The sequence below is a fragment of the Rhinopithecus roxellana genome, chromosome 1 (assembly GCF_007565055.1).
Source record: "Rhinopithecus roxellana isolate Shanxi Qingling chromosome 1, ASM756505v1, whole genome shotgun sequence".
Taxonomy (NCBI): Eukaryota; Metazoa; Chordata; class Mammalia; order Primates; family Cercopithecidae; genus Rhinopithecus; species Rhinopithecus roxellana.
The window spans coordinates 62,940,192-63,012,280 of NC_044549.1; the positions used below are offsets into that span (position 1 = coordinate 62,940,192).

Genomic DNA, 72,089 nt, shown 5'->3' on the forward strand with positions numbered 1-72,089 from the left:
GTAGTTGTTCTCTCTCATATGTCTTCAAGTTTTCCTTGTAACTGTGTCACCAGCATCAGAACACAAGTGTAGCATCAATATCTTCATCTTTAAAATAAACTTCCTTGACCCTCTCCACCCTTTCCAGTGATCACCCCATCTCACTGATCGCTTCTAAGAGATCAGAGCTCTTGTAAGCCATCATCTACATCTACCTTCTCCCCTTTTCTCCTCCCATTTCTCTCCAGAAAGGCTTTGTTGCCTCCACCCACCAAAACTGCTCTTAACAAGGGGCAGTGATTGTCATACGGCTAAATCCAGTATCAGTACTCAGTTCTCACCTTATTCAAGCTATCAGCAGCTCTCATCCCAGTAGACTGCTCACCTTATTAAATTTATAGACTACTTTTTAGGGCAGTTTTAGCCTTGCAGTAAATCGAGTGGAAAGCAATGCAGAAAACTCCTTGCTATACAGCCCTTATCCTCCCCCAATATGCACAGCTTCCCCCACGACCAACATCACACACCAGAGCAGGACATTGACTACAGCCAATGAAACTATATTGGCACATGATTATCCCTCAAAGTCTATAGTTCACATTAGGCTTCATTTTTGTTGCTGTGTATTTTATGGGTTTGGACATCTGTGTAATGACAGCTGTCTACCATGGTAGTCTCATACACATTCACTCCTGCTTGAAACACTTTCTTCACATGGCCTCTGGAGTACATGTTGGTGTTTCTCTCTCTCTCTCTCTCTCTCTCTCTCAACTACCTCCCTGGCCACTCCTCCTCAGGTTCCTTTATGGGACCCCCTTTGGCCTCCTGACTGCGGTGCCAGTCCTCATACATTTCATTTTTATCCTCACTCATGTTCTTGGAGATAGATGACCTCATTGCTTTAAATCCCAACTATATTCTGATAATCTCCAAATTTCTATTTCTAACCCTGGCCTTTCTTCTAAACTCTAAACTTAGATATCCAAGTGGAGATGTTGTGTCATTATTTAGAGCTTGGTATATAATAGGCATTTCAGAATTAACATGTACAAAAATGAGCAACCGATTCTATCACCACTCCAGCTTGTTCCTCTTAAAATCTTTCCCCTTTAAGCAAATGTCACCTCCATTCTGTCAAGCATTGTGAAGGGTTTGAGATTTTTACCTTACTTGCAAACTAACTAGTTAGCCTCCCACAGTTTCATAGATGCTAGTAAAACACAAAATTCCTGGGCCAGAGACAAAGGACCTTATTATTCACAGACACAGTGGTTTCCAGGGCTTCATCCTTTTATTATACCAAATCCCCAGTTCCCATAGGGTAATGGGAAGGAGGCCAAGTGTCACCTGCAGATTCAGTGGGTAGCATTACAGGACAGGGGCCCTGCTTAGAGAACCCAAATATTTTCTGATTTGTAGTCAGCAAGACTGTCCTTTAATTTGAGGGTGTCTCTGTCCATCTTCTGCTGCTGTAACAGAATGCCATAGACTGGGTAATTTATAAAAAACAGAAGTTTTGGATGCTGGGAAGTCCAAGAGCACGGCACCAGCATCTGGTGAGGGTCATTCCAGGTGGAAGCACAGAAGCTGGAGGCAGGCAGATGAGACAGACAGAGACAATCTGGCCAAACTCATCCTTTTTATCAGGAACCCACTCCTGTGATAACCAACACGCTCCCACAGTATCAGCTTTAGTCAATTCATGAACAAGCTGTCCTCGTGACCTAATTACCTCTTAAAGTCTCCACTTCCCAATACTGTTACATTGGGGATGAAGTCTCAACACATAAAATGTTGGGGACACATTCAAACCATAGCAGAGAGAGACATTCTTTATCTTCCAAAGCTGTTCCCTATACAAACATCATTTAAAAGATTGTCTGAAACTAAGGCCTTCCGTGCTTCTGCTCACCAGATGTGTGGAAACATGAGAGTCCCTGGAGAATTGTCTCCTAACATATTCAGTCTTCCCATTACCTGGGCCAAAACCTCCCAATTCAATCTTGGCTGCTTTCTGCTTCCCACCCCAGCAACACATTCTGCTGTCTCCTCACCACCATCCGTTCTACTCTACTTCATGCCTCCATCAGCTTTCTCCTGGATGATTGGTCAATGGCAATGATTACTGCTTCTCTCTCACAACCCTTCAGTCTTCCCTCAATACAGCCATCAGAGCAATCCTCTTACACTCCAAGTCCAAGCCTGTCCCTCCTCTGCTCAATACCTCTGGTGGCTGCCGTCTCACTGAGAATAAAGCCAAAGTCCTTCCCTTCCAGGCTTATGACCACACTTCCCCAGCCATCTTACTCTCTGCTCTCATTTTCCTTCCATTCCTCCTCACTCACTCCTCACTCACTTCCAACTGCAGACCCATACTTTTTTAAAAAATTATTTATTTTGAGACAGGGTCTGGCTCTGTCACCCAGACTGTAGTGCAGTGACAAGATCTTGGCTCACTGCAACCTCCACCTCCTGGGCTCAAGCGAGGTCCCACCAGTCTCCTTGCTGTTCCTAAAGCTCATTCTCAGCCCATGGCGCTTTTCATTTACTACTCCCTCTCCCTGTAACAGCCTCCTCCCAAGCATCTGCCTGGCTCAGTCCCTCAACTCTGTCAGAGTCATTGCTCAAATGTCACCTGATTGGAGGAGCCTCTGGATTTGGTTTGGGTTCTGCCAAAAGCAGACCTACAGACAAGGGCCTGGGTCCATTAGCTTATCTGGGAGGTGGTTCAGGCCACAAAATCAGGAGGTGCAGGAAGTGAGATAGGGGAGGGATAAAAACTCGTAACGTTTATGGAAAAACGGGGGCCACTGGGCCTAATCCCACTGGGAACCCTCTGAGAGACCATTTAGAACATACTTCAAAATCAATCCCACAGAGAATGGGAGAAGCTGAGAAGCTTGGCCATTCATTCACTGAGTCGCTCCCTGTATTTGTTTGCTAGGGCTGTCATTTAAAAAAAATACCACAGACTGGGTAGTTTAAACAACAGAAATGTATATCCTCACAGTTCTGGAGGCTGGAAGTCAAAGACTAAGGTGTAAGTGGGGTTGGTTTCTCCTGAGGTCTCTCTCCCTGGCTCACAGATGGCTGTCTTTTCACTGTCTTCTCGCTCTGTCCTCCCGTGCCCTTTGCTCTGTGCACAGGCATCCTGGTGTCTCTTCCTTCTCTTACAAAGACACCAGTTGTACTAATTAGGGCCCCACCCTCCTAGCCTCATTTTAACTCAATCACCTCTCAAAAGCTCCTGTCTCCAAATACAGTGACATTCTGATGTACTGGGGGTTAAGGCTTCAACATATGAAATTGGGGTGGACACAGTTCCACCCATAACACTCCATCATTGATTGGTTGTCGCTATTGTACCTGCTCATGCAGGGCAAGCTTCATGACAAGGAATAAAGTCCTTGTACATCAAATTAGAAGGATGCCGGAGCCGGGGATGGGGGAGCTGCCAGCAGGGCCAGAATGACCCCCATGAGGATCAAGCATGGGCAGAGGGGAAATGAGAATGAGTCTGCAACATCATCCATGTTTCCCTGACTACTCTGTGTAACAGAGCACCTCTCTGTTACGGTCTGGTTCTTCACCTTGCTTTATTTTTTCTCCTTATCTCTTATTACCACTTGATATATTCTATGATGATATTTTTATTGAGATCTAATTTGCAAACCATATAATTCATCCATTTAAAGTGTGCCATTTAATAGTATATTCACAAAGTTAGACAACCATCACTGCTATCTAATTCCAGGGCCCTTTGATCACCCCAAAAAGGAAGGCCTCGTTCATGCCCAGTCACGAATATATTATATTTTACTTTATTTGCTTAGCGACTCTGATTCTTGCCACCAGAACATGCTTCTTAAGTGCAAAGACTTTGCCTAACTTGCTCACTGTTCTGTCTCCACTCCCTAAAAAAGAGCTGGGTATATGGCAGTAACTCAAAAAAGTATCTCTTGATTTAACGTATGAACCAGAAGTCACCTCCCTGAAATTGACTCTGGATTTTGAGACAAGGGAAAAGACCAGGAATGGCAGGTAACCAGTTCATTTCACCTCAGATGAATCTTGTCCTAACAATGCAGCCAGATGCTCAGGGGCTGGTATTCAGGCTCCAGCCTAGAATGGAATGGGGCCCTTTTTGAGGTTGCTGGCTCCATAACTGGGCTAATTTAAAATGTATGGGACTAGGGCCAGGTGTGGCGGCTCATGCCTGTAATCCCAGCACTTTGGGAGGTAGAGGAGAGCAGATCACTTGAGGTGAGGAGTTTGAGACGAGCCTGGCCAACATGGTGAAACCACATCTCTACTAAAAATACAAAAATTAGCTGAGCATGGTGACTCACGCCTGTAATCCCAGCTACTCGAGAGGCTGAGGCAGGAGAATCGCTCGAGCCCGGGAGGTGGAGGTTGCAGTGACCGAGATTGTGCCACTGCACTCCAGCCTGGGTGACAAAGCCAGATCCTGTCTCAAAAAAAAGAAATAAAATAAAATGTATGGATCCGTGGTCGGAAAGATTTCTTTTGATGTGTGTTACATTGACCGTGTCATAATTCTTTTCTTATGTCTTGAATTTTAACACTTGTAACCTTTAGAGTGAGTTGAAGGGGTAGTGGGTGTTCAGCTTGATACCAGAAAGAATAGGCTTCCATCTCAGCTTGCTCAGTTAAGAGTGGTGTGACCTCAAAGCAAGTAAAGCAACCTTTCTCAGCCTCAGTTTCCTCATCTGTAAAATGGGGCAGGGAATGAGGAGAACAAGCCCTAACTCATAGAGTAGTTTTGAGGATCAAATGAGCAAAAACACATAGTTTACCCTTGATGCATAGTAAGTGCTCCTCAGCCATGAGCTGTGAGGCCTGAATGAGGTCATGTTCATAACGCCCAGGATATGACACAAAATAAAGTACATGCAACAAATGACTTGGATGAATTGGTCTCCTGTCTGCTAGACATTCCAAATGATCACTGAATTCTGTGTCTCTGCTCAGGAAAGTGAAACCCTATAATAGTAACTTATCTTTCATATATATTTGTGTATATATATGTGTGTGTGTGTGTGTATATATATATATATATATACACACACATATATACAAAGTCTATAGCTTCTTCTCTAAAACCCTGGGGCCCAGAAGCATTTAGGAAATCAGAACTTTCCAGATTTTAGAAAGGGGCATATACATATACTATGTGATTCCCCCAGTGGGATGAGGGCAGCAGTCAGTAAGCAAATGCATTGATATTTTTGCCGTGAGACTTATGAATGGCCGCAGAAGTGAACCACGTGGACTGACAAGCAGCATTGCATCAGCACAGGTGAGGGTTAGCAGGCAATGATTGGAAGTCAGAACAGGTTTTAACACCAACAAGTAATTTTATAAACTTTCAGTTTTCAGAACTTTTCAGACTTGCATAGAAGGGATGGTAGATTTGTACTTCCATTTTAGAGACCAAAATATTTTGTTTTCTACTCTCCCCTAAGAAGAGGCAAGGGAAACAAACATCTTTATTTCCCTAAGCATGACACTTTTATATATTTGCAAAGAGAAAAAAATGATTACAATGTTCCAATAAGAATGATATATGCAAAAGAAGGGGGAAAAAAGATCCAAACTTGAGACTAATTTCAGCAACAGCGATGTAGTTTTTTCAAAATTCCTTGCTCACAAATTCAAAAATAAAAACTGTCACACTGATGTGTCTTCCCAAATTTGGTTGAAACATCTCTCCTGGTTTTGGAGAGGTCTTCTTTTGAGCACCAGCCAAGAACACATTCTCATGGCCAAGTTAGAGACATAAAAATGCAAATACAAACACAGAGAGGCCCTTCCAATAACAGCCTGAGCGTGACTCCGGTGGTCCAGACACCTTCTGAGCTACATCATTAGCCCACTGAGTGAGGCCCCCCTCCCTGGCGAAGCCAGTGTCTGTCAGACTCAGAAAACATTTCAATTGTGTGTAAACTCTACCCATTTTACTGAAGCGTTCTCAGTCCCTTGTCAAAATAATTAATGTGCATCAAAAATAAAAACAAACAGTTTTTCTTCCATTGGGAGTTGAACATTCCCAGAGAGGAGAGCAGCTGAATTGCAGACGGCGACCAACACTCAGGGCACCTCTGCAATCCTGGGCAGATAACAGGTGTCTTGGAAGATGCAGTTCCTGCTTACAGTTCTGTACGGCTGAATTCTGCAATACAGATTATTAAAGAATGTGCAGAACATTACACAGTTCATGTACTTAATGATTATAGTTCACAGTCTAGGTCAGATATAATTAGATGTTACATTAAAATAGCTTCACAGAGCCATTTATTCTGATTTAATTACTTAAAATGATAGCATAATGAGCAATGCTTTCAAGGAAAAAAGTACTCCTTTAAATGGGCTCATTTTAAGTTAATACAAAGAAAATTAATCATTTAACTAAATGTAGGAGGACAAGTCCATGTCTTAAGTGACATCATTTCCATGTCACAAAGGTTACTTCCCTTTGACAACATGTTGCAAGTAATAGGAAAATAAATTCCACACACCCCCCCCATGAATACAGATTCCCATTTTTACCATTCTCTCCAAGTCTTATTCTTTTTTACTTAAGCCTTGGTGCAGGCGAAGATGACTTAAAACACCAGCATTGTGACGCACACATCCAAATGAGATCACCTCCATGGATAGTAAGGAGGTACAAGGAATCCACACCAGTGAGACGGTGGCATTAGGAAATAGTGAGCAGCAGCATCGTGGCACAGCAATTAAGAGAGCAGACCCTGGAATCTGACAGGAACAGGGTCAGACAGCAGCTTTGTCCCTTTACCTGTGAGACTGTGGGCAAGTTGTCTAGCCTAGCAGTCCCCAATCTTTTTTTTTTTTTTTTTTTTGAGAAGGATTCTCACTCTGTCACCCAGGCTGGAGTGCAGTGGCCAGATCTCAGCTCACTGCAAACTCCACCTCCCGGGTTTACGCCATTCTCCTGCCTCAGCCTCCTGAGTAGCTGGGACTACAGGCGCCCGCCACCTCGCCCGGCTAGTTTTTTGTATTTTTTAGTAGAGACGGGGTTTCACCGTGTTAGCCAGGATGGTCTCAATCTCCTGACCTCGTGATCCACCCGCCTCGGCCTCCCAAAGTGCTGGGATTACAGGCTTGAGCCACCGCGCCTGGCCGCAGTCCCCAATCTTTTTGGCACCAAGGACCAGTTTTGTGGAAGACAATTTTTCCATGGACTGCAGAGGGTTGGTGGATGGTTTGGAGATGACTCCAGTGCATTACATTTATTGTGCACTTTATTTCTATTATTATTAAATTGTACGATGAAATAATTCTACAACTTGCTATAATGTAGAATCAGTGGGACTCCTGAGCTTGTTTCCCTGCAACTAGTTGGTCCCACCTGGGGGTGATGGGAGACAGTGACAGATCATTAGGCATTAGATTCTCATAAGGAGAAGGCAACCTAGATCCCCTCGCATGCACAGTTCACAAAAGGGTTTGCGCTTCTATTAGAATCTAATACTGCTGCTGATCTGACAAGAGGCGGAGCTCAGGCAGTAATACGAGCAATGGGGAGCAGCTGAAAATACAGAGGAAGCTTTGCTCACTCACCCACCACTCACCTCCTGCTTTGTGGTCTGGTTCTATTCCGGTCCATGGTGTGGGAGTTGGGGACCCCTTGTTCAGCCTGTCTGGACCTCCACTTCCTCATCTTGAAGCTGGGGATAAAAAGCACCTACCTCATTGGGTGGTTTTGAAAATCAAATGAGATTCAGTATGCAAAGCATCTAGCACATGCCTAGCATGGAGTAGCTGAGAATAATTAGTAGCTCTTGTTAGTGTAAATGCAGATAACCAAGATTTTGCTGACTCCTGACCCCTTCCCTGCATGCACTCCTCAGAGTCTCTAGGCCCCTGTTGCATTTTTCCAGGATAAATTATAAACGTCTTGAATGGAAAGAATGGGGCCTCCCCAGTGCAATTTATTTCTTCTGTTTTTAATAACTATAAATGATAAGAGATCCTCATATGAAGCTTTGAGAGTAGTATCAGTTCACTCAAAGAAAATATTCTACAAGGTTTAAAAACATATGGCAATGTTTATCTGCTTTTCTTCTGTCCTGAGTCAGGCTTTGTAGTAAAAACATTTGATGCCGGGCTCAGGGGAATGGGAAAAAAATGTTCAATCAGGAACCTTCCTGTGAATACCTTCTTAAGACAGCTGTAATACTACTCAGGGGATGCTGTATTTATTTGGATCCTGGGATGCTTAGCAAAGGTGATGACAGAAAACACTGGCTTATGGATGCAGGGGGCTGTGGCAGCCAAAATAATGTGTCAAACTTGGCCTTGCTTGAGCAAACACCATCCAAGAGAGAGCTGACACAATCTCCAAACATACAACATTCTGGATGAGAAAACCAAAGCCACAGGGTTTGGAGAGCATGGGCTGTCATGGGAATTGCTTTTGTTCAAAATGAGTTTTGCCCCTACTGGGGGCAGCACCACATGCTATGCTGAGTTAAGGAGGAGAGTGATGTAAGAGGGCTACCTTAGTTAGGGTTCCTCCAAAAGCTGACTCTAAAGCAAAAATCTAGGCACAAGTAATTTACTTGGGAGGTGTGGTGGTTGGTTTTATGTGTCAACCTTGGCTAGGCGATGGTCCCCAGTTGGTAAATTAAGAACTAATCTAGGTGTTGCTAGAAAGGTATTCTGCAGATGTGATTACCATCTACATCAGTTGACTTAAAGTAAAGGAAATTAGCTTCCATAATCTTGGTGGGCCTGATCCAATCAGTTGAAATGTAATAAAAGCAGAGTTTCGGGTTTCCCTGAGGAAGAAGAAATTCCACTTGTGGACTCCAGTGCCAGCTTCTGCCCAAGAGTAGTTTCCAGCCTGCCCTGTCTGATGGCCTGACTTACAGAATTTTGGAGCAACCTAGACAGCCCCCATAACTGCATAAGCCAATTCCTTTCAATAAATCACACACACACACACACACACACACACACACACACACACACACACGGAACATTTTCATTTCTTTAATGAAATTTCTTTTTTCACTATTTTTTTAGCGGTTTGCTTAGTGGGTTCTCTGGGGCTTACTATATATGTTTTAACTTACCATAATCAGCTTCAGATTCATATTAACTTAATTCCAGTGAGATATAGAAAAGTTGTTTATATGGACCTCTACTTTTTCCCCTTTCTGGGTTATTTAGCTTTGTATACATTATAGCCATAAATGTCATAAGCCCAACAATGTATTGTTATAGTTATTACCTTTTATGACATTGTGGTTTTTTTAAAAGGTGAGAAAGGAGAACAAATATATATTTATAACTTTTGTTACATTAGCCTTCTTTTTTATCATTTCTGATTCCCTTCATTTGTCCCTGTGGATTTGAGTTATCATCCGTGATCTTTTCATTAGTCCAATGTAGTTTTGCTCCAACCCAAGCACCTTTAGTGCTGTTATTGGCAAATACTTTACATTTTTGTAGGTTATGGACTCAACAGCACATCATATGCATATCTTATGCAGTTGCTTTTTAAATCAGTTAAGAGAAGAAAAGAAAAGAAAGATGCATTTATATTGTCTTTCATAATTACATGTTTACATTTGCTGGAGCTCTTTGTTTTTTGTTTGAATTCAAAGTATTATCTGGAGTTACGTGCTTTCAGCTGAGGAATTTTCTTTAGTATACCTTATAAAGTCGGTTTGCTAGCAACAAATTCTCTCAATTTTTGTCCATCTGGGAATAGCCTTATTTTGTCTTCATTTTTAAAAGATAGCATTTCTGGATAAAAAATTCTTGATTGACAGATTATTTTTCTTTGAGCACTTTGAATTTGCTATCCCACTGCCTCTGACCCCCCCCATTGCTTCTGGTGGAAAGTCAGCTGTTAATCTTATTGGTGATCTTTTGTAAGTGACGAATCATTTTTATCTTCCTGCTTTCAAGATTTTCTCCTTGTCTTTGGTTTTCATCATTTTTACCATAATGTGTCTAGTTTTGGATCTCTTTGCATTTATCCTATATGGAGTTAGCTGAGCTTGTTGAATGTGCAATTAAGTTTTCTTTACATTTGGAAAGTTCTGGCCATTATCTCTTCAAATATTTTTTTTTCCTGATGTTTTGCCTCATCTACTTTTGGTACTCTCATTATGCATACCATATATTGGTGTACTTAGTAGTGTTGCACATTTCTCTCTGTTTATTTTTCTATTCTTTTTCTTTTGTTTTTGGATGGCTTAATTTCTATTAATCTATCTTCAAGTTCACTAATTCTTTCTTCTGTTGGTTTAAATCTACTGGCAACTCTCTCTAGCTAAATTTTTACTTCAGTTGTACTTTTCAAAACCAGAATTTCTATTTTGTTCTTTTTAATAATTTCTATATCTTTATTGATAGTCTCTACTTGATGTTACATTGTCCTCATACCAACCTTTACTACTTTAATCATAGTTTCCTTTAATTCTCTGAACACATATAATGCCTGATTTAAAGTTCTTGTTAAATGTAACATCTGCTTACTCTCAAAGGCAGTTTTTGTTGCCATCACCATCCCTGCCTTCTTATATATATATACACACACACACACACACACAGAGAGAGAGAGAGAGAGAGAGAGAGAGAGAGAGAGAGAGAGAGAGAGAGAGAGAGAGAGAGAGTAATTATACTTTGTTTCTTTGCATGTCTTATAATTTTTTTGTTGGAAACTGGCATTTTAGATCAGGTACTGTAGCAACTCTGTGTACTCTCCACCCTCCCTTGGAGGTTGTAATTGTTATTTGTTTGTGTATTTATTTAGTGACTGACTGGATTATTTTAGTGAAGTCTATTTTGCTCTGTAAGTAAAACTTCTGATATTGCTCCTCAGGGATTGCAGCCTGGGGTATGCCTACAGTCACCCTGGGATGACAATAGTGTTGGCAGACTCTTTGAATTTCTCTGGTCTTGACTACTCCTAATGTTAAGCTACACTACTGGCTCTAGTGTTTTCAACATGCCCTAGGGTATAAATTGCTTCACAGGCTGATCCAATCAAATTCCATTTTCAAGAAATAGTTGCTTAGGTCAATGTTTGGTATTTTTTCTGACTCCAAGAAGGTTCTTCTTATTTGTTTCTTTTCCCTGTTTCTCTCTGGCAAATAAATTGGCCTATAGTCTAGCCCATGTCAACAATGAATCTGTCAGTCTCCAAATTGTCTTTGAACACAACCTCCACTGTTTTTGAGAGGACTCTTAGGCTTGAACTTCTTCACACTTTGTGGCTAATCAAGTCAGTTCCTTTGTGGAGATATTTGGAGCTCTCTGTTCTATGGTCTTCTCACCCCAGGCAAAATCTCTAAGCCCAGGTTTTAGCACTGAGGGCAGGATCAATGGCACATTTTTATCTGAGTAATAATCCCACTTTGGGAGCTAAAGATTTGGTGAGGGAGGGGCAGCATCCCTAAGTCACCTTGTCTTATTTCTCTCCGCAGCATGGAACCCCCACTCATGAGCTGGATCAAGAGTGATTAAGGCCCTGGTGTTTTCAGTGGGACTGTACTTGAGGTAGAGCCTCTGTCCCATGAGTGAGGGCTAGGCAGAGGAAGAGAGCCTGCACCTCTTAGCCTCACTTGCCACCACTTAGCCTCAGAGATGAGGAGCTAGGACAGAATGGGAAACACTGACATCCTGCCCCTCCTGGGAAGATCACTCTCTGACTGGGAGCTAGGAGAAAAAGAAACCTTGTTTTCTTGTCTGTATCACTCTGGAGTGGAGTTTCTGTTTTGCTGGGCTGAGAGGAGGAAAAGAGGGAAAAGATCTTGATTCAAATATCATGGACTCTTGCTGTTCTTACTGAATATCAGTAGATTTTCTTCAATAAGGGTTTCTTCATTTGCTATGTGCCTTTAGGACCATTTCCAGAGGTTAAAAGTAAAAGAAACAGTTCTCACCGGTTTCACTGAGAACAGGTCAGCAGAGGTCTTCACACCATTATGCCAGAAGTGGAAGCCACCTGAGTATTTAAATATGAATCTGATTCATAATTCCCCGGAAGAGTGGCAAGAAAAGGGGATTTATTTTGAGGCTTCATGTGAAAGTATATTGCATATCCTGCTTCCACTGCATTGCTAGTTCTATGACTTCAGGCAAATTATTTTACCGCTCCTTGTCTTTGATTCCTCATCTATAGAATGGGAATAGTAATCCCTACATTGCAGAGCCATTGTAAGGAATTGAAATTACGTATCAAAGCGCTTGCCAAATATTAGGTTTTCAGGAAAATGAGGTGGTTTTTATTATCATTTATTATCATTCAGGAGAGCTGAGAGAGGAAATTGGCTCTGGAAGAAATGGAAATCAGGCTCAGGAACATCTAATAGTGGATCCACCTCACAATTTCTCTTTGATCATGAAATTGACTCTCTCGAGATGTGAGGCTATTCTCCCTTCCTCTGTGTGCCCACCTCCACTGTGCCCACCTCCACACATACACACATAGTACAATTCATTCAAGGGGGAAAAGAAAAACAACAGCTGATTTTCCTCTTTTTTAAAGAATCTAGTTTATCAGTTTAACATACCACAGGAAATCCTCCCACACCTGAAGAAAACTGTTACAAAACAGAGAATAGCAATGACATAGCTCATCAACAAAATGGGAAATTTGGAGGAAAGAGGTCCCCCAAAACAGTGCTAACATGAGCAGGACCTTTCAGCAGTGGTTTTCCAATTGCAGAGTATAGAATTACTTCTGAGGAATTTTGTTGAAAGGCTGATTCCTGATCTCTTCTTCCTCCCTCAGAGACTCCGATTCTAGAACTGGGGCCCTGGAATTGGCATGATGAACAGCTCCCGGCAGATTCTGATGCAGGTGATCTTGCTACTTTGAGAACTCTTAATTGGAAGCTGACTCAAGCATCTGTAATGCCTTCCAGGTTCTTTCTGAACAAAGACATACAAAAGGTTCATACTCTGGGTCCTCACTGAGAAGACTTTGGGGACTCTTAGATCACTTCAGTTCTTAATTCAAGCTCCCTCTTTCCAGAAAATCTAAAGGCAGCCCAGGGTCCCTATGTACAACCTGAATTCCTTCACTTCTTCCTTCTAGCAAGAGAAGTAAGTAGGCCAGTCCTGGGCCTGTTGTCCTCACATTCATTTCCCACCCTCCCCTAGCTCTGCTTTGTATATCAAGGAAGCTAACTCTGGGGGCTGCATCTCCCATGTTCCTGGGTGAGCTCCCTTCTAGCTGCTTTTGTTCAACTGGACGCATTGGTGGGAAATCAGAGGCAGGGCGAAGAGAGAAGCCAGAGGATTTCTCCCTGCGCATCCATCCATTCTGCAGCAACATTTTCTCCATGCTCCAGTTGCCACTGCACAGACCACTGTGGACCCTGAGTTCTAGGTGACCCTGGCCACTGGAATCTAGTGACATAACTCCACTTCCTTCCCTAGTCTCTATAGCCTAAGTGTGGCATGGTCTATCCCTTGCCTTCTTACCTCCCCCAATTCTCCATATTCAATTCCCTGTGTTGTAAATACTTGAAGAGGTATTTCCACCTAGACTCTGATTGAGACAGCAAGTTTGGCAAATAGAGGTGAAGTTTCTCATGAGGAGGGAAAGGTACTCTTTGTAGAGAACAGGGAAGAAGGAGGGAATGACTAGGAATCCTTGCCCTGAAGAACCTTCACTGGTCAAGCTCCCATACCTCCTACCTCCAAAAAGCAGGGAAGGAATATGATGCAGAGGAGCTAGAACCAAAGGAGAGGGGTGCTATGGTGGGCAATGCATCCCCCAAATTTCACATGTTGAAACTAAATCATCAAGGTGATGCTATTAACTGATCTTATCCATCATGATCTAATCACTTCCTAAAGGTGGTGATACTGTTAAATCACCGCCTTTAGGAAGTGATTAGGTCATGATGGATAAGATCAGTGCCTTGTGAAACAGCTGGAGAGAGCAAGTATGTTTCTTGCATCTCTTCCACCATGTGAGGACACAGCATTCTTCCTTCTGGAGGAAGCAGTACTCAGGGTGCCATCTTGGAAGCAGAGAGCTATCACCAGACACCAAGCCTGTTGCTGCCTTAATTTATACTTCCAAGCCTCCAGAAGTGTGAACAATAAATTTCTATCATTAAATTACCTAGCCTATATTACTTTGTTATAGCAGCACAAATGGACTAAGACAGGGAGCAAGTACATCCTAAGCAGAACCATTACATCAATGGCTTCACTGTAGACCAGGATTTCTCAACTTCAGCATTATTAACATCTTTGCCAAATAATTCCTTGTTATGCAGAGCTGTCCTGTGCATTGTAGGATGTTGAGCAGCATGCCTGGACTCTACTCATGAGATGCTAGTACCATACTACCCTGAGCTGTGACAACGAAAAAAGTCTCCAGACATTGCCAATGTCTCCTGGGGGGCAAGGTCACCCTCTCTCCCCCCAGTTGAAAACCACTGCCCTAGACCCATTTAGCTTCAGAGTTCTCGAGCCCCTAGTAGTTCTTCTGCTGTATTAGCCTTGTTGGTGTCCACAAAGTCAGCTTAGAAGAGAAATAAATAATTATTGCCACATGCTCTACAAAGAAGTTGCAACTAGGCCAAGTTCTCAGAGCTGTCACCAGGAAGTATGGAGTCCCCCTGCATTCTCCTCATCCTCTGCCTCTCTTTCCCCATTAATGTAGGTGAAATCACATAGAAGCCTGGCTTCAGAGGTAGAAGAATAAGGGCAGAAACAGGGAGGGTCTTTCATTTCTATCTAAATTTCATGAGGTGGCTGGGAGTTTTAGCTATTTGTATAAGAGTCTCAAGTCGTTTAGGTGCAATCCACTGCTTGAGGCTGCAGAGTCAAATACACCTGTCGCCTATTCAAAACCTAGTTCTGCACTTGAATGTTATTGGGCAAGTTCCTTAATCCCTCTGAGCCTCGGTTTCCATATCTGTCAAGTGGGGATAACTCTTTCTTTATTGATGTTTTCTGGGTACTAGGGGAATAGTTGTAAATTGCAAAACTAAAAAACAAACAAACAAACAAAACACAGACACTCACTAGATGAAAAGTTGGAAAACCATGACCCACAGTCAGATCAGGCTCACCTAAGGTTGCCAGAGTTACCAAGTAAAATATTGGATTTGGCAACCCTACATGTTGGCCACCTGCTTTCATAAATGAAGTTTTATTGGATATTGCTATACCTGTTTACTTCTATGTTGCCCACGGCTGTTCTTGCTACACAAGGCAGAGTGCAGTAGACCATGCAGCCCTCAAGTCTCAACTCTTTAATATATGGCCCTTTACAGGAAATATTTGCTAACCTCAGCACCACAGGGTCAGTGATGTTTATAACAGTGGTGTGATAGTGCCAGCTTTTAATGAGGCAGCGCCTCCTCTAAATGAGTAGGCAGCATGGATATGATGGGACTCTGCACCCAGTCAGGTGTCCTCACTTCAAACCCTGGTTGTCCTGTGGAGCATTGGACAAGGCATTTAAACTTGTAACACCTCAGTTTTCTCCTCTCTAAAATGCTGCACTATTGGAGCTGTCATAGGAAAGTAGAGTGCACTCAGGTTGATTGGTAGTTCTGGGTTTATTTGAAAAACCCAGAGAATCCTCTCATGGGGTCCTGGGAAAAACTCATCAATTAAATGCATATCAAAGGAACCCCACAGTGCTAGGAACATGGTAAATACTTATCACATCCTAGCTTACTAAGGAAGTATGATAGCTATTTCTATTACTACCATTACTTCTATTACTGCTATTATTTTACTACCTCTGCTAATCCTTCACAGCATTGTTGTGAAGCTTAAATGAGATATGAATATAAATGGTCTGGCCCTAGTAAATGCTCAATAAATGCCACTTTTGCTCTTTTCTCCTCTACCCATTTTCCTGGGTCACTGCCCATCTGTCCACAGCAGGGTCTTGCATGCCAGCCAACCCTGGCAGCTTTGCATGAAGAGTGCAATCCGGCAGCCTCTCCCACTCAGAACATAGCTCTGGTGCCAACTCCTTGGGCCTTGTCTCCCCCAGGAGTTTCTCATTGTCTCACTCCCTGCACAACAGCACCACTTCCTTCAGTAGCCCTGTCTCCTTCCTTCACTCTCCCAATCACATCTCAGCTCCCCAACTCCCACACTTACAGAAATCAGGGGAAGGGAAGAACTCATTCCTGCATCTTGGCCCCTTTCCTGGGATCTGGCTGAGAATCTTGTGCATATGAGGTGCTGGCAGAACCCCATAGAAGATTAGTGTGCTAATGGCCTCATAAAAATGAAACATTTATGGAGAGGGCTTTATTTCACTTTACCTCAGTTCCCCTCTTTTAATGAGGCTGGCTGAACTGTGGGAAGCCTTGGGAGTCAGACAGACAACACAGTTTCCAGTTCCAGACTCTGGTTGTGAGGAGTGAGAAAGAAGTTGTGTTCCCCATCAGGGGGTTTGCAGGGAAAGGGGCAGGAGCTGAGGAATACCAGGGGACAGAGGGTTGGGGTCTCTGGGAGGACTTCATCCTTCACCAAGGACTCTTTATCTCCTCCCCAGAGTAGAAGGAGTTCTTTCAAGAGAAGAACAGCTAGAAGCATTGGCCAGTCTGCCAGGCTCATGACTCGTGTGCCTCTCACTAACAATAGGTCCTTTGACCCACAGTGGACTCATCTCAGTCAGTGACCAACACGGCCCTCACCGGCCTTGGCTTCTAATCTTCACATGATATGAGCTCACAGCTTGTCCAGAAACACTGGACTAAGTTCTGGCAACACAAGGTTCTTGAGAGAAGCACCTTGTTGCTCCCCAGCCCCCCTCTCCTCTCTTCACCCCTTGGACCCAAACTGCTTCCTTATCTCCTATCTGCCTCCTCTCCAAAATATAGCCTGGGTAGCTGTATCCCTGGCTTTGATATCAGGTAGATCCGGGTTCAAATCCCACCTCTGCTGTCCAACCTTGGACAAGCTCATCTCCTCCCTGGGCGTCATTTCCTCATCTTTCAAATGGCAATGCGACTGCTGAAGACATAGAGCAACAGGACTGAGAGACACCCACAGCAAGCATTTGATAAACAGGCTGTTTCACGATGGTGGGATGACAGGGCTTCAGTGTTGCCTCACCTCTGGGCTGGGACACTTACCAGGAACTTAGCCTAAGGGGCTGGATGAAGTCTTGGTAACGAGTGGTACTTGAAGGACGTAGTCTGGTTCCTGCCTACTGTATGCCCATCTTCCCTCCTCTTGCCTCTTCTTTAGAATTTAACAGCCCCAGAAACTGATTGAATACGCGCTGTATGTGAGGAGCTGAGGCAGACCAAATGCCTGTCCTCCAGGCTCTCCTGTTCTTTCATCTGCCTGCTGAAATGCTGACTGGGATCAGGGATCTATCAGATGCAAAGATCGAGCTGGATGTGACGCATTCTTAAATCCTCCTGATGCTGCTGACCCTCCATTTCATGAGGCTCTGAGAAAGATGCCTTCTCAAGAACAGCATGAAAATGTTGGCTAAAGCAGGCAGGGGCTCCACCCCTCAAAGCAAAGAATGCTGGTAAACTAGGTCATTGCACATGAAGAACTGCTTCTTCCTAAGCAACTGGGCCTAACTATTGTCAGGTCTGCAGCAGGGCCCCACCCCAGAGGCCCCCAGAGGCAGAAGCCCTAAGAGGCTTCCCCCTCTCTGCCTAAGGCCATCTCTGGAACAGGGAGCGAGGTGGAGTTGGTGGATCTGTGCCTCAGCTTCCTCACTGCTCAGTGCTGTGTCCTATGCGGTGTCCCAGAGGTCCCCCATGGGATTGAGCCCGTTGCCGCCAGCAGTCACCTGCTCATTAACTCACTCTGTATTGATTCCCTCCCTTCCCTCTTCACTTCCTCACTCCCTCACTCCCTCACTGTGCCTGTTAGTGAAGTGGGAGAAGTTCCCTTATCCCCCTGGCAGGGTGTGTGTGCCACAGGGCTGTGGCTCCCTTCTTCTGTGCTCCGCTGTCCAAACCCCTAGGAGGAGCATGCAGATGGGCAGGTCATGGGGAGTGTTTTTTTTTTTTTTTTTTTTTTTTTTTTTTTTTTTTTTTTTTTTTTTTTTTTTTTTTTGAGACGGAGTCTCGCTCTGTCGCCCAGGCTGGAGTACAGTGGCCGGATCTCAGCTCACTGCAAGCTCCGCCTCCCAGGTTTACGGCCATTCTCCTGCCTCAGCCTCCCGAGTAGCTGGGACTACAGGCGCCTGCCACCTCGCCCGGCTAGTTTTTTTTTTTTTTTTTAGTAGAGACGGGGTTTCCCCGTGTTAGCCAGGATGGTCTCGATCTCCTGACCTCGTGATCCGCCCGTCTCGGCCTCCCAAAGTGCTGGGATTACAGGCTTGAGCCACCGCGCCCGGCCAAGGGGAGTGTTTTTGAGCTGCAACCCAACAGCAGTGTCTAGGGTTGTTTACAGCCCCCCAAGCCCCAGTGGGTGGGTGTCACAGTGCATTCTTTCAGCTTTGCCATCCGCAGGTGGCTCGTGTTAATCAGCTCGGTTAGACCCTCTGCCTTATCACAAGGACAGAGGGCTTTCTGTATCCCAGGTCTTGCCCAAATGTACCAGAAAAATCAGATCACATGTGGGCTTGGAGGATGGGTGCAAGGTTTTATTGAGTGGTGGGAGTAGCTCTCAGCAGATGGATGGGGAGCCAGAAAGAGGATGGAGTGGGAAGGTGGTCTCCTGGAGCTGGACCTCCCAGCAGTCAGACTTTCCTCCGACTGCCCCCAGCTGAATTCCATGTTGCCCCACCATGGATGGCCTGCCAGCATCTGCTGGTGTCTGCCGGTGTGCTCTTCCGCTCCTCTGCTTCTCTTCTCATCCAGACACTTATGTGTGTGTCCACTTAAGGTCCCTTGCGTTTATATGGGCACAGTCTTGGGGGTGTGGCAGGCCAGAGTGGTCTTGGAAAATGCAACATTTGGGCACAAAAACAGGAGTGCTTGTCCTCACTTGTGTCCATGGGCACAGGCCCTTGGGTGGAGCCTTCACCAGCACCCCACCCTTCTCTACCCAGCACTTTCCTGCTCCCTCCTGTATCATTAGGATCACCTCCCAAGTAAGCTACTTCTACCCAAGCCCTTGCTACAGGTTCTGTGGTACATGCAGAGGCCACTCTTTAGAGAAGGGCCTTGTGGGGATGTGGATAGCTGCAGCCTCAACTGTCCGTTCCTTCAGAGGCTGCCTCAGCTGCAGAAGTCCTGACCCGAGGTCTTGCTTTACCCAGGTAGCTCACACCTAGTCATTGTGTAAGGCAGGGTATAAAGGCCAGGCCATTTCAGCCCAGCATGGGGACAGTGACAGGCGATATCCACTCCCTGTTCCCTGTGCCTGCTCGTTGGCTGAGCCTGGGGCTTTGTCAGGCCTGTGCTACAGTCTGACTTCTCCCCTTGCCTGATCTTATTTCCTTCCCTTTCCCTTCAGAAGACTTGATCCCTAATAAACATCTTGCACCCCAAACTCCATCTCAGGGTCTGCATTTGGAGAACCCTGCCCACAAGATTCCCCGAAGCAAACCTGCATCTCAGATCTTACCTCAAAATGTGGGTGAGCAAGAGAGGAGAGCAGAAGCCAGTGCAACTCCTTAGCTGGTAAAATGCAGCCAGAGAGAGAAAGAGAGAGAGAGACAGCCCAATTCCTAGGTGAAAAGAAAGGAAGAAATGGGATTGAGGAGAGAGAAAGAGATGACTGGGCCTCTTCCCATGGAACAACACTCTGGACCTATGGGACCACAGGAAAGAAAGAAGCAGGAGAGAGAAAACCATCGACTTGCCTAGGCTTTTGAATGCAATGACCCTGCCGCCTAAGGAATGGTGGCCCATGGAGATTCTTCCCTCACAGGTCCCCAGTTCCTCTGCCTTCCTCCCTTTGTCCAGGAAGTGGTGTGCCTTCAGCCTGTGAGCAGCGGTTCTGCCAAACCTCATTAACCAGGTCCAGGGAACGAAATTCCACTCTGGCCTCTGCAGGGCAACACTCGGCCAAATTCCCTCCAGAAGCAACTGCATGGCCAACAGAGGAACCTGACTCACTGGAATTTGCTTTGTCAACAATCGTTGCGTTATGAAGAGAATGACAGGCTTAGCGGGGTAGCTGTGGGAGAGATAGAACTAGAGGGTGTCTGCCCTTGAGGGGCTCTAGAACCTAGCTGCAAACTGACACAGACCCAAAAAAACTACAGAGCAAAGCAAGAGATGCAAAGTGACATGTAAATAGTTTTTGACAAAGAAATGCCTATGGGAAACATCTTCAGCTGGAGTAGTCAAGAAGCTTTCAGAAGGAGGAGGTATTTGAGCCAATCAACTATCAGCCCTGTAAGCCAGCGCTGTCCAATGGACACATTATGTGAACGACAATGTGAGCCGCATATGTAACTTCAAATTTTTTAGTAGCCACACCAAAAAGAATAAAAAGAAACAGGTGAAATTAGTTTTAATCATATATTTTACCTGACCCCTGCATAGTTCAAAATAGTATTAATGCAGTAATTTTAAAAAAGAATTAATTTGATATTTTATGATGTTTTTTATGCTAAGTCTTTGAAACCCGGTATGTATTTTACACTTTCAGCACATCTTAGTTTAGACCAGCCATATTTCAAATGCTTAATAGTCACGTGTGCTTACTGACTACCATACTGCTCAGTGAGACTCTGTGTTCTTGTTACTGAAAGTGCTCACGGACTGGGAGTATCAGCTTATTAGAAAGGCAGAACTTCAAGCCCTGGCCCAGACCTCCTGAATCGCAATCTGCACTTTAACAAAAATCCCTGTCAATCTGTTCAAGCTGCTGGAACAAAGTACCTTACACTGGGTAATTTATTAACCACAGAAATGTGTTGCTCACAGTTCTAGAAGCTGAAATGCCCAACATCAAAGCACCAGCAATTCGGTGTCTGATGAGGACCTGGCCTCTGCTTCATAGATAGTGCTTTGTTGCTGCACCCTCACATGGCGGAGGGGGCACAGAGCACACTTGAGCCTTTTTTTTTTTTTTTTTTTTTTTGAGATAGAGTCTTGCTCTGTCACCCAGGCTGGAGTGCAGTGGCACAATCTCAGCTTACTGCAAACTCCACCTCCTGGGTTTAAGCAATGCTTGTGCCTCAGCCTCCTGAGTAGCTGGGATTGCAGGCACCTACCACCGTGCCAGGCTAATTTTTGTGTTTTTAATAGAGATGGGGTTTCACCACATTGGCCAGGTGGGTCTCGAACTCCTGACCTCAAGTGATCTGGCCATCTCAGCCTCCCAAAGTGCTGGGATTCACAGGCTTGAGCCACCGTGCCTGGCACTTGAGCCTTTTTTTTTTTTTAAATAAGAGCACTAATCCCATTCATGAGAGTGGAGCCCTCATGACTCAGTCACTTCCCAAAGGCCCACCATCTTAACACTGTCACATTGGGTATTAGCTTCCAAGATGTGAATTATAGGGGGACACTAGCATTCAGACCATAGCAGTCTCCAAGTGAGCTCATGCTAAAGTTTGGGAAGCATAGCTCTAAGACTTTTCTCTCCTCTCCACACAACCAGCCAGTCACCCAGTCCTGTTAAGTTCAACTTTAAAATATCTTCTGGATCCATCTCATTTGTTGTCTTACCTCTGCCACCAACTTGATGTAAGTAACTACTTTCTCACCCTGTTATGGGTCAAAGTGCATCCTACAAAAAGGTATTGAAGTTCCAATCCCTAGAAACTGTGAATGTGCTCTTCTTTGGAGATAGGATCTTTCTTTACAGGTGATCAAGTAAAAAATGAGGTCATTAGAGTGGGCCCCTAATTCAGCATGACTGTGTTCTTATATAAAGGGAAAATTTTGGACACTGAGACACACACAGGAAGAAATGCCATGTGAAGATGATGGCAGAGATCAGAACGATGCAGCAGAAGCCAAAGAACACCAAAGATTGCCAGCAAGCCACCCAGAGCTGGGAGAGAGGCTGGGAACCGATTCTCCCCCACGACCCTCAGAAGGAATCAATCCTTCAGTCACCTTGATCTCAGACTTCTAGCCTCCAGAACTGTAAGAGAGTAAATTTGTGCTACTCTGAGCCACCCAGTGTATGGTACTTTATTCATGGCATGGCAGTCCCAGCAGAGTACTATACACCCAAGTCTCTATAATAGCTCCCAACACCTCTTCCCTCTTCTACTAGTGCCAATCCTTACCCTGAAACACTGACCCACAAGGGTGCTCTGATCACAACCAGAGGAACCTTCTCAAAATGAAAATGGGAACAGATCACTCTCCCCTGCCGCCATGACCTTCCATCGCTCTGCATTTCATTTCTTTCTTTCTTTTTTCTTTTCTTTTTTTATTTTTTTTTGTCTTGCTCTGTCACCCAGGCTAGAGTGCAGTGGTGTGATCTCGGCTCACTGCATGCTCTGTCTCCTGGGTTCACGCCATTCTCCTGTCTCAGCCTCCTGAGTAGCTGGGACTACAGGCACCTGCCACCACTCCTGGCTCATTTTTTGTATTTTTTTTTTTAGTAGAGATGGGATGGTCTCGATCTCCTGACCTCATGATCCGCCCGCCTCGGCCTCCCAAAGTGCTGGGATCACAGGAGTGAGCCACCGCACCCAGCCTTGCATTTCATTTCTAACCAACTCTCAGTTTTAATACACATTCCCCCACCTCTGGTGATCTTTTCATTCCTCAACAGGCCAAGCTCCTTCCAGTTCTGTGAATCCCAGCACTTTGGGAGGCCGAGATGGGCAGATCACTTGAGGTCAGGAGTTCGAGACCCACCTGGCCAACGTGGTGAAACCCCATCTCTATTAAAAACACAAAAATTAGCCTGGCATATGCTGTTCCTTTCCCAGGAACGCAGATCCCTCTACATCCCACCTTGGCTGCCTCTACTCATCTTTCAGGTGTCCATTCCTCAAGCATCCTTTGTTGGTTGCCAGCCCCCAGTATTCTCTCTCCTAACACACTCTCCTGTCCTTGATAAAGTGCCACTCAAAGTGTGGACCAGTTGCTGGGCCACCAACAGATTATTATGTGTTCATGTCAAGATGCGGAATTTGAGTACTTAGAAACTTTTGTTGCAGCTTGACATCACTGTGACATCTAAGCAAGTGATCGGGGGACTTCTCTCCTAGAACAGGATTTGGACCAGCTCAAATATTGCCCAACTCACATGGTACAAACTCCAGTTGTCCCTTGGTATCTGTGGAAGATTGGTTCCAGAACCCCCATGTATACCAAAATCCATGCATACTTAAGTCCTGCAGTCAGCCCTAAGGAATCCAAGGATATGAAAACTTTGCCCTCCATATATGTGGGTTTCACATCCTGCAAATTCTGTATTTTCAATCCATGTTTGGTTGCAAATGTGGAAACTGCCCATATAGAGGGCCAACTGTTGTTACAAAAAAAAAAAAACTGGGTGTAAGTGGACCCACACGGTTCAAACTCATGTTGTCCGTGGGTGAAATGTACACACAAATCATGCACAACAGGACCACGTATCTATCTGTGGTCAATGAGAAATGGAAAATAACAGGTCCACAGATATTAGAGAAGCACTGCTTCCTAAGAAACATCACTAGTAATTCTTTTAATTGGTAAGAGGATGTGTGTCTGTTATCCACCCCTCCCACGGGGTGAGTTTCACTATGGTGACAACTGTTCTGCTCACCACAGATCTGTCCCCAGAACGTCTCCCTGAGTCTGATAAAGAGAAGTGTAATAAATCCTTGATATGTGAATGAGTGGGCTGAATCATAGAAGGTAGGAATGGGGAGGGCATCCTAGGTGGACGAAGGGCCTGAAGCCAACATTTGAAGGTGAGAAACTGTACTGGCAAACCAAACAAAGACTCTGCCTGCAATATTTTTAAAGCCCAATGACTTCACATTGAAGAATTCCTCAAATCTTAACATGGGGTCCAACAGGACAGATGGAGAATTCCAGAGGAATGGATAGATTCTTTCGATCTTGGGCTGCATTCTGTTTTCACAATTGTTTCTGGCAGAACCCTAAAGAAAAACACAAACCAGATGTACAGAGAAATATTTTCTTTGTCAAGAAAAGAAAAAGTGGCTTATCCTGCTCTCACACTGCTGCCCTCAACACAGGCCAGATCCGCAACCTTTACTTTGAACGGCTTAAAGAGGCTCCAGAACTCTTCTCCAGTCTCCCATGTTTGGGGTAACCAGGAGGCCAGCCCTGGAGTGGCCACTGTCCCCATGCTTAGGGCTCTCCAAGCTGGAGAAGCAGATGGAAATGTGATTTCTGCTTCTCCCTGAGGAAGGGTGAGCACTGTGGCTGCATAATGAGCCTGGAGCTTAATTGAAGTAAATAAGAAAGCTTATGCAAGCAGTTTGGGAAGGCTGCAGAGAATTGTTCATCCTTCCCTAAGATTCTCCGGAAGAGACTGTCTCCCGCTAGGGTCTTGCTGGTTCCCCCTGGGGCCTTGGCTCCCTGCCCCAGTTGCTAGTGACCCTGACCCAGAAGAGCCAGCTTCTGCCAGAAACAAGAAAGCAAGCCAAGTTTTCCTTCAGCAGCCCTGACAAACCTTGAAGCACCCCCAGTGCTCAAATACCTCATGACTGATTAGATGTCCCCACATCTGAGCTGTCACTCTCCTCTCCCATCACCATCAAAATGCATCCATCTTGTAGGCCATTCTCAGCTCACGAAGGAACCTTGTCTGCAAGCACGTGATTAGGGGTGCCAATGGGAGAACATACCTCTTCAGAGCTTCTCAAAGTGTGGGTCCTAGACAGCAGCATCAGTGTCACCTGGGAACTACTAAGGATCAAAGTTTCTCAGGCGTAACCTCAGACCTCTTGAATCACAAACCCAGCAGCTGTTTTAGGCAGCCCTCTGGTGATGCTGCTGCACACTTAAGTTTAAGAACCACTGTGCTATTTATTACCGATCCTTAAGTTCTCCCACCCAGACCCCCTAAGGGGCCAGGCTGGAGAGTTAAAGGAAGAAACTGGAGAGCACCTGTCCATCTAGGGAGGAGCTCCAGCCCTCTCCAAGCCACCGGAGTCAGGCAGAAGATGAGCCCAGTTTTACCAGATCTTTCCATTGTTCAAGAGTGGCTATAAATGTGAATTAAAATAAAAAAGTAGAATCTTCCAACTTTTAAACATTGTCTTACTGGTTTTTGTTTTGTTTTGTTTTGTTTTGTTTTGTTTTGTTTTGTTTTGTTTTAGACACAGTGCAGGCCTAGCCATCTCCACGAATGACAATTCCATCCATCCGGTTCTATGCGCCAAGAGTTATTCTTGATTCAAACTTTCTCTCACTCCTCACATCCTATCTGTCTGAACATCCTGTTGGTTTCACCTTCAAAATACATGCAGCACACATCTACTGCTCCCCACCTCCACTCATACAAGGCCCTGTGTCAAGCCGTCATCTCTTTCTTGGAAAATTGCAAAGCTTGCTGCCTGGTCTTCCAGGTCTCACCCTTGGCCATTGCACTTGCATCTCAAAGCAGCCAGAGCCATCCTTTAAAAATCTAAGTCAGGTCCTCTTGTGCCTCTACTGAAACTCTCCAATGGCTATACACACTGCTCAGCATGAAAACCAAAGTCCTGTGAGGTTCTCTGGGACCTAGCCTCACAGTTACCTTGCTGAACATCACTTCCTCTCTCCCTTGATCACTGGGTCCAGATGCACTGAAATTCTTGCTGTTCCTCCACCAGGCAGGCACTCTTCTGCTCCCATCCCCCACCCTCAGTAGGGCTCTCACTCTGGCGTTCCCCTGCCTAGAACATTTCTCCTCAGATGGCCTCATGGTGCCTAGAACATCCCTTCTCAGATGACCTCATGGCTCCCTCCTCCAAGGATTTGTTCCGCTATCTCTTTCTCCATGAAGCCCACCCTGGGAGCCCTACTTAACATCCTTTCTCTGGCACTCCCAATCTCCCTGGCCAGGGCTATTGATCTTAGCACTTAATCACAGAGCATACTATCTACATGAATACGTACTTTCCTAACTGCCTCCATCTGCTAGAGTTGAAGCTCCACAGGGACAGGAACTTCTGTCTGATTGACTGATGGATCCTTACCACCTAGACCAGTACCTGGCATACAGCAGGTACTCAATAATTCAACTCAGTAGGTGTTGAATGAATAAATGAATGAATGCAGACTAGATATTGCCACCAAGCAGCTCTGTGTTTGTACTTCAACAGAAATTTCTGGAAGTTGTTGCTCCAAGCCCAGATCTAGACTCTACTCAGAGGAATTTGCCAGCTGACCAGAGGGAGATTGAAGGACAGGAAGTATTTCTGGGGCCCTTGAATCAAGAGCCACCTTCCTTTCCTGAATGTCACTTCAATCTTGCCCATAGTTCTAGATCACCGTTCATGCCTTAGGGGAGTTTTTCAGCCAAGAAAGTGGCTCCTTTGCAGCCTGAACAGTAACTACTCTTTAAGCCAAAGTTTCCCAAAGTATATTCTTTGCAATGCTGGTCCCAGGAGATGATCCAAGAAAAATAAGCTCTAGAAACATACACATTCTCTTTCTCCTTCTTGGAGCTCACAATGCATCTTAGCATTGTAAAGGCTTCAAAAGGTCTGGTAGCAAATGCTTTATAGCTTTGTTTGTTCTCATATTCCTCAAATTTGTTGGACCACACAACCCCTTCCCCAACAAAACACCAATTAACGCTCCAAGACACTAAGCCTCTGGCCAAACAGCATCACACTCTTCATCCTTTTGTGGGGCAAGGCTTTTCCTGTCTTACTATATTCTAAGACAATGCATTCTATTCATTTTTTTCTCCAGCTGGATACACATGGTGGGCTAGATGAGATGCTGAGACTTCCTCATGCTCACACTTCCCAGGTAGCCATGTGCTTTTCTCTGTACTGCTGTCCCCAACCTACAATGTGCTGCCATTTCTTTCTTGTCTGTATCAACCAGAGGTCTTACCATTAAAAGTGACAGAAAAACCAACTCAATCAGACTTAAGCAAGCAAAAAGAGAATTTATGGATTCATATAGCTGAAAAATTTAAAGGTAAGTCCAGCTTCAGGCATGGCTGGATCAAGGATAAAACTGTGACATTAGGACTAATTTTTATCCATCTTCCTGCTTAGCCTTCCACTCCAGAGTCTTCTCTTATGTTGAAAATATGGCTACCAAACTGCCAACCTCACATCTTCCCAAGTTAGTTCCAGCGGGATAGAAATAAAACATTTTCTGGCAACTCCCTCAAAAGTCTTGAGTTTTGCTCTGATTGAACCTGCTTAGGATCTATCCCCATCCTTGAACTAATCACTATGGCCAGAGGGATGGGATGCACCGATTGACTTAGGCTCAGGCCCTATATGTCACCCATGGAGCTGGGCTTAGAGCCCTACCCAGACAAGAAGGACTCAAAATGGGTGAAGGGTGCATCTACCCTGCCACCAACCAAAATTAGGCCTTAATGCTGGAAGTAGGAGGGATGGATGCTGAGAAGACAAATTTCAAATAGCCACTACACAGCCTTTACACACATGCAAACACTGCACCTCCTCCGGGAAGCAGTCCTAGATCCACCAAGCCACATCTAAACATCTCTTTTTAGGAATTAACGTATATACACAAATACCTGTAGAGCGTGGTGGAAAGTTTTCAGGTGCACAAGAGGAAGTGGTGGGCAGCAAGAAATATTTGAGATTTGGAGTCTGACAGACTTGAGTTCACTCTTCTGGATGCATGACCTTGAACAAGTTAAACCTCTCTCAGTTTCCTTTTTCTCATCTCTACAGATTTGAGATTTTTAATAATTCCTACTCATGGTAGAAAATGTCACCAATAAAGAAAAGTATAAAGAGTAAACGTGGCCGGGCACAGTGGCTCATGCCTGTAATCCCAGCACTTTGGGAGGCTGAGGCACCATGATCTAGGTGGTAAAATCCCAGCATTTTGGGATGACCTGAGGTCAGGAGTTCGAGACCAGCCTGGCCAACACGGTGAAACAGTGTCTCCATCAAAAATACAAAAATTAGCCAGGTGTGGTTGTACACACCTGTAGTCCCAGCTACTCGGGAACTGAGGCAGGAGAATCGCTTGAACCCAGGAGGCAGAGGTTGCAGTGAGCCAGTTCACACCACTGCACTCCAACTCCAGCCTGGGTGAGAGAGCAAGACTCTGTCTCAAAAAAGAAAAAAAAAAAAGAGTGAACTCAAGTCAGCCATTATCCCAGCGCGTCGTGCCTGGATCTTGTCCACTCCCTGCCTCCAGCCCCACACAGCAGGGTCATGTCTCTCCCAAACCTCTCCAGGGACAACTGCTCCCTGGCAGCCTGGGGAAGCATCTTGCTCTCTCACCACTCCATCAGCAAGGAGGCACTTCTTGCAGTCTAGCCTGCAGTCTCAGCTGGTACAGTAGAAGTCAGCTCCTGTGTTCTCAGCCTGCACATCCCCCACCAAGAAGGGAGACCAGAAACAGAGTATTTCTTCTGGCAGCTGCCAGTACTCACATGAACAAGACAAACTCTGGGAATAAAACAAAAGTAAATACCAGTATTCAGCTCCATCCCATACAAAAACCCTACTGACTCACAATTTAAATGGGAGAAAGGATGTCCAGGCACCAAGGATGCATCTTTTTTTTTTTTTTTTCCTTTTAGGAGGCAACCAATCAAACTGAGAAGAGAGCAGCAAAGACCATGCTCCGTGTGGCAGAGATAAACAATGGAGATGGGGAGGAGAGACAAAAAAGGTGGAGGGAAATGTTAAGGGAAGCAGGGACCGATTTTGTCAACGACAGGGCTCCTATTTTGTGAGAAGGATAAGCAGTCTAGGAAACAGATCAGAAGTGGTCCAGAGGGAGGCTCAGAGCAACAAGGAAAGAAGACAAACTCTGGAATTCTCCTCATGAGGGCTTACATATACATTCATTCATTCATTCATTCATTCATTCCCTGGTCAACAAATTTGTATTAAGCACATGACACGTGCTGAATGTGTCAGGCATGGGTGTACATAAAATGCTGAGGCCCTGCCCTCGTTGAGCTTAATCCAAAGGGATAGACAGGCCATGGGCAAAGCCCTCAAATAAATACACAGCCACAAACTGTAATAAATGCCACAAAGGACACTAACCTGGAACACTAAGAAAGAGTATCAGGTGCTCCATTCTCTCTCAGGGTGGTCAGAGAAGGCCTCTCTGATAAGGCAGTTCTTAACCCAAGTCCAGAGAATGAAGAGGAGGCCCCTGAGTCTGTCAAAGCAGGAAGGACCCATGTTCAAGGATAGAAGAAGCCACTGGGACTGGAGATTTGTGTGTGATTAAAGGAAAAGAGCAAGGTGGGCTGGGAGGAGGGGGGAGGATCCAGATTACACAGGGACACCTGGATGCTCATAGAGGTTAGATTTCAGCCAAAGGACAGAGCCTTTTTTCTAAACCACCCCCCACCAGTAGGGTCCTATTAGTGGCACCTGCATTCATTTGAAACAAAGAAATGCAGTTTACATGAGGTCTCATTTGTTTGGGTAACAGACAGTGCTCATCAGGAGAACAGGGGCCTTTACGGTAACTCCCCCAGCACACCCAGCCCACAAACCAGGAACTCCTGACCTGGGACATGGTAAGTAACAACCAAGAGACCTCCAATAATCTACGCAAGGGGAGGAACGAGGGGACAGAGACAAAACAGTGTCAAAAGCCAGCTTTCACGGAAGCCACTGAACAGCCTTCTTCCACATCCAGGTCCTCACCTGGCCTAGGAGGAAGCCCCACCCTCAAGAAGCCTGAAGCTTTGTTACTCACAGTGTGTCCTGGAAGCACCACCAGGAAGCTTGGCAGAAATGTGGACTGTAGGAGTTTTTCATTGTTGCTGTCACAAATTACCACCAACTTTGTGGCTCCAAACGACATGAATGTGTTCTTTTAAAGTTCTGTAGTTCAGAAGGCTGAAATGGGTCTCGGCAAAAATCAAGGTGTTGGCAGGATCTCAAATTTGCAATCTTGGAGGCTCTGGGGGAGAATCCACCTCCTTGCTCTCCCCAGCACCTAGAGGCTGCCTGCATCCCTTGGCTCGTGACTTCCTTCCTCCACTTTCAAGGCCAGCAAGAGCAGGTTGAGTCCTTCTCACTCTGACCTCTCTTCCTGCCTCCCTCTCCTCCATGTAAGTAAGAACCCAGTGATTCCACCGGGCCCACCTGCATAATCCAGGATAATCTCCCCATCTCCAAGTCAGCCATTCAGCTACCTCAATTCCATCTGCAACCTTAACTTCCCTTTACCATGTAAGCTAATATGTTCACAGGTCCTGGGGATTAGGAAGTGAAATCTTTGAGGGGCTGTTATTCTGCCCACCACATAGACACAAGGGCCCCACCTGCACCGACTGAATCTTCTGCCTTGGAATGAGATGCACAGGGGGCTCAGATGCACATTCAAGTTTGAGAAGCCCTGGCTCCTGGCCTATCCAGGGCTGACATCTCCTGGGCCATACCCAGCACTGCCAGACTGGTGTGTTCAATTAGGCCTCAGAAACCCCTTCCTGAAGTCTGATTGTCTCAGCCGGGTTGCCACAGCTGCAAGCATTTCCTCTGTCTCCACATGCACTCCCATCCTTCATGGAGAAGGGGGTCTTTTGTCCGGAAGCCTGGACTTGGAGGCAGCCTCTTGTAGGGGGTCTGAGGTTTCTGAAATGTTTCCTTGGGGGAGGAAATGGGATTCGCATCTAGATATGGGACTTGAACACATCAGGGCAGAAGAGCAGTTTGCTCGTCCCCCACGGCAGGTCTGAGGATGGCTGGTTTTGGGAAAACGTCAGCAAAGCTTGCCAACAACTGTGATTCCCTACAACTCACTGCAACAAAGGCTTCCAGATCTGGCGGGAGGGGCTCTGGACATTTTACAGATGAGGAAACTGAGGTTCAGAGAGGATGTGACTTGCTCAAGGTCACACAGGAGTGGAGAAGTTAGGAAAACAGGGGCCTGGGCCAGCGGGTCTATGCTGCACACCCCTACTTCTAACTATCATTTGGGGGGTATTTCTCAACTGAGGGTCACCCCCCACAGGAAGGAGAGAGCAGGGATTAGGATTGCCAGACCTCTGGCTCCATGTGCTCTCAGGGAAAATGATCACAGCAAATGCCTGGACTCAGCCTGATCCGGCCAGCTCCTCCGGTTCCTCCAGACCAGAGCTGCCAGCCAAACCTGGAATTTTCCAAGCAGCCAGTTCAGTCATGGAAGCCCTCCAGGTGTCACCATCTGGGTCCAGAGACTCCAGGGCCCCAGTGGGAGGAAGAAGCATGTGCACTCACTGGGAACGCTGACCCAGAGCATTTCCTCCCTGTGGCAGACTCATCCCAGCCCGGCACGAGTTCAGAACCAGCAGCCAGTTCCTGACACACTGCTGGAGCCCCAGACAGGTGCCAGGAATGACACTTCTTGGAGGTGTCCACTCCCAGGCAAAGCACTTCTTTTGCCCCGTCCCAGAGCCACTTCCCCTCAGCCCCCCCGAGGAGCTGACATTTGGAAGCATCCCTCCACACCCTAGCAATGCTCAACCTCCCTTTGCTGCTGAAAAACATCTGGCTGGCTTGGCACCTAAGCTGGGTAAAAATAGCATGCCATCTTGTGAGCAGGCACCATGCCATCACAGCAGATGGAGACCTGCACTGCCAGCCAAGAGACTGCTGAATGGCAACAGACGCATTTGCAAGGGGCAGGATTCGCAGCTGGAAGGGTCAGAGGGCGGAAGTCAGGACCCTAGTGAGAGGGGCAGGAGGTGAAACGAGAGGGCCAGAGACTGGGGCAGACCCCTCTGCCCTTCACAGGTGGAACCAGGCAGGCATACTAGAAGGCTGCAGAGCACACCAGTGAGGTCCTGGTTTTGAAGCCAGATGAACACACATTTAAATCTTACCTCTCCCTTTACCAGCTGTGTGACCCTGAGCCAGCTGTTTAACCTCTCTGAGCCTTAGTGTAAAATGTACCCCATAGGGTTCTGAGAAGGATAGTCCATCATTATTTCTTTCAATATGCGTTTTAGTGAGTGTCTCCCATGTGCCAGGCAGGCGCTGTGTTAGGTGTGGGATGTGGTGGTGAGCATGGGCCACCAAGTTTTCTTCCAGTGTGGGAGACAGACATGAATCAAAAAATGACACAAGTAAAAGTAAAATGTCAACAGAGATAGACAGGTACCACAAACAGAAGGTTCGTGGTGCAATCAGAGCACATAATAAGGGGGTGGGGACAGCAGGGGTGAAACGAGTCAAGGAAGATATCCCCCAAGGAAGGGACAATTAAGATCCGAAGGATGAGTAGGGAATTATGTAGGGAAAATGAGAGAAGGTATGTTAAGTCCTTAGCACAGTGCCTGGGATCTGATAAGTGTTGATAAGTGGAATAGATCATTCATGAACACTTATTGAAAATAAAATCATAACCATAGCAATCTCTTCCACTGAGGGTTACAGCGCAAGTCTTGGGCCTTTGGGACTGTGAACAGTCATGTCACAAGAGAGTCTGACCTGTGTCAACTGGCAAGGGAGCCAGAGGCGAATGGATGTTAAAAATAAAAACTCATAAAAATATCTCAAGCCTCTGGTGAAGCCCGTTTGCAGGTCTCAGATACTGCAATTCAAGCAACAAACCTCCTGAGACTCCTCTCCTGCGAGCTTTGGACAGGTTGGCCAAGGCCCAGCCAGGTTCGCTGGCAAGCTTTCTCCCCCTTTCTACAGGCAGCCTGCACAAAAGCTGGGACCTCGCCTGCTCAAGCCTCCATTGCCCTGGCCCGAGCACGGCACAGGCTCCCTTTCTGTCCCCGCTGACTGCAAGCCCTTGGCTGCAGCACACTAAACCTCACCCTTGGGGCAGAGCCAGCTTATAGGGTAAGCAGGAGGCAGATTTCCCCTTGGAATACAGTCTGCCTTTGGATGAATGTACAGACTCGAAGGGAGAGATGCTGGGAAGCAGGGTGAGATCCCTGATGAAATGTCGGTCCCCAGACTCTGAGAGATGCCATGCTGTGTGGAGTCAAAGGTGACCCCTTCCTCACTGGCTGGAATGCCCGCCAGCCAACAAGCAAACTATGCAGAAGCCCCCTGCGACCTGAATATCAGGCACATCATGTGCCTGTGTCCCTCAAAGAGGGATAAGGCAGAGGAAAGTAGCAAAGGGGTTGCTGCATTGAACGCCCCTGGTGCCCTGCCCTCTACCCTCCCCACCCACGCTTTGCCTCCAGCCAATGCTGCAGCCATCATGTGTACCCACATCTCTCACTTTTCACCCTGGGGATTCCCGGCTGCCATTTCATGCAGGAGCGCACTGTGCTGTTCTGCTGCCTACCCAAACCCAACACACCATGGGCAATCTTTGACCCATGGAGGGTAGGAGCCAGTATACAGTTCCTTCCCTCTCTGTTCTTCAGCTAGACAATTCTTAGGACTCTTCTACATGGCTTCTCAGAGAGTCCTGGCAGCCCTGAGCTCCATGGTCCACAGTGATGATGGGCTCAATAACGTATCCTGCGTTGCTTTCTTTCCTGCCCTGTCCCCACTCTGTGGGGACAACATAAACTACCTGCATGCAAGACTTTGTTCTGTAGCTCTGCTTTCTTGGGGGAACCCAAGCCAAGACAGTGGTCTTCCTGCTGTCTCCCCACCAGCTGTCAGGAGAAGTGGGGCTTACAGTGGCACGTGGGGCAGTTCTGTGGTCAAGAAGCCAGAGAGTTCCTGTCCCCTCCTCTCCTGGCTGGAGGCTGAACAGCTGAATGGGATAAATTTCTCTAGTCCTCATGTGGGAAGGGCCCTTAGCCTGATGCCTTCCAAATGAATGTACAATAGAACTCTTCTGCCAATAAAATCATATGCAGAGAGTGAATATTTGTTATTTGGGACTGTTGATCATCTGCTCCTTTTTCCTAGAGAACCTGGTTTACTTCTTAGAAAAACACCTCATGTCTCTGTGTGAGGTCTTGGTTGGAAGGATTTTTGGGTGACCACTGCCCACTTTAGAAGTCCAAGAGGTAATGGCTTCTCTTCCTGCCCCAGAGGCAGCCTCAGCCCACTGAAAGCCTTCTCCCTAGATTCAGTCTTAACAAGAAAGCCAAGACTAATGGCCTGGCTGGAAGACAGCCTGCGTGATGGCAGCATGCCCACCTGCTGGGGTTCCCAATCCAGCCTTTCAGAACTTTCTTGGCATTGTTTCCTCCAACCCCAAGCCTGGTCCTCCAGCATCTTATTGAATCTTTGAATAACTCTCTCTACCTCTACTGTCCTTTTAATTAGTTTCCTTTCTCTGGCTAGGGAAGTCTGATTCTATAGTTTGCATCCAATAATGCTTACTGATACTCACAGAACCCTAATATTTAAAATGGATAAAAATAGAAATACTCTGTTGAAATGGGGAAGAGTGGGCAGGAGCTCCTCCCTTGAATCATACCCCTAACAATAGCCTCCCTGTTATCTCCAGAGTGCCACCAAGGCCTCAAAGAACTTAGTGTGACACCCTTGGTCTCATACCATCCTCTTTGTAGAAGTGAGGAAAGCGAAGCAAGAGAAGCCTGCTGATTCGCCAAGATCTCAGCACTGCTTAGTCATGGTCTTCTATTCCCAGAGCAACAGCCTTTCTACCACACCACGGTAGCAGCCTCACCAGAATATGGGAGACAAGGAGACACCACAGTGAAACTCAGGGGCCATGCAGAGATCAAGGGCATAAAGTGGTCTCTCCTGTACTTCTCCCAGGTCACAATAAACAGCAGCAACAGGACAGATAGCCTTGGAGGGCTCCTTCACGGCATCAGACCCATTCCTCATCTCTGGTCTTCCAGTCCGCTGGCCTATGTAGGCACAGTGGTACCATGACACCTTCAGGTCATAGTGACAGATACACATCTCAAAGTACTCTGCCAGCATTTCCCAAGGCATAGCTCCCAGCATCCTATACCAACAAGATGTTCTGTAAAAAAAATGAGTCCCATTGCTTCACAGCCTTTTGGCTAAGATCAAGTGTAATATCTGTTCTTATCAATGCAGCCAACAAGCATATGAGAAAAAGCTCAATATCACTGATCATTAAAGAAATGCAAATCAAAACCGTAATGAGTTACCACCTCACACCAGTCAAAGTGGTTACTTTTAAAAAGTCAAAAATAACAGATACCGGTGAGGTTGTGGAGAAAAGGGAATGTTTATATACAGCTAGTGGGAGTGTCAATTAGTTCAACCATTGTAGAAAGTAGTGTGGCAATTCCACGAAGACCTAAAAACAGGACTACCATTCAACGCAGCAATCCCACTGCTGTGTATATACCCAAAGGAATATAAATCATTCCATCATAAAGATATGTGCATGCATATGTTCACGGCAGTACTCGTCACAATAGCAAAGACATGGAATCAACCTAAATGCCCATCAATGATAGATTGGATAAAGAAAATGTGATATATATGCACTATGGGATACAATGCAACCATAAAAAGGAATGAAATCGTGTCCTTTGCAGGGACATGGATGGAGCTGGAAGTCATTATCCTTAGCAGTACTAATGCAGGAACAGAAAACCAAATACTGCATGTTCTCACTTATAAGTGGGAGCAAAATGATGAGAATCAATAAGCACAAAGAGAGGAACAACAGACTCTGGGGCCTACTTGAGGGGTGGAAGGTGGGGGGAAGGAGAGAATCAGAAAAAAATAACTGTTGGCTTAGTACCTGGGTGATGAAATAATGTGTACATCAAACCCCTGTGGCGTGAGTTTACCTGTATCACAAACCTGCGCGTGTATACCTTAGCCTAAAATAAAAGTTTTAAAAACAATGAGTCACTTAATAAAATCTCTAATTTCCTAGATCCTAGGATGCACTTTCTTGCTTTTTCATGTATTAACAGTAAGTGCAAGGTTGTGTCATGAAGTGAATAATGAGTCCCCTGAAATCTGACTACCTTGGTTTGATGATCAGCTCTGCCACTTACTAGCCATCTGATCTTGGGCAAGGTACTTAACCATTCTGGTCCTCAACTTTCCATCTATAAACTGGAAATGAAAGAAAAGATCCAACTGTGTTAGTTCAAGATGAGATTAGATGTGCAAGACGTTTGTTTGGGGAAACAACTGTGAAACAGTATGGGGAGAAGTCAGAGGAGGCTGGAAAAGTTGTGAAACCTCAATGTAGACCTAATTCCTACAAAAAAAAAAAAAAAAAGAAAAGAAAAAAGAAAAGGAAAGGGAAGGAAGAAGACTGGGTAGAAATAGCCTTACATTGCAGTGCAGTTCTAGGAAAGTTTTGGCAAAGTTTTGAGGAATTTTTGAGTCAAAGTCAACCATCAAAGGAGCCCTGCATCTCCGTGGAAGGGACCTATATCAGTATCCCTGATGTGCTCAGTCATTGGCTGAGAGCAGCCTGTGAAAGCAAGGCTCCTGCCCAATGTGGAGGTAGATTTAGAATGCAGCAACCAGGGCCCTTGGTCAATTATGCTCTTGCAGTAAGAGATCTGAGAAGTGCATTCTCAGGCCCCACATCCACCTCAAAAGACAGGATAAAGTGAGTCATTTTACATAAAAGCTCTTAAAAATAGTGTCTGGCACATAGTAAGTATTCTGCGTATGTTGCCTAACAAATAAACAAACAAAGTTATGAAATCAGGTTGCTTCTTAAAAGCAATTTGCACACCTGATGTGATAGTGTTCCCTTTTGGTTTGAACCCTGGAAAGCTATTATTAAACTGGGGATACATCTTATAATCAGCACATCTTGGAACTGAGGTAATAAATTTAGAAAACTTTGCAAAAGATATTTCTCTCTTGGAGATTTATATTAGCAGACTAAAGATCCTGAGAAGTTCCCCAGTAGAGAGACCTATGGACTTTGCTCAACTCCCTGTTTCCCGAACTTCTTTGGCCATAGACCTCTGGTTTGCATAACACTTCCGATAAATTTCTTTTCTTTTTAGTTAAAGAAGTTGGTTTATGCTGCTTACACCGAAATCCCAGCTGATACACACATGCAATCTCAGTATATAAAAGAGGCAAAAGTGGAATTGCTCTGGTTGATGAGAAGGAGACCAGAACCGGAATTCCATGGAATACATTTTGCCAAATGCTGTGCTTTGTAAAGGCTGGTTGCTCCTATTTCAGATGATTCTCAGGTATCAGGTTCCGAGTAAATGGAGCATAGGGAACAAAGGAAGGATGGGAGATGGGAAAGGAAGAAGAAATGTCTCCTGATCCACCCAGGTCACCCTACCCACCTTGCAGCTTTTTCCACAAGGTCCCTGGAGTATACAACTGAAAAAGCCCTCACCTAACCCAACCCCCTCACTGAGGTCAGCCTGACGACGTCATTCTATAAGCAGAGCAGCCTCTCCTTCCAGTCCCCGAAGAGACATGAACACCATAGAATAAGAAAAGGCAGAAGATAAACATCTCCCCACTGTAACCAGTGGCTGAGGGCCATGAACGAATACAGCAGGAACTTTTCCCTCCATCCCACATTTACCATGTGGATTAATGCCCACTCCATGCCAGGCACGGTGCTTAGAGGTCGGGATTCAGGGATGACAAATGTAGACTTTAGCGTTGGGTCCGACATCTTTTACGCACCATTTCACACTCTTACAGCCCACCTTTTTGTTCCCTCCAGAGCTGTGGCAACCCAACGGTGCTTCACTTGTTTGGGGAAAAATATTTAGGTCTTCTGTGTCTTGAGTAGAGCATGCTGAGGTGCATTCTCTACTGCTCCTCAGAGGGACCCAGGCCCACATTGGTATCGCATTCATTAATGCACCTAAATTGGACTGCAATCCCTGTTGCCCTCTCCCCCAGCCCCCAACACCCTTTCCCAAAAATCACTTCTTCAAAATAAATTATCTGCATACAAACTCTTGTCTTATCCTCTGCTTTTCAAGGAAACACAAGGTAGGACTTAAAAAAAATAATAATAATAAAACTCTTGTTTTGCATTAGTAGCAATTACAAAGGCACATACTTCTATTAATGCAGTAACTGGAAATGAAACATGAGTCTAATGTCATTTTCATTTTAGAGAAGAGAAAAACTGTAGCACAGAGAGGTCACTTGCCCTGCTAAATAAAGCAAGAACCAGTGTTCCCACATCTCCTCCAGAGCTGCTGTTACTAGATGAGTCAATTCAGGGACTGAGAGTCTCAACACAGCCTCACAGGTGAACGTTTGGAATTCCTTTGGCTGGATTTTGAAGGATGCTTATTAATTAGCTAGATGAAGAATGGAAAAAAGAGAGGGTTAGAATAGGAATTCTGCCTGAGGGAACAGCAGAAGCAGAGGTGCCAAGTGAAAACTATTCAACAGGAAACTAGTGAGCAGGGGCTTGCAGTGCCATAGGTCTGAGAAGACATAAGAGGCATGGTAAGAAATAAAGAAGAAATAAAGCAAAACATCATACAGGGCCATGTGGACTAAGCAGTTTGTTGACTTGTGGACACTAGGAATCATGGGGTGGAACAGTGGGAAGAATGGGTGTATTAGTCTGTTCCCAATTTGCTAATGACGATACCGGAGACTGGGTAATTTATGAAGGAAAGAGATTTAATTGACTCACAGTTCCACATGGTTGGGGAGGCCTCACAGTCATCGCGGAAGGCAAACAAGGAACAAAGTCATATCTTACATGGCGGCGGGCAAGAGAGGCTGTGTAGGGGAACTCCCCCTTATAAAACCATCAGATCTCTTGTGACTTATTCAATAACATGAGAACAGCATAAGAAAGATCCCCACTGTGATTCAATTACCTCTCACTAGGTCCCTCCCATGACACATGGGGATTATGGGAGCTACAATTCAAGATGAGACTTGGGTGGGAACAGAGCCAAACCATATGAGTGGGTAAGGCACACAGGGATAACTTCAGATTTGTGGATTTTGCCCTCAGTCAACTGGCCCGTATACAGAGCCTCACCATCACACGACCAAGGTCAAACTGTTTCCCCAAGGGAAACAGTTTTTTTTTTTTTTTTTTTTTTTAAATAAAAGATAGTTCTTGTTCTCTTGGGAAGAGATGCATCTTGAATCTCTAACAAATAACTATTTAAGACCAGCGAGGGGCTAGAAAGGAAAGTGGTGCCCATAGATGGACTCAGAACCAGCAGTCTACCAACAAGCCTCCTCCCCAGCAGTCTCTTCAAGCTGTGGCCATTTCTGTGAAGGAGGCTGAAGAGTAGCTCTTCACTCCGCAGAATTAATTACTGAGGACCACAGGCCTTGTCTACACTTGGCGTAAAGAACAGTTTTTAACAGTTTTAACAAGTTCTTGATCTCACACACACACACTTGCAGCAATCAGTCTCTCAACAGGCAGTCTCCTCCTTTGCTGGTGAGAACATAACTAGTGTGGGTTCTCTGGAGAGAGATTTGGCAGAATGGATGGAGAACCTTAACAGAGCTCGTACCTTTTGCTGCTACAGTTTCCTTTCTAGGAATTCATGCACAAGAATGCTCATTCTAGCCTCATTCATATTAGGAGAAAATTAAAATCAACCTCGATGTCCAGCCATCAGGTCTGAATAAATTACAGCATGTCCATTCAATGGAAACTAATGCAGCCATGAAGCAAACATAAGGTATGTGGTAGACTGCAAAAATAGCCACAATTATTCCCCTCCCCTTATCCATGCCCCTTGTAATGTGACTTTGCCACGATTCCCAGAAAGAGGTAGAGTCTATTTTGCACCTCCTGGCCATGTGAGTCACTTTGGTCAACAGAATATAGAGAAATTGACAGTGCTCCTGTCCTTAGACCTCAAGAAGCCATGAGCATTCCTGCACTCTCTCTGTCTCTCTCTTCCCCCTCCCCACCCTCCTTGCCTTCTTGCTCTCGCTCTTGTTCCAGCTCTCAAAATCTTGACACTGACATGTGCACAAGCCCAGGCTAGCACACTGGAGGATGAGAGACCCCATGGAGGAGAGCTTAGCAGTCTCAGCTGAGGCCATCTTCGATCTGACTCTAACCAGCTAACCCTCAAATACATAAGAGAGTCGCCAAGTTCAGCAGAGCCACCCACCTGCCACACTGGATTATAGACACACCAGTGAGCTCAGTCAAGATCAAAATAGCCCTCCAGCTGACCAGAGGTCTCATAAACAATAGTAAATTCTAAATTTTTTAAAATCAGCAGTTCTCAAAGCATGGTGTGGGGTCTGGGAACTCCTGGGGAGTCCCTAAGGCCCTAGTAGAGGGTCTGCAAAGTCCAAACTCTTTTGGTAATACTACTAGCATGCTATTTGCCTTGTTCACTCTCATGAGTGTACAGTGGACTTTCCCATAGGTTATATGATGTGTAATAACATTATTGCTTTGAAAGTTAATAGAATACATGTGTGTGCATTCTTCATTTTAAAATTGTCTCAGCTTTAATTTCCTATACAGTAAATATTGATAGATATAGCTGACCTAACAAAAGCTCTTTGAGGTCCTTAATGACTGTATAAGTGTAAAAGGGTCCTGAGACCAAAAATTTCTGAGAACCACTGTAAAGCCATTGAGTTTGGGGGTAATTTGTATAAGACTTTTATACAAATATAAGCACGTAATCAAAATGTTAAGAGTGATCATCTCTGGATGATGGGATTATGGGAAATGCGTATAGGGATTTTTCCCCTTTTTATACTTTATCTGTATTTTCTAAATTTTTATAAGAAATGTTTTGCTTATATGAGAAATATAGCTTTAAGATAAAGTTGACTGATCTGTATAATCTTTAGAAAGAAAAGAGAAACCTCTCTTGCTCTATGGGAAGGTTGCTCCTGTGGGAAGTTCTTGGCAGAAGAAAATAAACATGTTGAGAGAGAAGGCCACTCTCTGTAGCCCTGGTCACCTCCATCCAGAGAAAGTAGCAAAGGGACCCTGAATTTCCACCTCCTCCACTTCTAGAGGGCAATTTGCTCAGGTTTCTCTCACTGTCCTCTTTTCAAATAAGAAAACAAGGACTCTAGTTCCCAGTGTAAGGATCCCACTCAGAGAAGCCCCCAAACAAGAAGTGAGCAAGAGCCATTTTCTATTCCTGCCTGTGAAGAACCTCTAGAAGTTGACTGCATTCCAGCAGCGGTTGCCTAGGGAACACCAGTGACAAAAAGGAGCCGTGAGGACACACTAAATAACTTCAGCAACTATTTGCATTTGACAGATGTAGCCAGGGGCAGGGCCCTGCCTGGCTCCCTGTGGAAGCCGCAGGAGCCCCACAAGGAAGAGGGGGGCCACTGCAACAGTCATAGGGGAGCAGGGAGGTGGGTGAAGAAGTGGGGGCCTTAACTTTTTCATTGCCCCTCCCCAAGCCTACTGGGGCAAGGGTTTGTCCCAGAAGAGATCCCCAGGGCTTTGTGGAAACCCCAGAGAATGTGCAGCCTCTTCCCGGAACTGGGTCCTCCCACACACCCCCTGCCTACAGCCCCCCACCCACCCATCATGTCCTCCAGTCTTGCTTCTGCTTCCACCACCAAGGAAGGCAGGTGACAGGATGGGCTTTGAGCTCCAGGCTCAGCCTTACTGTGGCAGCTAATTGGGATGGTTTTTACCAGCCAGGTGAAAAGTCTGCGTGGAGAGGGGCAGTCAGCTCTCTGTCAACCCTGCTCCCTCTCTGTCTGCCAGCTCTCATTAGGACTAAGCCAGTCCCACGGAGCCCCAAGAGGAGAAGAGGCCAATGAACCAAGCCATTCCTGCCTGTGGCCTGGAAATCAGAGCTGCTTCGCGCAAGCTCTGCGGGGGCTCTTTAAGGTGAGCCCCAGTGCCTGGGCTTCCCACTCTTTGGGTGGGATGGAGAGAAGACCGAAAATAGAAAGCAGGAGAGGCCCAGACCAAGCCTGGCTTTTCTCACTGCCCTCTTCAAAAAGTTCTGGTCAGATCAGATGGTATCAGAAATGATTGGCGCCTTTATTTCCCCCCTTTGCTTCTAGTCCCCCACCCCCTTTCCAGTTTGACCACATCTGTAGGCTCTGTTGAAACAGAGCCAACATAAACAAAAACAAACTGAAACCCAGCAGCCAGCAAGGGCGGGATGTGCCACCCATCTGGGCAGACCACGTGCAGGACTGAGGACTGCCAAGGCACACCTCCTGCTGGTAAAAGGCACCGTGTGGAGTAATTAACCTCCAGGCCTTGGTGAGTGAAAAGCACCACGTAGCCATGCTGGGTAATTGAAGAGGAGGAGCGCTCTCCCAAGTGAACATTAAAATGTGTGCAGCTTGCTTGGCCCTCTCAAGCAGGATGGCAGTCAGTTGGCCACGCCCCATAATGTGACTGACATCATTTGTCTTCCACATTGTTACCCAATCAGAATGGCTTCAGGACCCTTCGGCTTCTACATATGCATGCGTAAAGAGACTTCTTAAAGCCATGCAGGATTTGCTGTTTTATTTTTTAGTGAGAATGTCCAGAGCTGGCAAACGCAGAAGAGAAATAAACACCAGTAGACTGCTAGTGAGGATGACAACTTGTCAACATTTCTGGAGGCCAGTTCCGGCTCCAAGACTGTTTGTGTGCATCTGTGAAAGAGACCCAGGTGCCATGAGGCTAGGAAGGCTGGGATTTTGCAGCTCTTTGCACTGAAACTGTGCTGTTTCCTTACTGATGCTGCTGGAGCTGAAAATCCACCATCCTCCAGAGCTCCAAATCTCTCCTGGCACCAGCTCCTGGTGGCCAGCAAGTCCTATCATCAGCTAGAAGAAATGAATGACATGCTGTCTGCATCACACTCACTTAGAGGGGTCACACAGCAAAGCTGCTTAAGCCTCTAAAGCATTCAAGTTTAGAGATGTCTCCCCTTCAATTGACAGCTATGACTTTCCAGAAAACACATATAAAAAAAAAGCCCTACTGTGAAGTAGGGTAGGTTCTAGTATTCAATATACAGTACCCAGAGCTTCTTCTCCCTGTGGTGTTGATGCTGTCAGACATCTGGTTTACCATGCAAGACACCATCCCCCATCATGGGGGTCCCCAAAACTGGACCACCATCCAAGCTATCAAAATTCATTAGTCCCGTTAGCATATGTCCAAACTCAAATGTGGAGACTTCACTTCTTAGAGGCTGCAAATAGACAACCAGAAAAAGGATTCTCGTCTAATCCTGTTCATCTGGTCATTCAAATTCTGGTTCCTACTCCACCCAAAACACCATCACATGAGCCTGGGAGATGACTGGATTATGCAGACAAATATATTCTCAATGTGTTCCTTGGGATTGTGGGATTAAGCTGATTTTCTGCCCTTTGCATCTTTCTTTGCACTAAAGACTTTCTGCTCTTCCAAGTGATCTTGAGCCTGTTATTTCATAAGTGTAGCAGACTGCTTGCAAAAGTGGCCAGAACTATTCTACCCTCTGTATCTGCAGTAAGCCTTTGCAATATGACTTTGCTGCTTTTCCCATGGAAAGGTAAAATTTGTTTCTCCACTCCTTGAGTCTGGGCTGGCCTTGTAACTTGCTTTGACCTACAGAATGATGCAGCAGTGGCACCATGACAGGCCTAGGTCTAGGTCTGAAAAGGTTTTGTGTCCTTCTGTCCTGGACTCCAGAAACTACCTGGGGTAGCCTGTTAAAAGATGAAAAGCTCATGGAACAGACACTGTCTCAGCTGGGTCAGCCTGGACCAGTCAGCCCTCAGCAGCCCCAGCAGTTAACCAGAGATGCATGAGTGAGCCTAGTCAATGCTGAAGAACCACCCAGCAGAACCCAGCTCAAACTGTGAGTCACACACAACATCATGAACTAAATAAATGGTGGTTGTTACAAGCCACTAAGTTTGGGTGGTTCTTTTATTGCAGCAAGAGCTGATACCATGAACTCCCAAACTAAGTGGAAGGGGTGTCCACTTAGCCAGTTGAGGACCCAGAAAGTGCTGGCACAGAAGGACTGGGTGTTTTATTTATTTGTTCATTTATTTACTCAAGGCCTAGTCAGGTAGTAACATATTCAGAACTTGAACCCAAGTGCTCCACTGGCCTGTTCCTCATTTGCATCTCCTCCTGAATGGCAGGTACTTGGGAAGCTTCCAGACAGCAGCTCCTGGAAATCCCTCCTGAGAGAGCCTGCTACATTTTCTTGGGGATCTGTCCAATTTCACCGGCTGCCACCCACCCCAGCACCCTGCCTGTCTCCAACCCTCGGTCCACAGCAAACCCACACCCCCACCATCAGCTCCCTCATAACAACTCAGCCAGCACTGCCAGCTCTTTCCATCTGCACGGTTCCAGCAGCTCCATCGCCAGCCAGCATCGCTCCCTTCTGCAGGCAGCAAGAGCAACGAGCCCCAAGAACATGAAAATGCTTCTTTTCAGTCACACTGAAAGAGACCAGTGGGTGGGCCCGTCCACTTGTCGGCATCCACTGGGGATCAAAGCAAACACAAGAGGGAACAGACCCAAAGGAAGGAGGAGGGAAAGGCCCCCTTCAACACCCTGCAAACCCAGCCAGTGGTTCTGAGGGGAGAAGTGGGAATAATCCTGACCAAAACCCTACCCCTCCCCAAGGAGCCCAGAGGAGAAAGGATGACAAAGAAATAGGAAGGTGGGGGGTGTGGGGTAGGAAGAGGAAGTAGCAGAAGGTACACAGGAAGGGAGGAGGGCTTGGAGGAAGCACCCCACCCTCTGGCAGCTCCCAAAGAGGGCCTTGCTCTATTGGGGCCCTCGGGGAAACAACAGGAGGGCAGGCAGCCCAAGGAGGGGGCAGCTGCACGCAGGTCCTGGCTGTGCACGCGGGCACCAGCTGCCAGCTGGAGGCTGCCCTGGCTGCGGAAGGGAGGGGGTGGTGCTTTTCTCTTTTCTCTAAAGAGTTGGAGAAAACAGAGCCCGGCCCATGAACATGGCCAGGCCCAATTTCCTCCCACCAGGCAAATTCTTTCCTGTGCTTGGGAAACACACCTGGCTAGAATTCTCATCCCATGGGCCAGAAGCTCAGAGCTTTCTGCCCAGTGGATGGTCACTAGGGGAAATAAAATGTTTGGCCAAAGCAAAAGACTCTGATGTCAAAAATCATCAGCAGGAGACACATGGCAAGCACCAAATTGGCTGCTCAGTGTGCCCTGAGTAGGTAGCAGTCACAGGAATGGTAATGGCAATAATAATAAGAGTAATCTAAGGGCCTGGTGTAGTGAGCGCTTATGAGGTGCCAGGCATTATTTTATGGCCCCCTCACAACTCTATGGGGCAGGTATTCGAGACGCTAGCAGTGCCTGGCTCCTTAAACACGGTGCATTCTGGCCCAACTTCACCTGCCAACACCTGTGTTGCTTTGCCGAAGGCTTTCTTCTCACTGGCTCTGCTGCCTCCTAGCAGGCCAGCGGTCCCCAAGAATGAATATCACCCCAGAGCAGCCCTTAGCCAATGGGTGATGCAAGATCAATACCCCAGTTCCTCTGCTTTTTGAGTGGGATAACTCTCTGTGGGATCTTCAGGGGCCCCCAGTGTACCCAAGGGCATTAAACTCCAGTCGCCCATTGTGGTGACTTGCTTGATAATATGCCTAGTATTGGCTACCTTCTCCTCCCCAACTCACTTCCCCATGCCCCTTCTAGTGTTCCTGGGGTCATCTTCCAAATAAACTACTTGCACTGGAATCCTTGTCCCAGGCTCAGCTTCTGAGGGAATCCAACCTGAGAGAGGTATGGCTCCATTTTAGAGGCAAGAATGTCAAGGCTCAAAGGGTGTTAAGAACTCAGCCTGGTCTGCCTGACCCCAAGTGCTCTTAACGACTATTCTCTACCACAGTTACTATGATTTTTGTTGAGTCTTCTGAGTGCAAAGTAAACTTTCGTTCAGGCCAGAAAAAGCCCAAAGCTCACACCCCCATTGAGAGGGGCTTCTGGCATGCTATTCTGGGGTCTCCTGAGCAAACTGGAGCTAGACACAACTGGTTAATAAGACAAGCTTTGACATCAGACGACCCGGGTTTTCCTTCTGAAGATGCTACTTAGGAGTCTATGGCCTTGGGTGAGTCACTTAACCTCTCTGCACCTGAGTTTCCTTCTCAGTAAAGTGAGGATACAGAGGCTCCCTGGTGAGGTAGAAATTCCAAGGAGTAAGTTCCCAATGACGTGAGCGCCTGTGAGAGAGAGGGAAGTAGTGCAGGCAGGACAGGGCCAGCCAGGGAGGTGTCCTTGGAGCCAGCTTCAGTTAGGTTTGGGCAAGCTGCTTTCCCTTTCCCCTTTCCCCACTTGGGTGAAATGGGTGTGTGTTGTGTCACTGATGACATGAGACCATGAAAGTGAGACTCTTGTACATAGGACAGAACTGCTCCTTCCTTTCTGGTCTTGTATCAAGGATTTGTGTTTAACAGGCTTGATCTAAGTCCCCAGAGATATTTAAATAGAATCAGAATTTTAAAAATCAACCTGATTCCAGAGCACTCCATGCAGCTGCCGGGTGCCCAATTAGCATCCTGAACTGTGCCAGGCAGCCAGCTCAGTGGGTCTCCAGCCATGAACAGCTTCGGCAAAAGCCTCCCTAGCCGCAGGCCAGGCAGAGCTGGAGGCGCAGTCATGGGGCACTGGCCAGAGGGTGGAGGCCACTTCTTGGAGAGAAGACACACAGCAAAGAGCACTCCAAGTTCCAGGCGAAGCTTTTGGAGCTGGAGCAGCGGTTCTGAACTGGTGGAGCGCAGCTCCCTGGAATGCCTGAGACCCTTCATGAGTGGGCCTCAGACCCTTCATGAGACAGGAGTCTCCAGCGTACCCCTCCAGATTCACCTGCCATTTTTCTCTACCCTGCTCTGTGTCCTGGGAGGCCGCCCTGTACGGAGTCCTCTGGCTTCTTCTAGTACAGTGGTCACCTCTTATCCATGATTTTAGTTACCCACAGTCAACCATGGTCCCAAAATAGTAAATGAAAAAAAATCCCAGAAATAAAAAATTCATGTGTTTTCCATTGTGCACCATTCCAAGTAGAATGATGAAATCTTGTGCTCTCCCACTCCAGCCTACCTGGGACATGAATCCTTCCTTTGTCCGTTGGATCCACGCCATCTACAATCCCCACCCTCTAGTCACTTTGCAGCCCTCTTGGAATCAGATCGACTCTCACGCTATCCCAGTGCTTGTATTCAAGGAATTCTTAATTTAGTTAATGATGACCCCAAAGTGCAAGAGTATTGATGCTGGCAATTCAGGTATGCCAAAGAGAAACTGTAAAGTGCTTCCTTCAAGTGAAAAGATGAAAGTTCCCCATTTAATAAGGAGAGAAAAAAAATGTATGGTGAGGTTGCTAAGATCTATGGTAAGAATGAATCTTGCATCTGTGAAATTGTGAAGAATGAAAAAGAAATCATGCATTTTATATATATATATATATGTATATAGATGTGTGTGTATACATTTGTGTGTATTTATGTATATATATATGTGTACATACATGTGTATATGTGTGTGTGTGTGTGTGTGTGTGTGTGTGCAGGGTTCAGTACTATTCTATGGTTTTAGGCATGCACTAGAGATCTGGGAACATACTCCCTATGGAGAAGAGGGGACTACTGGCAGGAGACTGGTGGGTGGAAAGAGAGAGGCCAGGGTGCTTATTGCATTGCAAGTTGGCAGCATCCCTCCACCCCAGGGCACACTCCTGTCAGGCAGCCTTCTCTCACTCCTCTTTCTGGCTCCTTTCCTTGCCCTGTTAGCCTAAGGGTGAGAACAGCTCCCAGCTGGTAGCCCCAAGGCAGTAACCAATCTCTTGTGGTTTCCCTAAATCTTCCAATACCCTTCCACTGGTGCCTTCATTAAACTTTCCTTAATTACACTATTTGAGTATATCGTCAATTCCCTGCTGAGACCCAGATACAGTCACCAAACTTGGAACAAAATATAAAGTATATTTTTGCCACAACTAAGCTTATAAACCATGATGGGCATCTGTCTCTGTGCCAAGCTGAGCGGGTCATGTGGTGCATCTGCCAAGACGCCATTTGGTTGCAAATAACAGAAACCCTGATTCATGCTGCTTTAAATAGAAAATGGGGTATTTTCTCACCTAACAGAAGGTCTGAAGGAAGGCAGTTGCTGACACTGATTTCATTGATTTCAGGATCAACCTCTGTGATTCTCCAGGCCTTTCTCTTGTGGACACAAGATGGCTGCTTCAGCTCCAGGCAACTCATCCATGCTCAAGTTAGGCATCAATCACTTCTGTGCAGGAAAAAGGAAGATTTCCCAAATGCTGCACCAAGAAGACTCACAGGCTATACCTGGGTAGCCCAGCCACTCTGGCTGCAAGGAAAACAGGAAGAGAATTATACAGCATTCAATCCTCTGGAGGGGGAGGTATAAAGGGAAAGAGAGTCTGGAAACCGTTTGAGGGTAAGGTAACTCTTCAGCAGGGTCTTCCATTGCACCAAAATATAACAGAGGTACACCTTGCAATCAGTACAAAATAAGAGGCCCAGGTGAGGAGCAAGTCAGCCTCCCCATCTCCCATTTCCTGTGTTTACCGGCACGAGTGGGACTTTTGCTAGTCAAGGCAGTAAATGATCCTATTCTGCCAGTAGCCCTGTCCCTTCAATTGTGTTGCCAAAAATATTAGTTTTTTCAGAGTCTAATCGTCCCACAAAAAGTTACAGTAATTCAGGTTTTCCTGGTGCAGAGAGACAAATTCCTGACTCACCCCAGAGTTGCAAGGCACAGTGGCTTAGAGCAAAGGGCAGAATCCTCCAAATTACCGACCGGAAAGGCTGAAAACAGAATCCAAATCAGGGAATGATGCCTCCCACCCCCCTAGTTCCTCAGCTCCGCCCTAAGAATGCACTCATGTCTTCTCAGCCTCCAAACGTACTTTGCACTTTAAGCAAGATCATTCTTATTCCCCAATTTTTCCCCCAGCTCTGCTCAAATATGTAAGCATACAATGACTGTTTGGTTGCCTCATCACTGTCAAATGACACCAGACCGGTTGTTATTTTCTTCTTTCGGCTCATCTGTCTCTTCTCATTTTCTTGACAATAAACATGGATGGTATGTAATCAATTTTCTTAATTTAGTTTTTTTCTTTTAAACAACACTAGGCATCTATCAGAAGGGAAAAGAGAATACCACTCCAACAAATTATACTGTTGCCCGCATTTTGCCCATCCATGGCAGACTAAAATAATGTAATGCCTAAAGGACACAAGTAGCTGCCAATCATTCGTTGAGTCAGATTCAAGAAGCTTTGGAAGGAGTAGTTCAATCTAGTGGCCTTCTCCCCACTCCCTCTGAGCTTCCTGCATAGTCTGGGAAGAGAAAGGTTAATTTCACACTGTGATTGAGGTTTATCAAACATATCAGACTTTCCTCAAACAGTTTTGGAAATGGTCAAGTAATAGAATGACCTTGCCAAGCTCTTTCCCATTTAATTTTGGAGCCTGTGTATATTTCAATGGAAATATAATCCATATGTTTGCTTCATTTATACATCCTCATCCACACAGCTCTAAGAGCTAGCTGACTGATGTCCAAGGGCTCTTAGAGACTTTTTGGGTGATTTTTTTACTCAAAAAGGAGGAAGCTGACTTCACTGGCAGCAGTAGGAGCTTGCCTGCCAAACATCTGGGAGTGAGTCAAGATACAGAAGCCAAAGGTCTGGAGAAGAAGATGAAAGATCAGGTATCATGCTTCTCCAGGAAGAAGGCTCATGGCGTTTTTCTATATCCAGTACTGATTGCTGTGGTTCAAATGTCCCCTCCGAAACTCATGTCAAAATTGAATTGCCATTCCAACAGTATTAAGAGTTAGGATCTTTAAGAGGTGATAGGTCTTGAGGCCTCTGCCCTCATGGATGGATTAATGCTGTTAACACAGGAGTGGGTTAGTTATCACAGAAGCGTTCTCCCAATAAAAGGATGAGTTTTCTCTCTATCACATGTGCACCCTTCCTCCCTTCCTCACCATGTGAGGCTTTCTGCCACATTATGATGCCACAAAAAGGCCCTCATCAGATGGCCAAGCAGGGAACAGCACCATGCCCTTTTACTTCCAGCCTCTAGAACCATGAGCCAAATAAATCTCTTTTCTTTATAAATTACCCAGTCTGTGGTATTCTGTTACATCAGCAGAAAATGGACTGTGATACTTATTAAGCGCCTACTATTTACAGGCTGCAGTGTTGCTGCAGGGAGCAGAAAAACTACAAAAATGATTCTCATCTGTGGATTCTCTCCTCAAGGAGCTACCTACCAGTTACACTGGCGGCAGCAACTTTTCTGTAAAAGGACAGATAGTAAATAATGTGGCTTTACTGGCCTGGAGGTCTCTGTGGCAACTCCCCAACTCTGCCAGCAAAGCATGAAAGCAGTCATAGACAATACATGAACAAAAGAGGATGCCTATGTTTCAATCAAACTTAATTCACAAACACAGGGCTGGGGCAGACTGGCCCACAGACCATAGTGTGCCAAGCCCTAGTCCAGCTGGAATCATGTGAAATTGTTGACATTTGATTTTTCCCTACCTCCATAAACAGCAATTTCTTATAGTTTCACCTAATGGTTGGGGAGAGTAAATAAAGTCAGACAGCTGTAATAGGAAGAAGAAAGTAACAAGGCCATGATCATGGTAGAGATGATGTTGTTTGTCTGATGCTTCCGAAATGCAGAAAGCTCATATTTCTAGCCAGGTGGCCTCAAACTCATCTCTCTTTACTACCCTACCCTTAGTGTACCACGTGGGCCTTCATTTCCAATGGGAAAGTATAACTATTTGTTCTGCTAAAGTTGCATTAAAACCTAAAATACTTTGTAGGTTTTAATGGTATTCATGGCAGGGAGGAGTGACATGGCTGAAGATGTTTGAGAAGCACAGGAGTAACTGATATCAACCAGGCTGGTTTCTTGCAGGTCTTACCAAAACCTTTGACATGATCGTCTTCAGAATCTAGGACATCTAAAGAAGGAGATGGAACAGAAGCATTTCCCCAACTGATTTGTTCAAGAAGACCTTTGTTTATGAAAAGCATCCCTCCAGATTGTGGTTCTGTGAACTCTACCATAGGAAATTCTGAACTTCATGTTTCTAAAGAGGCCAGTCTTCTCTCGTGGCAGATCCTGTCTCTGGGAACCACGTGATTCTCCCATGACTCTATTAACAAAGTCAAATTGGGAAAGGTGGTAAGACAAAGATTCTGCCATCAGCCTGACATCTGCCTTGGGCCTGGGGGAGGAAGGTTTCACCGAGGATGATCCCAGAAACAGCACTGATTAGATAGCTGCCACTTTCCATTTTCGGCTTTAAGGGATGTAACTTGACACCCAGACTTGAACCTTTCTGGGAGAATTCATGTAATGACATTATGACATCTTGTGGCCACTTAGAGGAACCCACAATATTCCCGCTAGGTTTCAATCCTGAAGGACAAAATCCCCCATTAAAAGACCACCAGCCAGTGGAGTCCCAGGAGGACATCTCTCCTTTTCCTGCTCCTTCTTGGTCAACTGGATAAGTTTCTACCAGTTAGTCCCTTGCTACTCGTAGTGTGGTCTGTGTACCAGCAGGACCAGAAGCATCAGTACCAACGCAAATTCTTCAGCCACCCCAAAGCAACAGAGTCAGAATAAGCATTTTAATAACAGCCTGAGTGATTGGAATACACAGTAAAGTTTGAAGAGTGTTGCTTTGGTCTACCTTTCTTTGTGGGTAAATGCCAAATTTTCCTTCTTTTTTTAGTATTGTGGGAAAGACAAGCATCAGAAGTGGGCAAGCAGAATGTTAAGCTAGAAGCTCTGCTCTGTGGTTTGAGCTATGTCACTGTTTCTGGGAATTTCCAAGGACCCAAGAGTAAGGCCAATAATTGTGTTTGGTTGTTTTTTTCTAGTATTTATTGGATTTTTTTTTTTTTTTTTTTTTTTTTTTTTTTTTTTGCCAGATCCCATGCTAAGCATTCTCCATGCACTCTCTCACTTAACTCCCACAGACTTTGAGGTGGAAACTATTACTAGCCCCATTTTCTAGAGGAGGAGACTAAGGCTAAGAGAGGAAGCGAACGTCCAGCTAACCACGTAGATGGTGATCTCCGCTCAGTTCTCAAAACTCACTAGAGTCAGGGGGAAGGAATAAAAAAGCTATAAACAAATAAGACATAAACAGGAGAGGGAACAACAGCAAATAGGAAATGTCAAGAAGTTTAGGGGGATGGAAAATGGACAGACAAGGACAGCCAATTTGGATCTTGGCTTTCTCCTCTCTGATAAGTGCCTGCAAAGACAGGAGCAAATAAGCAGAGATCATGCACTGCTGAATCTTGGAAGCTTCTGGAACTGGAGGTACCAGGTACCTCTGGAGGCAGGCTGGGGATGGTGGTTGAAAGTCATTACAGGCTTAACCACTCCCTTTCCCTGTCTTCTCCCCAGGCCCACATTACCAGGCAAGGGTCCCAGCTCTGCAGCTGCAAGTGGGTAGCTGACTCTCAGCAGATGCTATGCCAAGGATGCTGGTTTAGGGGACAGCAGACCCTACAAAGGGTAGGAATGAGGAACTGTACTGAAAACAGGGGAGTAAATGAGTGTCTGTGCATTGAAGAGTGAGGCTCAGACCCTTGTCTCCATCTCAGCTCCAGAGTGCCATCGTCTAGTTCCTCAGCATCCTGCAAATATGGCCCCCAATCCACAAACACACACACACACACACACTCAACCCCCAAGCAGACCCTTAGGTGCTTCTTCCCCAGGGAGGCTGGCTGAGCCAAAAGCAAAGACCCAAGGAATTTGATATTTGGGGACTGTATTAGTCTTTCTTATGCTGCTGATAAAGGCATACCCGAGACTGGGTAATTTACTAAGAAAAAAGAGGTTTCATGGACTCAGTTCCATACCGCTGGAGAGGCCTCACAATCATGGCGGAAGGTGAAAGCCACATCTTACATAGTGGCAGACAAAGAGGGAATGAGAATCAAGCAAAAGCCCTTATAAAACCATCAGATCTTGTGAGACTCATTTACTACCATGAGAACACTATGGGGGAAACCGACCCCATGATTCAATTACCTCCCACCAGGTCCCTCCCACAACACGTGGGAATTACGGGAGCTACAACTGAAGATGAGACTTGGGTGGGAACATAGCCAAACAATATCAGGGACCCTTTGGAAAAAATGCCCACCCACAGGATTTTCAATTAGACAACTGCATCCCCCTAGACATATGAACAGTATTTCCAGTTTCACAGAAACCAAAGCAGACTGAAAGGGAGAAACAGAGAAGCAGAAGAAGGTTTTCAAAAACATCCTCAGGCCAGGCATGGTGGCTCATGCCTGTAATCCCAGCACTTTGGGACTCTGAGGTGGGTGGATCACAAAGTCAAGAGATCGAGACCAGCCTGGCCAACATGGTGAAACCCCATCTCTACTAAAAATACAAAAATTAGCCGGGCATGGTGGCGGGCACCTGTAGTCCCCACTACTCAGGAGGCTGAGGCAGGAATATCACTTGGACCCAAGAGGTGGAGGTTGCAGTGAGCCGAGATAGTGCCACTGCACTCCAACCTGGTGATAGAGCGAGACTCCATCCAAAAAAAAAAAAATCCTCAGAAAGAAAAGGTAACATATCCTTTAAACAAGAGTAGGATACTCTCAGAGACTAATAGAACTGAGCAGGAGAGTCTAGAAATTAAAAACAAGTAGGTGCTGGTGCGGTGGCTCACACTTGTAATCCCAGCACTTTGGGAGGCTAAGGCGGTCAGATCACCTGAGATCAGGAGTTCAAGATCAGCCTGACCAACATGGTGAAATCCATCTCTACTAAAAATACAAAAATTAGCCAGGCATGGTGGCACAATCCTATAATCCTAGCTACTCAGGAGACTGAGGCAAGAGAATCACTTGAACCTGGGAAGCGGAGGCTGCAGTGAGCAGAGATTGTGCCACTGCACTCCAGCCTGGGCAACAGAGCAAGACTCCATCTCAAAAAAATAACAAAAATAAATAAACAAATAAAAACAAGTAGGTAACCAAAGCAAGATAGTGATGGGGCTGTGCATTTCAGCCCCTGTTTCTTTGTTTCTTTCCTGCTCCTGTTTAACAACTGCTCCTCCCAGGCTCCCTCTCAACGTTGCCATCAGTCACCCACTTACAAAGCCCCAGGAAAATGCTATGGGCCGAATTTTTCTCCAAAAATTCACATGGTGAAGTCCTAACTACCAGCACTTCAGAATGTTCCTGTATTTAGACATAGGGTCTTTAAAGAGGTCGTAAGATTAAATGAGGTCACATAAGTAGGCCCTAAAGCACGTGACTGTCCACACTTGGAGACAGGGCCTTCAAAGTAGGGCAGACCCTAATCCACCTAATCCAATCTGACCAGTGTCCTTATAAGAAAAGGAAAATTGAATGCAGGATGAGAAGGCAGGGGTGCATACGCACAGAGGGAAGACGATGTGAGGACACAGTGAGAAGGTGGCTGAAGGCAAGCCAAGGTGAGAGGCCTCAAAATGAAACCAAACCTGCAGGCACCTTGCTTGGGCTTCTGGCCACCAGAATCATGAGAAATACATTTCTGTTGTGTCAGCCACCCAGTCGATGGCATTTTGTGACGGTAGCCCTAGAAAACTAATGCAGAGGACTGTATTGTTTAATTGAGGGTGAATTTTCTTGTTGCAGTAGTTGAGAAACAAACCAACCAATCAGGGAACTGACCCTGAAAGAGTAAATCTTTTCCCAGAGAACAGGACTCTCTAGGCATGAGTGAGATACAAATAGTCTTTTCTGCCTCCTCTTCTTCCCAAGAACTGATAAGGTTGAAAGAAAAGAACCCATTCAGGGAGAGAGGGAGTAAAGGATTCTGCTATAATAGCCACATACCAGTGTCATCCTGGGAGACCACCTGCTGATGGCCCAGGCCCAGATGTGAGCTCTTCCCAGGCCTGGACCCCCCTACTCCCACCTGCTCACCCTCACCAAGCCTCACAGGCTCTTTGCCATCTTATAGTCTGCTCCCTGGAACATTCGGCAGCCAGAGTTAGCTAATCCAATCAGTTTAAAGGCGTTTTGCATATGCCTGATCATAACCCTCACCTCAGCAGTGTTAAAATAAGCAAGCTCCCTGGATCCTCCCCTGGAGATTCTGATTCAGTGGGTTATTTTGAACACATTGTCCAGAAAATTCTAGTGGAGGTGTATTGGGAAGACATTAGACTAATGCCACTTAGCAGGATGGCCTCTTTTCTGGATCCAGGGCATTTGAATGGTGAGGCTCTTTGAAACCCAAGAGGGTGCCTCTGCAGCCCTGCTCTCTGAGTGACCCTGAGGTTTGACTCCTGACAGAGCCATTCAGATGAGGGATAGTGCAGATATATGGTGACCTCCCTGGGCCAGCCTAAGCCACCCTCAGCATGAACCAAGGAATGGAAATTCCAGGATGCTGGCTGTAGCCACGTGGAAAGCAGAACTTTCTGACCATCAGAGCCACTGTCCAACAACAGAATGTGGCCCTTGGGAGGAAGGGAGTTCCCCATCCTTGGAGAAATCCAATGATCAAAGAGTAAGCTTTGTAAAAGGAAACTATACATTTTACTTGACTCAGATGTCTGATAGATGCTTCCTGGAAGGACAAGAGTGTTTTTTAGAGCCTCACTACTCAAAGTGTGGACCACAGGCCGGCAGCATGAGTCTCACTAGGAGCTTTTAAAGACCTCTGACATCAACTTCATGTCCTAAAATTCCAGCCACCTTGATTCAAGGTTGGGCCCTGGCATAAACACCCTTAAAATCTCCCCAGTTTATTCTAATGAAAAGCCAGGATTGAAAGCCGGAGAGAGCCAGAGACCCCAAGGGTTCCATCTAACGGAGATAACAAGAATCTCTGGCTAGGCTGGTGGGGAATAAACTTGTGAGAGAAGGGAAGAAATATTTGTGAAAAGCTTCAGTCTCTTTTTCACTTTCTTTTCTGCTTGCTTCAGCAGGAATTTGTCTCCCAGCTGCCAAAAGCAAAATGACTCAGAGAAGTGACATGACCTGCTCAAGGTCACTCCGTGGATGATGCGAGACTAGCAGGCAAGAATATCTTTGGATTCCTGCTCCAGGGCATGACGACATCCCGGGCCACTGGGGTGGGGCTGCAAAGTATTTTAAAAAAAAGGAAGAAGAGAAGTTTCCCACCCCTAGATATAGCCTGGCGGTTAAAGCAAGTCAAAATCAAAGTGCAGCAGACACAGACGTCGTAATAAACTTGTCTCAAGTGCTTACGCGTGTATTCTAACCACCGCATTTTTTTTACGTGTGTCACATCATTTCGTCTCTGGAACAGTCTCAAGAGAGATTGTTAGGTCCTATTATTAGCCCCTATTTTACTCATAAGGACACCGAGGCTCAGAGTGGTGCAGTCATTTGCCCAAGGTAGCACGGCTTGTACGTATGATAGCAGAGCTGAGACGCAAACTCAAATTCAAGAGCCCAAATACCTAAGCACTGTGCTCCACTGCTCTTGCCTAAAAACAGGAAGCACAGAGTGAGGGGGACCTCTGTGAAGGCCGACAGACTTAGGAAAGGCTTCCTGGGGGAAGATGCCTTTCTTTGAGCTTGGCCAGAATGGGTCAAAGAAGAGTAGATGTGCGGGGCAGAGGTGAGGCTGGGGATGGGGAACAACAAGTATCAAAACTGAGCGCAATCTAGGATTTAAAATCCAGGTATTCGTAGCTGGGCATAGTGGCAGGTGCCTGTAATCCCAGCTACTCGGGAGGCTGAGACATGAGACCCACTTGAACCCAAAGGTGGCAGTGAGCCGAGATTACGCCACTGCCCTCCAGCCTGGGCAAAAAAAAGAGTAAAAATTAAATAAAATCCAGCTATTGGAGAAAAGGGTGGGCTGGTGAGCCCTTTGACAGAAAGAAGAGGAAGTTTTTGCTCTGAAGTCCTAGAGAAAATGAATTGCTGAAAGCAGGGATGGAATAAAATGTGGCCCCTTTGGGACTGCTGGATGGACTCTGAGGTCCTGTGAGAGAGGGAGGCAGGGAGACAAGGAGCTGAGGAAGTTGTAGAAGATCCTGGGAGATGCGGACTTCAGGGGCTTCTTCAAAGAGCCTAACCCCAGCCACCCATGTCTGGCCCAAGCTTGGCGCTGCCCATGAGTTCTGTGGTCTATTATCATTATCATCCCACTTTACTCTTCACTTTACTCTTCTTACTTTGAAGGGAGGCCAGGCTAGAAAGGAAACCAGGCTTAGATGGGGTCAATGTGCTTGTCCAAGGCCACTTAGCTGACAGGAGCCGAGCCAAGATGGGAACCCACGTCTGCCTGACCCAACTCCCATCTCACACGTTGAGGAAATGAGACTTCCTGCAAGGCACAGCAGAGAAAACATGTGCTGTTCTCTGCTCCTTCCTGAGAATCACTCACACGCCAGCAAATAAATTTCTAAAAAGTCATAAATAAGCCTGCAAGGTAAAAAAGAGAAGGGACAAATGCAAGAAGAGATGTCCAAATACATACGTGTTTGTGTATGTATGTATGTATGTATTTGGAAGCTGCAAAGCAGGTTGGATGAACTAATGTATCAGAGCTGAAAGCTGAACCAAGACAAAGGGGAAACAATGGGAAGCAAAGTGCACTGGGTCCCAGAACCCCAGGAAACATCAAGAATTCATCAGCTCTGAATAAAAAGTGTTGGGAGAGGCTGGAAGCAAGAGGATTGCTTCAAAAATCTTTAAAAATAGAATCTAGATCTCCAAGTTCCTTCCTCAACCCCAGGCAGCAAGGTGACTACCCCTCCTCCAATCCCACAGAAGAAAAGAAGTTTAACTTCTAGCCAGTGTCAGGAAAATAGGCTCTGGATTCCGGGCTTAGGGGCACAACAGAAGGTAAGGTTCAGCCATCTAATTCAAAGAAGGGGGATTAAGTGAACGCAACACATTGAATGATGAGATATCTTCCCCCCTCCCAAAAAAGCAGGCTCTTATCTTGGATGACCAACTGTCCTGATTTTCCTGAGACTGATGCATTCCCAGGGTGATGGATTTTCAGTGCTAAAGCCAGGGACGTCCTAGGTAAATCAGAATGAATTGTCACCCTTCTTCTATCCCTCTGAGACTAGAAGATGTCTTTCTGGGGAACATGACCAGCCAAAGTGAAAAGATCTGCAGAGTAAGAGGCAAGAAGCAAAAGCCCTCACAAGACAAGGTCCTCATCCTATAACAAAACCACCCACAACCAGGTCCTGCCCCACATACAGGCCTTCCACTCAGTAGATCACAGCATGAGCCTGGTGGGTCGGGGCACAGGGCCCCTGGCAGTGCCAGCTGGGTGTGGCAGAGCTGTCTGCCCACAGAGGGCATTAGCAGCAGAGGCTGCCTCCAGGCACCTGGGACAGAGCATCCATTGTGTGAAACATCCCCACGGATGCCCAGAAATAGAGGAGACTCTTTGGTGGGGGTGTCACTGTGTGAGTGCTCAGTGACAAGGCTGGCAAGAGAGCAAGGGCTTATGTGGAACAAGAACAAGCTGGCAGCACTCCTCACAGTAGCCGACATTTGGAATCAACCCAAATGCCCATCAACAAGGGAATGAATGAACAGGTTGCAGTCTATCCATACAATGAAATATTATTCAGCCATGAAATGGAATGAAGTACTGATTCTGCTGCAACAAGGATGGACCTCAAAAACATGATGCTGAGGCATAAAAGGTTACATACTGTAGGGTTCAATTTACATGAAATATCCAGAATAGGAAAATCCATAGACCCAGAAAGCAGATTAGTTGCTAGGGTCGAAGAGTAGAGGGATGGAGGAAGGGGGTGACTGCTTCATAGAGACTGACTTTTAGGGTGATTGGAATGTTCTGGAACTAGACAGAGGTGATGGTTTCTGAACAAGGTGAATGCACTCAATGCCACTGACCTGTATGCTTTACAACAGTTAATTTTCTGTTATGTGAAACTAACATATATCAATTAAAAAGAAAAAAAGATCAATCTGTCAAGAATGGAGACGCCTATACCACAGACCCACCTAACCCAAGCAAATACCAGCAAGCGTGTCTCAGAATCTGAGAGCTGCTCCTCTGTCTCCCATCCATCCAGGCCCTGCTCTCAGGAGACCCCAGAGACCCAGGGGGTAGACAGGCTTGCTCCCAGCAAGGCAATGGCCAAACTGAGCCCTAAGACTCCCCACCACCAGAGTGCAACAGGTAGATCTCATGGTAAGTGTTCTCACCACAATAAAACAAAATCTTAAATAAATGGATAAGCCCAAAATTAAACAGGGACACTCACACACACAGAGCTCTGAGTAGTTTCCTCTCTTCCTACTCCCACCTGACCTGCAGCAGACCCTCAGGGTCCCAGGCGCCCTCCCAGCACCTGGTGAGTCCTGCAGTTCTCTGGCATGCATGAAGACCTGCCGGTTTCCGGAATGTTCTCATGAGAAATTGTCAATACTCTGATGCCACAGACCATGCTTCGTGCAACTGCACTCAGATTTGTTTAAGAAACACAATTAGGAAGGAAAAGCACACTTTTTTTTCCTTGTTAAGACCTGAGGGAATTGTTGGTATTCAAGCCGGCTCTCTGGAGGCCTCTTCCTCCTCTGAAGGAACATAAATACACTGCATTCCAGCCGGCCACAGACAGACCAGGGCCCTGTTACAGACCCAGCCCGGGAATGCACAGCCCCCAACAGCCAACAGAGCCGAGCACAGCCCTGCTGGCTCCACACGCAGTTCTCAGAAACTCCAAAACTTCCCGAGCACCTTGTCTGGTGGTGCAACACATTTTTCTTTGCAGCAAAACGCTTTTTCTTTTTTTTCTCAAGGGATTTTACATTTAAAACCACAACATAAAAGGCAGGTTTGTAAGTGGAGCTTTTCTCATTGATAGAGAAGTAAGGGACCCTAACTTCTCTCCTCCCTATCTCCTTATAGTTCACCTAAGGGACTTCGTGTTTCCCCAAGACACTCAGGGTTCCAGGGTTCCCGAGGGCACAGTTTGCTAACCCCTGATCTGCTCCCATGTCTTCATGTCAATGTATAATTCTCAAAAAAGTGAAAACGTGACTCTTACACAAATAGTAAATGAGCACATGTCAAGGATTTCTTTAACCTATGAGTGGGGGGACCAGCAGGACAAGAAAGCCAGTTCAAAGCCTTACGGGAAAGACCAAAGTAACTGCGTCAGAGGACAGAAAGACCACTGGACTAAGACGGCAAAGTCAGATTTAGAAATGATGAATGTCCTGCAGGTCAATAAAATCGTATTCTTCGAGGGTATCCTTCACACTGGACAGAAATCATTTTCATGACTACTGGACTGAAATCATTTGCAAGTTATCAATCTTCCAGAAATTAGCATCACACTTTCCAGAGTCTGGGCCCGAACCGGTAGTAAAGAGTAAATCACACAAAAGTACATTCCCCTCCCTTGAGCAGGGTCAGCAAAAGAGCTCGATAAAGGGGCAGACAGTAAATAATCTTCAGCTTTGTGGGCCATATGGTCTCTGTTGCAACCACTCAAATGCAGCCGTGGTTGCAAAATGAAAGCAGCACAGACAATCTGTACGCAAATGGGTGTGGCTGTGTTCCAATAGAACTTTATTTACAAAAACAGGCAGCAGCCAGATTTGGCCCGTGCCCTGAAGAATTAGATTACCATTGGGCAGGGCCTGTCTGACAGTGCTTTAATGTGGCATTCAAAGGACACGCAGTCATCTTCTCCCTTATTTCAAAGTTTCAGATGCTTTTTCTTAACACACAGATATGGAAACCACAGAGGAGAAGCAACTGGGCCCAGGGGACATGACCAGCTGGGCTTCTGGCCACAAATTCCCTCTGTCTCCTGTTTCTTTGGAAGCCAAGGCACTGCTGGTCTCTCCCACCAGGAGGGCAGGCTAGGCTAAGGTTGAAGCAGCAGAGTTCTCACTTCCCCAAAGAACCAGCTTTTGGGAATTTCCAAAGGAAATTTCCTTCTCAGCATCTCCAAAGGGGGCCTTTGATTGAATGAAGAATCTTTGCTCTCTTCACCCACAACAGATGCACGAAGACAGAAACGCGCAAACCCTCGGCAGATCAATGAGCTTCCTCTTGACGTGCTCCACGGTTTAAAATCAAGTCAAACAGGAGACATCTCCACTAGAACAATTAGTCGGAGACAGCGGTTCATTGTCAGGGTTTCTGGCACATTGCTGCGGGAGAAAGTGAGGAAACGATTTGACATCAGAGCCTTGGAAGTATTTTTTCATTCAATGGGGAATAAAAGCACTTTGTTCCCTTTTCCTTTCAAAATCAGTGCTTCCCCGTCCAACCTACCACAAATGTGTCTCACTGCATTAGAGCTATGCAAAGAGATTTTTAATGGAATGCCATCACGTGTGTGTGCACTCGGCAAGGCTCTTTCAGTAAGCAATTCATTGTCTTTGGGAGGAAAAAGAAATGAGTGGGTAAAGGAACACGGGGCTGCTTTGAAAAGGTGCTTACATAGGGTGTGAGGAGGAGAATATGTTGCTCCATTTTACCCAGCCCCTACTATGGGCAGGATGTACTTCACACAGAACGTCATCTAATCCTTGCCACCATCTATGAGCTCAGAACCCAGGCACAGAAGCTTATATGAGGTCCCAGAATCTAATGTATGGAGTTCTAAGACCTTGATAATTATTAGCTAACTTCATTCTCACAGCCACATTGTGAGACAGGCACTTTGATTACTATCCCCATTTTACAGAAGAGGGAATGAAGACACAAGCAGGTTGAGCAAACTGCCCACGGGCCCACAGCCAGCAAGTGACAAGACCAGGATTTGAATCCAAGCAATTAGGCTCCAGGGACCATGTGTTTGACTGTTACACTCACCTGCCTCCAAGAGCTGAAGTCTAGCTTTGTCTCCAAACTAACAGGTACTGGTTAGAAGAGTAAAACTGAAAGTTCCAATGCTTCTGAGGCCCAGGAAAGAATTCCTAAGTCAAACACCTCAAGCAGCAGGTTTTATTTTTATTTTTGGTTGATTTCCTCTTAGGAAAATCAACAGGTTCTATTTTTACTTTTGGTTGATTTGCTCTTAGAAAAATCTGTGACTTGCTATGGCACAAGGAGGGGCAGGAGATCAGGTGAAGTTTCTAGTCCAGGCCTCTGGCTCCTGACAAATGGACTTAAAAAGACATTCAGTCATCTCTTATTTATTGAGAAGTTGTGAAAGAGTCAGGAGGCTTCCAAGATGGCCTAATAGGAACAGCTCTGGTCTACAGCTCCCAGCGAGATTGATGCAGAAGATGGGTATTTCTGTATTTCCAACTGAGCCTCTACTGGTGATACCCAGGCAAACAGGGTCTGGAGTGGACCTCCAGCGAACTCCAACAGACCTGCAGTTGAGGAGCCTGTTGGTTAGAAGGAAAACTAACAAACAGAAAAGAATAGCATCAACATCAACAAAAAGGACATCCACACCAAAATCCCATCCGTAAGTCACCAACATCAAAGGCCAAAGGTTGACAAAACCACAAACATGGGGAGAAACCAGAGAAGAAAGGCTGAAAATTCCAAATACCAGAACGCTTCTTCTCCTCCAAAGGAACACAACTCCTCGCCAGCAAGAGAGAAGTTGTTGTAGGGTCTGGCCAGGCTTCCAGGCCATCTTCACAAATCAGTTTCTCATAATGAAGATGTGCAACATTAGACTCAGGCTTTACCTGTCAGGGTCAGGGCCCATGACTCAAGCTGGGCCAGTCAGAGCCTTCCCCAAGATCTTTGCTGGCCCTTTAAGGAAATAAGCACATTCTTTGGCTAATGGGGTACTCTGACTGGCAATTCTGGGTCATTTCTGAGACTCTGTCACTGACAGCCCTGCCAAGTGGGAGAACGACAGTTTCCAAAAGGGAGAGATGCAAAGCTGTTGAGCAAACAGAAATAACAGATGTGCTCTTGGCTCATCAACTCAACATCATTTAACATAAGAACATCCCCGTGCTGCCTTCAAAATGAGACAGTCAACCTGGCAAAGGCAATAAGATGCTTCTCCCAATTGCCTACAACATCCCTAGTGGAGAAGCCCTTCCTTTTCCTGGTTCACGGAGCCCTGATGTTCTGGTGTCTACCTTCCTTCCAGAAGGCAGCTGCTCCCTAAGATTCATCTGAAACCCCAGCACCAGAGTGCACCATGCTTTGTCTTGGCTACTCATGGTTGTTCCATCCCCTTGCTGGGAATCAGTCTAAGCATGGGCCTGTGACTCCATTCAGGCTGATGACATATGACAGGGGATGTCTGCTGATGGGCAGCAGAAATACACAGGAAGAACCCCTCTCTCTCCTTCCACTGGCTGTTGTCATGTCTACATATGTTTCCTGGAGCTATGGCAGCCACACTGTGGCCGTGAGGAGGAGGCAGTCAACTCACTGAGGTTGGCGAAGTAGAAAGATGGCAAAACCATGGGTCTTGCTGTGTAGTAAGCTGCTAAATTAACCAATGCTGAAGCCCACCCTACCTCTAGACTTCTACTTCAGTGAAATAATGAATTCCTTATTGTTCACAGCACTTGACTCTAGCCAGGCTTTTTGCTTCTTGCGGCTCAAAACATTCTAAGAGAGTGCCATCCCATAGAAAACTAGCAAAAGCCACAAATGCAAGCCATGCATATAATGTTCAATTTTCTTTTTTCTTTTCTTTTTTTTTTTTTTTTTTGATGGGTTTCTCTCCTATCGCCCAGGCTGGAATGTAGTGGTATGCTCTCGGCTCACTGCAACCTCCACCTCCCTGGCTCAAGCAATCCTCCTGTTTCAGCCTCCTGAGTAGCTGGAACTACAGGTACGTGCCACCATACCTGGCTGATTTTTGTATTTTTAGTAGAGATGCAGTTTCACCAAGTTGGCCAGGCTGATCTTGAACTCCTGATCTCAAGTGATCTGCCCACCTCAGCCTCCCAAAGTGCTGGGATCACAGGAATGAGCCATTGTGCCTGGCCTAATGTTTAATTTTCTAGCAGCCATAGAGGAAAAGGGTAGAATTCATTTTAATGTATTTTATTTAACCCAATGTATACTACTATTATTATTATTTCAACATAAAATCAATACAAAAAGTATTAATGAGTTAGAATTTTTAACAGCATTCTTTTCTTTCCAGCCAAGTCTTTGAAATCAGTGCATAGTTTATACTCACGGCACATCTCAGTTCCAACGGGCAACATTTCAAGAGCTTAATAGCCACATGTGGTTCTTAGCTACCAGCCCAAACTGACATCCTGCACCATCTTTCTCCTGTCTTTTACTCCTCTCTTTAATCCCTCCATGGAGTGTCCTGTCCTGAGACACCGACCTGAAAGCCATGGCAAGGACTCTCCACTGCAGCCTGAGTTCCCCATCTTCTTTCTATTTCCACATATGAGCCATGTGCTTTGCTCAGCCCACAGAGCTCATGCAAAGACAGTTGTGGCTTCTCTTGGCCCATAAGGAACACCCAGTAAGACAGGGCAAAAAGGAGGTGGGGTCAGAAATCATTATACATGCAGATGCCCCAGGGAGACAACAAAGGGAAGGGGACAAGGAGTAGGAGAAAGCTAGAGGGCATACCCTGCCCTGTGATCACGGAGAAAAGGCAGCCATGAGGGCGGGGAGCAAAGTGACTTAAGTTCTGGTGCCTCAGTTTTCTCATCCATATGATGGGCATATTGATAGTATCCACATAATAGGATTCTGAAGAGGATTAGGTGTGTTAATGCACTCAAGGTGCTTAGTGCAGTGCATGCTACATAATGTTTGCTAGTATTTTGTTATTTTTTAAAAGAGGGGGAAGAAAGAAGGCTAAAAAGTAAACAAGCCGATATGCTGGGACACAGCAAGAAGAAAATGGGAGAAGAGTGGAAAGGAGAGAAAAGGAAGGAGGAGAGAAGGAAGGAGAGAAGGAAGGAAGGAAGGAAGGAAGGAAGGAAGGAAGGAAGGAAGGAAGGAAGGAAGGAAGGAAGGGAGGGAGGGAGGGAGGGAGGGAGGGAGGGAGGGAGGGAGGGAGGGGGGGAGGGAGGGAGGGGGGAGGGAGGGAGGGAGGGAAAGTGACGGGAGGGAGGGAGAAAGGATCTTCCCACTGAAACAGCTTCAACTTTGTCCAAAGAGGCAAAGCAAAATCCAAACAGGGTTTACAATGTTTACTCACTCAAAGAACATAAAGAAGATCCAGGATGGAGCCAAACCAGCTCTGTATTAAATTCCCCAGCTTTCCAGCATCCTGGATTCTCCTGCACAGAGCTTCTTATCTCCTCTAGTAACAGAAAGCATTTTCACCACCTCTATCTTCGCCCTTACTCACCAGAGAGCTTCTGAGAGAGAGGTGAAGGGTGGGCAGGGGTTAAAAAAAAAAAAGTGGGAGGGATCTGGGAGGGTGCTGAGGAATAGGAGGGGAAGGTGCACAGAGAAGGGGCCCATCAGAAACCTGCAGCCTGAGCCCTGTCAGTGGCCAGCAGGGCCTCCTTCCAGGATGCTGGGTAGGAGAGGCCGCCAGTGTTTGTCTACTTGCCAAAACTCCAAACGCTCCAAGAGGTGGGGCATAGGATTTATGGGGATCTTTTCACTCAAGGTGCTACACCGGGGGCTTTCCATCATGAGCCATAGATAGAGGGAGGGACAGAAGGGCACATGGGGGAAGGGAAGGAGGAGCTAGTGGGAAGGAGGAGGCAGTAGTGGGGAAGGAAGAGGAGGAGGGAGAGGGCAGCAGGAGAGAAGGGTGGAGAGTGGGGAGGAAGGAGGAGGAGGGAAGGAGCAGGAGGGAGAGAAAGAAGAAAGGAGCAGGGAGGAAGGAGGCGAGGTACAACAGGGAGAGGGTGTGGAGGGGAGGGGAGGAAAAGCTACCTCTGAATGTAGCCGGAGCCCAGAAGTTTCCAAGTCTCTCTCCTGGCTCCTCCCTAGTCTGTCCCCATCCACCCACTCATTTCCCACATGAATCCTGAGCACCCTCTCCTTCAAGAAGGAGCTGCTGTGGAACAGGCATTCAGGAAAGTAGGTTTCCCATGGAGCTGGGGCTCCAGTTTCCCCCATTCACTGTGTAATCTTGGGAAGCTCTGCTCCACTCTGAGGCCCAATCTCCTCGTGCTTCTTTCCTTCCTTCCCTCCCTCCCTTCTTTCCTTTCTTCCTTCCTTCCTTCCTTCCACCCTCCCTCCCTCCCTCCCTTTCCTTTTGGGATGGAGTCTCACTCTGTTGCCCAGGCTTCAGTGCAGTGGCACAATCATAGCTCACTGAAGCCTCGACCTCCTGGGCTCAAGTGATCCTCCCACCCCAGCCTCTCCAGTAGCTGGGACCACCATCCCCAATTGCCTCATTTTTAAAGTTGGGGGTAGGGGCTGGGCTAGATGAGTTCCTAGCTTTCTCTCAGCTTGTGCTTCTGGAATTTGTTTGACCTTTAGTAACCAGAATCAACTTTTCCTAGTATGGTATGTAATAAGTTCTATGGCCATCCCCATTTTACAGATGAAGAGAGGAGGTCTGCAGCTAAATTAACTTGTCCGAGACTATTTGTCCAGGAGCTGGCAGAACTGAGGTTTGAATCCAACCTGTGCAGCCTTAAGGCTCACCTGTCTCCCTAACCACTTCTGGAAAGCCTCTCTAATCCAGAAGTGTGGGCAGACCTATCTGTTTCTCCTTCTACCCTTCCAGAAGCCCAAACGTTAGCCAGGTACATGGCTGCCCAGAATCAAAACGACATTTGCAACTCTCTGGCAGCTACATATGGCCGTTGACTGTTCTGGCCAATGGGATGTGTAGGAAAGTGAAATGTACAACCACGGGTCGTGCCCCAAAAAGGAAGGTGCACTCTTCCCCTACCCGCTCTCCCCTTCCTGCCCGCACAATGTGAGTCTGGTGATAAACTATCTTCGTAGGGCCAGGACCAGAGGGAGGTCAGGGAGGCACCTAAAGTACAGAATTTACAGAGGCGCTCACTCTTTGGGTTGCACAATGCAGACCAAGAAGGAAGGTCTGGGTGAATGTTGTTCCCTGTACCTTACTCACTTCATCCTCTTCCTGGCTTTGTATTTTGGAGCATATGGAAAGGGCAAGATGCTCAGAATGTGGGAGCCCCTACATTGTGGAGCAGAGCCCCATCTCAACCACTAACAGCTCAGTGGGGCAGAAGATGGGGTGGGTGGGCAAGAAGCATTATGGAGAGTAGAGAAGAGACCACTTTGGTCAGCATGTTTTGCACAATCTCCAGCTGCTTCCTCAGCAGGCACTGAGGGGCCCATGCTCCCCAAATGCATTTTTGTCCCTCCAATCCACTCTCCAAGCTACAGCTGGGAGAATCTTTCCAAAACAAGATGTTTTCCATTGTTCTCAAAATAACACACAAGAATAACAAGCAGAAGAGTGTCCCTCACTGGCCCACCAGGTCCTGCCCCATCTGGTCCCTTCCTTCCTCCACGGACCTCTTTCAACACTCTCTGTGATTAGCCACCAAACACACTGGAGCTCCCTGAAACCCCCACCAGGGCATATGGCGCCTCAGCCTGGAACATCCTCCCCAACCTCTCTCGCTTCACCTCCTTGTTTGTTCCCTGGCCTTCAGATCTTAGCTGAAGTGTCAATTCCTCGGGGACACCTCCCCTCACCCCTGAGAGGCCAGCTCCCACAATATGCATGCCTGCATCCCCCGTGTTCTCTCCCCTTATGGCTCCCCTCACAGATGTCGCTTCTCCCTGGTTTGTGCCATCAAGTCATGATTGTCTCCCTTCAAGACTATGGGGACATCAAAGCCACTTACTTCTCATTCACCTCGCAATACCCCAGGTCTGACACAGTGTCTGGCACCTGATGGTACTTGATAAATATTTGGCAAATGAGTAAATGAAAGAGGTGGCTATGGTTTGAATGTTTGTCCCCTCCGAAATGCATGTTGAAATTTAATCTCCTTTGTGGCAGGATTGGGAGGTGGAGCCTTCAAGAGGTCATGAGAGCTCTGCCCTCAGGAATGGATGAATGGGTTAATGGATTATCATGGGAGTGGCACCGGTGGGTTTATAGGAAGAGGAAGAGAGATTTGGACTGGCAAGCTCAGTCCCCTCGCCCTGTGATGCCCTGAGCCATCCCAGGACTCTACAGAGTCCCCATCAGCAAGAAGGTCCTCACCAGATGTGGCCTCCGGATCTTGGACTTCTCAGCCTCCATATATATAAGAAATATTTTTTTCTTTATATACTACCCAGTTTCAGATAGTCTGTTAAAAGCAACAAAAGACAGACTAAAACAGAGACCCTGGGGCTATGGGGGGACCAGGGCACAGCTGATGAGGCTAAGGCAGCCAAGAGCAATGTCAGTGTTGAGCTACCAAGAAACAGATCCTCATACAAGTTACACCCTCTGTCTCTGTCTGACTTGGCCTGCACTACACTGGTTCTAAGGAAATCAGAAGAATGCCTCAGAGCCTGCCATGGCTCTCCCTTCCATTCCAAATTCATGGCCTATTAACTACCTATCTGCTCTGGGCAAGTCACACCTCAGAGCCTCAGTTTTACCACCTATAAAGTGGGAGAATCCAAGGGATCTGCCAGTCTACTTTTTTTGAGATTATCGTGATTCTCAAAATGAGGTAATATAAAGAAACATGAAACAAATTAAAATCATTTCTATTCCCCCACTGAGAAGTGGGGTCTGTTTTCTTCATCCTCTGAACCTGGGCTGCCCCTGTGACTGCTTTCACAAATGGAATATGGAAGAAATGACTACATGCCAGCTCCAGGCCTCACTTTTAAGAGAACAGCAGCTCCCACCTCCTCTTTGAAACCTAGCCACCTTGCTGTGAGGAAGCCCAAGCAGCCTTGTGGAGGAGCCCACATGAAGGAAAACTGAAGCAGCCCCAGCTGAGCTCACAGCTGGCAACCAGCACCGGTTTGCCTGCTATGTGAGTGAGCTCTCTTGGAAAAGCCTCTAGTGCCAATTGAACTGCCCATCAAGCCCTGCCAAAGTTGCAAAACTGTGAGCAGATAGATTAAAAAAAAATTCTTGTTTTAAATCACCAAATTCTTTGGAGAGGAGGGAGAAAATGGGGTTTATTGTGCAGCAGTAGATAACCAAAGCAACATTATTTGGACTTGTATTGTTCTTATTACTTGCCTTTATTTCCAACCCAGGGCAGTACTGTTCTCCTGGGGGTGTTTTGAAAATGAGAATAGGACAGGGTGGACATATTTTTGTTTTTTGTTTGTCAGAAAGACCAGGTTTGGGGAGTGGGAGAGATTGTGCTACTGGCATTTAGTGCCAACAGGACCAGGGATATTGAATGTTCTACAATGCTTCAGATAGTCACCCACAATGAATTGCCCCACATAAAATGACAATAATGGTCCCATAGAAAAAAAGTAAGGCCCTGAATGGAAAAAGGGTTTAAAGAAAAAGATGAAATAAAACTATAATAATTCAAGCCAGGTGCAATGTCTCATGCTTGTAATCTCTGTGCTTTGGGAGGCCAAGGTGGGATAATTGCTTAAGGGCATGAGTTCGAGACCATCCTGGGCAATATGCAAGACCCATTACTACAAAATTAAACATTAAAAAAGTATCCAGGTCTGATGGCACACAGCTGTAGTCCTAGCTACTCAGAAGGCTGAGGCAGGAGGATCTCTTGAGTCCAAAAATTCGAGGTTGCAGTGAGCCGTAACTGTGCCACTGCACTCCAGCTTGGGCAACAGAGTACAAACCTTGTGGCTAAATTTTTTTTAATTAAAAAAAATGGTGTAAACTGCTTTCTAAGGAAAGAAAAATATGATTCATCTCAAAGCCAACTTTGATTACTCAGTGTGACTGCCTAGAGCATTGTATAGAGAATGTGTTGTGGGGCTGCACGTGGACTGAGCACAGAAATGGTGCTGTGATCAACTAGTGATGTCTGCCACTAGCAGGGAAAGAGAGAGTGATGGCCTTTAAGTAGGGTGACCATATGCTTTACCATTCAAACTGGAAGACTTTTGAGAGGAAAGGGGCACTATTAATAAGTACAATAGGACAACAGGCATAAACGGGGACTGTCCCAATAAAATCAGGACACCTGCTCATCCCATGCCATGGATGTGGTCCCCGGTGCACCCTGATATGTAGCTTAGAGGCAACCCAAATAGGGGCTGTCTAGACCTACAAGCCCCTGAGATCCTAAACGTTAATTTTTCTTTTAAGTACTCTGTTTCGGTGTGTGGTTAGGTATGAAGAATTGTTCTAAAGAACGCATTAAAAATTAATTAAAAGAGTTTCCTCTAATATTTAATCTTACCAGCCATGTACTCTGAGTGATGTATTCCCAGTCAGCGTGTCAGGTCCTGAATAATTAAAAGAGAAGGGGAGTGTGATTCAGCCCCTTGAGGAGGCTTTCCAGGGTTTTAGAATCAGCACAGACCCAGGATTGCATCAGCTAAGGAAAAGTTCTGCACTGACCAGCAGGGTCCAGTTCAGTCTCTACTCTAAGGCCGGCTTCACCACCAGGACAGGTACAGTCCAGGCTAATGGAAGCCTCAGAGAGAGATGGAGATGAATTCGGTTCTGCTGAGCCATCAGTCCCCAAGACATCTCATCCTTACCTCCCTTCCCTCCCTGATAAGGAGGAGGGAGAGGCAGTGGTAAATTATGGAAGCCTTCCCAGGGCTCCCCCATGAGTTTAGAGCCTCCATATTTCCTCACTTCCAAGACACATGCCCCTTCATTTTGTAACATTTTGGAAATCAAGACGTGAGTTAAAATCAATGGGGGGATTTAAGGCAGTACTTTTTGGGAGGTGTCACAGAATGATGGCTAAGAGACTTGCTCCCAGCTGGACCCTGGCTCTGCCATTTCCCAACTGGGTGGCCCCAGGCAAACTGCACCTTCTCTGTAAATTGAGGCTATTAATAATAGCACCCAATCAATAATAAATAAAAGAAGGTTTGAGTGCAGTGTCTGGCAGGTAGTAAGATCCCAGCATATGTTAGCTATTGTTTCTTCTTGTTTATCTTCTGCATGCTGTTATTAAATTGCAGGTGGGTCTAAAAATCCTCTTCAGTGCGTCTGCAGTACTGTCAGCCTCAGAAACAGCTCAAAAGCAGTGACTATGGAGCTCAATCTTTGGTGACCACCAGTGTGGATTATGGCCTATTTTTGGAGTACTGGGTAGGAGCGATTCCTGTTTGATAGCAGGACTTGACTTGATATTGTTACTACTCAGCTAAATGTGGGAAAGATAAAGATTCTCTTCCCAACTTCCAACCCTCCTTTTTACCATAGTTTGATGCATTAAGCCTAAGACATGAGCTTTCTTTTCTTTTAGCAACGGGCGTTCATCATTAGGGCAGTGGAAAGGGATTAAAAAGAAGGAGGAGAATTTTTATCTGGGCATAGACAAAAGAAAAAGGCCATCAGCCATCATGGCAAGTGAAGAAAGTTGTAGGCCCAATGAATGGTTCCAAGAGACGGTGAAAAAAACAAGCTTTGGATCTATACAGCCCTGAGCCTGCCATTCAATTCCCCACAGGCTCCCCACTCTGTCATATGTGGTTGTTGGGATAATCTATTGAAATAATGCATGCGAGCTGTGTAAGATACAGCCAGCCTCCTACTAAACCCTCAGTAAATGTTGACTGTTATTTTTGAGATCTAGAAGTCACTCAGACCCATATTGGGCAGGATTGTTAAGGACAAATAACAGAATCTACTCAGGCTTGCTTAACCAGAAAAAAATAATGTATTAGAGGAGATAAGCTCACTCTCTGCACAGCACCCCGAGGAGGACTATGTATGGAAGGCCACTCTGAAGCTTCACAGCCAGGAGCCATGTTCCGCCACACCATGGGGACTTCTGAGAAAACACTGGTCTTCTGTCATTGCAGAAAGCTCCTCGGGCACACAGAACCACTATCTGGGGCCCCTCTCAACTGCCCCTGAAGGGCAGAATTCCTTGGCCGCTGTTCTTGCCAGATGATGGGGTTCCCTTTGTGTGGCCATGTCCTCGGAGTGCTCACTTCTGACCACTGGGCTCCCATGGGGGTCTCGAATGTGCAGGCCCTTGCAGGTCATGTTGTGAAATGCCAGGGAGTCCAGCAATGTGTGTCTGCTTCCTTCCATCCTGTTCAGGCTGGACTCAAAACAAGGGAAATTGCCTAAAATGGAGGAAGAGGGTTTCTGAGTGATGGGCAGCCACAAACGACCAATGTCTGCTCCATGCTACTCTGTCCCTTGGGATTCAGGTAAACTCGGCTCAGACCCCTGCACCCCACCTGCGTGATGTGTGATCCCACAATTGCAACAGGTTGCCCACCTTACTTCTCCACCCTTATCTGCTGTGCCTGCTCATTTTGGACTGTACCCTGGCCCT

The 72,089-nt window shown here is 46.2% G+C and overlaps 1 pseudogene; it reads left to right on the forward strand.

The window, feature by feature from the left end:
• Positions 1 to 34,867: 34,867 nt before the first annotated feature.
• Positions 34,868 to 34,990, forward strand: LOC115892295 (annotated as a pseudogene).
• Positions 34,991 to 72,089: the final 37,099 nt, after the last annotated feature.